Genomic DNA, 72,089 nt, shown 5'->3' on the forward strand with positions numbered 1-72,089 from the left:
TGTTTACTTCTTGTCACATTTATACTTTCACAAAGAGCATTCTCCTTCCAAACAGAGATTTCTTGTTTCAAAGATGCTTTGCCTTTGTAACTCAAAAATTTATAGATAGGTGTATTGAGTGAAGCCATACATTCCTTGTTTTTTCTCTTCACAAGTCTTAAGATAAACTTTCTTCATATTATATTTCCCTATCGAATCATCAACACTTGTGTTGAACCAATCAATGTTGATCAAAATAATCCTTTCAATCACAGTGACTTTTTGTGGGTCTCCATTTCACACATCCTTCACTCTTTTGTGTTCTATTGATGATCATTATCTTCATGCATATTTATTGAGTTCAACTATCCTGTAAGTGCATGCATTTATCATCCAAAGTTTGATTAGCAATATCTATTCGCACCGCCATCAAGTAGTTTAAAATACGACATTTAATCGACCACCATTCCTGTAGTACAATTGTTTTGTGAGCTATAATGCATGCCCTTCATTAGTATTCTTCTTATTAAGTAAGGAAGACAAGTTGGAGCTTATGTTGCTTAAATTCTCTAGATAAGCATTGCAACTATAAATGGAAGATAAGAGTGCAAAACCATCCCTATTACACATTGTGACCATGTATTCCTTTTTTGCCATCCACCATCCAAATATTTTTGAAGTACAACGATTCCATGCCCCTCAAGAGAGCTCCATTTTCCCTTCAATTGCCCTTTTTGACAATGGTAGATAATATGAAACGATAGGAACTATACTTGATATCACCACTTTAAGCCTCACATGAAAAGTGCAAGTTTGTCACTTCCATTACATGAATTTTCAAACTTATGGGCAACCACAAATAGTTCCCACACTTCCATTGCTTTAACAATCATTTCATGATACCCAAAAGTGTGAAGTGATCAATTCTTAATGCATGCACAATAAATGTACTTCCTGATGGGAGCAATGGTCGCACCAAACCTCCAAACTAACCATATTATGTAACCTTGTTAAAATAGGACATGTTACAATCACAAACAATAAGTGACTCAACATATATCCTCATCTAATTCATGTCCAAATAAGAATAGGTTGAGTTATTCTCCCATTGAGCATGGCGTACGAGCTTCATCCCTTGCCCAAAATATATATCAATCTTGATATTCAGTTATAGAAACATATATGAGTCATTAATACCCACACAAATAACCTACCTACATTGTCATGGCATTGCACTTTTTCAAGATGTAACTATATTATGAGTAACCCTTGATTCGAGTCCTTAGCATAGTTGATGGCCATTCATTAATGTAGAATGTTATGCAAAATATCCTTTGCTACTATAAACCCGTTGTGTTTTTTGTGAACAAATTTTGATAGCTATTTTTACAATTGTTAGTAATGACTTTAACAAAAGTATTGTAAATTCACCTCATCAAAGAAATACATCACTAATGATTAAAAGAGGAGGAAGACTCAACTTGAAACAAGGGCCCCTTCTGGATTGATCTCCATCATTGGATACAAGTTATTGTACTTGTGTCCATTCCCGATCTTTAGATTTCCTCGACTGATCATCCATGTCGACTCACTCACAGTCGTTTTGTACCCGTCTTTGGCTAACATACCTGCAATTCTGCACTCCTGCCCATTGCCTAGTCGGACTATGCCGTTGGCTTCAGCCGAATAGTTAGAAAACCATTCGATGTTCGGGGTTACGTTGAATGTTGCACCGGAATCTAGCAACCATGTATGTGCATCTTGCGCAATGTAGAGGACTTCTCCGATTAACAAGTCCTCTAAGGAGAGGATTTCTCCCGATTGGGTGTTGGCAACATTGACTTGGTTGCCAAGTGGAGAGCGGTTTGAGTCGGATCGTCTTGATTATGCTCGAATCGTTGACCACTCTCTTTCCTCTTGATCAACTAGCAATCGGAAACATTGTGACTGACTATTCTACAACGAGTGCAAAAATCGCCTTGTTGGCCATTTCTCGACTTCGACTGCTGTTGGTCTCCACTTGTTTTTGACCGATTGGTATTTCGACCGGTTTTGTTGACTTGTTCTCTCGATCGACTGAATTGGTCGATCGACTTGGTCGGGTGGTGGGCTTTTGCCGACTCGTCGATGGTGAGTCCCATCGATTTTCGTCGAATTTCCTGTGTGAGGACTTGACCGACTGTTTCTTCTAGATTTACGTTTGGTCGGCTATTGGCAAATGTCATGCAGAATACCTCCTAACTCGCCGGCAAGCTTGATAGGAGGGCAAGGGCTTTTACTTCTTCTTCGAAGTTGAACCCTTGGGAGGAGAGTTCAAACAACAACTGACTGAATGGTCATCCTTTCTTTTTGATCGAACGTCTTCAAAAATAATAGGACCTTATCCACCCCCACCAATGTTCGATCCCGCTCCGAGAGTTGTGCAAAACGATGCTCGAACTGTTGGAATGTTTGCATTGTGCTTTGGTGGGACTTCAGCGATGCTACCCACTCGTCGAACTCGCGCCGACCTTGCCCCTTTGGTTTCTCATACCCACATGCCTCCAATAGAGCTTCCTCGAAGGACTCCCTTGACTAATGAGCTTCTCGAAGCTCTTTGACCTCTTTGTGTCTCGATACGCTCACCACCCGCAAAAAAAACTCTAGCCTCGCTGCTTCGTCCACGCCCACTTCGTTGTCTCAGCATTGTAGGCTCTCAAAAACCTTGAGACCTCGTCCCCGTTGAAACGGCCAACTCGTGGGACCACAGTCTCGACGGCTTGTTGAGCTGCGTCTCGTCTTTCTTTTTACCTTACGAAATCCATCACTATCCTCGCCATTACTTCCGTGAAGTCCTCCTCTTCCATCCATGTCCTCCCTTGCCACCCTTTCACGTCGGGTTCACCAAGATGTCACAGAAATCCGTCTGTGCGTGTTGGATCCGGGTGGGACCACTGAGGACTTGAACTAGGGAGTGAAAGAAGGGAAAAAGTAGGAGCTTACACCATCTAGTCCAGCTTCAACCTATACAAACACAAAACCTAGAGGAGGGCTCAACGACTCTAGGACTTCGACGAGAATGCTTCCGAACACAAAAATGGATGATTTGACATCCGACACAACGAGAACAAAAGAAATCAAGATCTAGACAACATAATATATATACCAAAACAATTTCTTTATATAAGGCTCAAAGCCTCAATAGATTTACAACGATGGTGCTTAGACCGGTCTCAACTATACTAGACAAACAAAAGTGGTACAATAGAGAGGGACGGAGTTGGGAATTCGTGACGACGACCACCACCACCTAACACGAGCACACCAAGCGTAACCTCGAATACAACAGGAGCACGAGCACCCCACCACACACCACATGAACCGAGAACCATGTACCACGAGAGCCGACCGCACCAACACCATGAACCTCGAACCACGCAAACGGTGAGCTCACAGACTCGCAATGACGAACGTGGGCACCAACACCATCGACCGAGAACCACCCGAACGGCAAGCACACAGACTCGCAACGACGAACACGGGCACCGACACAATCGACCGAGAACCACCCTAATGGCGAGCACATGGGCTCGCAACGACGAAGGGGGGCGAAGCAATGCCGATCCAACAAGCCTCGGGGTCACAAGCTCCACAAACAACTCGAGCACCTCAAGCGCCAACACCAACACAAGGCCACAAACACACCTCAAAGATGAGAGTGTGTATGAGAGAGATCAAGAACCCATAAGAACCTCCGAATGACCAAGAACAGGAAGAAGTAACAAAACCCCAAACTCTAGCTAGAAGAAGATGAGAAAGAACTGGTTAGCTCTAAACCCAATAGAAAGTAGAAAACAGGGAAACCTTAAAACAAAAACCCTAATGGTGCCATCCCCAAAACCCTATAAATGAAAGAGAAGAAGATAAATCTCCAAACCCTAAAGGTCTACCTCTAAAACACAAAATGGTTGACCCCAATGAGCCCGTCTCGACCTCATTTTATAGGAAAAAAAGGAAAAGGGTTCGTCGGTTTTTCCCACACTCGAGCACACCACATCACGACAACATTTTCGACCAGATGCTATCATGATATGGCAAGACTCAAACCCATAACCTTATGTTATATGGGTTGAGGTCTTGACCATTATACCATCTATTGTAATACGTAGGATATTATTTTCATTTAAGTTTTATTATAGGAAATTAATGTATATTCTAGATTTCTCTATAACATTCTAGAAGCTTCAGGATTACTCTTGAGAACACTATAAAAGAAGGCACTAAGCATTATGTTGAACCAAATTGGTTCAACGCCAGTCTTAAGCCTCTTAGCCATTTTGTACTTATCCTTCACATAATATATTGGTTGTTATCATCATCTCTCTCTCTCTCTCTCATCCTCACTATCTGTCTTTTCTCTTCTCTCTTTCTCTCTCTCTCTCTCGGGAGTCTTACGGAGTCCCATCCTCTTAGTACTAATAGTACTTCTCTTCTTTAGTACTAATCCCATATCTACTTTAGTACTATTCCTGATAGTTTGAACCAATTTTTTCCCTCAAGCCTACTTGTCGTTCTCCCTCATCCTCCTACCCTTTTCCCTATACTATGGCTACTGTTAGCGCCCAAGAATATCAATCCGTTTTCTCCTAGCGACAGTACCTAAAAGAAAAATTTGTTGCCTTGGAACAAGAAAACCAACGGCTGATAGGGGAACTGCAACATATCGCTCTAGAAAAACAACAAACGCAGCAACAACATGGGGAGTTAGCGTTACAGGTGCAACAACTTGAAGCGTCATTGCAACAACAAGGATCAAGTCCCCAAGGATTTCATAAAGAGCCGAAGATTGGACTTCCTGTGAAATTTGATGGAACGCGATCGCAATTTAGGGGATACCTTAATCAGGTACAATTAGTCATCCAAATGCATCCTTCCCGATACCCCACTGATGCATCCCGAGTTGGCTTAATAGGCACGTTGCTTCGCGGTTCAGCCTTAACATGGTTCGCTCCGCTTCTAGAAAAACAATCGCTCTTGCTTAATAACTTTGAAGATTTTATTAGTGAGTTTAAAGCCTGCTTTGGAGACACCGACAACATCAGGACGACGATCAACAAGATCTGACGATTGCGTCAAGGTGATCGTCCAGCCTCTGCCTACGCGGCAGATATCCGCCTACTCGCTTTAGATATCCTCTGGGATGATCAGGCACTAATGGAGCAGTTTCGCTATGGCCTGCGAAAGGATGTCAAAGATCTACTTCTAACTTTCCCCGAAGAACCAAAGTCTCTTACGGAGGCAATCAGTCGAGTGGTCCGATGTGACAACCGCCTTTTCGAACGGTGTTTGGAACGTCAATTACAAATACCACGCTCTAGGCCGGAGCCCACTTACGCCTCAGTCGCAGCTAAACCGTTTGCACGAGACAAACCTCAAGCAAATACTTTGACACTGATGGAGATCGATACCATGCGTCGACGCGGCCCGTTATCGGAAGAAGAAAAGCAACGACGACGTGCAAATCGATTATGTCTTTATTGCGGTGGACCGGGGCATATCGCAATCAATTGTCCCCATAGGCCAAGAAGACAGGTAAATCAAATTGTAGCCTGTTCTAAACCCGAGTCAATTCTTCCCTTAGGAGTGTCTGATAGTATTAATAGTACTAATAGAGTGTTTGATAGTATTAATAGTACTAATAGAGTGTTTGATAGTATTAATAGTACTAATAGCCCAAGTATCTCAAACAAATTTGAAATCCTTAGTCAATTAGATGAAGAGTTAAACGATTGAGTTCAGCCAAAATAGGAGCCGTTTGGTTGGACAACCCTAGATTTGTACAACCCATTAGTGGTTCCATTCCCTCCAAGCAAGTTAGCAATGTGTTCCTAGCCCAAGTCATGGTTAGTACTAAAAGTACTCCCCCAGTACATGTCCTAGCACTTCTAAATTCTGGAGCTAATTCTTGTTTTATGGATCAAAATTTTGCCCAAGCTTCTAAGATACCCTTAAGAAAACTTCCTTGCCCCGCATCTGTAGTAGTCATTGATGGTCGTCCCATTGCTTCCAGGAATATTGTAGAAGAGTCAGAACACATTCAAGTTGTCCTAGGTAGTTTTGTGTGTGTAGTAGCATTTAATATAATTAGTAGTCCAGAGCATCCCATTGTCCTTGGATTACCTCGGTTTGAATTACATAATCCAGACACACACACAGAAGACTTACGCGGATCGTCATCGGCTTCCCTGCTCTTTTGCCATCGGAGATCGAGTATGGCTTTTATGTCGTCACATCAAGACTACTAGACAGTGCGACAAGTTGGATTATCCGGTGTTCCATAGTTCTCTTCTTGAACCTTATAAAGCAAACACTCTTCCCGATCGTGTTACACCACCACCACCCCTGCTTGAGTTATTTAGACGCCGGCCTAGAGTATGAAGTTGCTGCCATCCTCGACTCCAAATTTGTTCGCAACAAACTTTATTATTTGGTCGATTGGCTCGGCTATAGTCCGAGTGAACGTATTTGGGAACCCGTCGAGCATGTCGCCAATGCTCAGGATCTTGTTGCTGAGTTCCATCGAAAGTATCCGGACAAACCTGGTCCGCAATCAACGCCGACTCGTTCCACTCGTCGCCTTAAGGGGGAGATAGTGTCATGATATGGCAAGACTCGAACCTATAACCTTATGTTATATGGGTCGAGATCTTGACCATTATACCATCTATTGTAATATGTACGATATTATTTTCATTTAAGTTTTATTATAAGAAATTAATGTATATTCTGGATTTCTCTAGAACATTCTAGAAGCTTTAGGATTACTCCTGAGAACACTATAAAAGAAGGCACTAAGCATTATGTTGAACCAAATTGGTTCAACGCCAGTCTTAAGCCTCTTAGCCATTTTGTACTTATCCTTCACATAATATATTGGTTGTTATCATCATCTCTCTCTCTCATCCTCGCTATCTCTCTTTTCTCTTCTCTCTTTCTCTCTCTGTCGGGAGTCTTATGGAGTCTCGTCCTCTTAGTACTAATAGTACTTCTCTTCTTTAGTACTAATTCCATCTCTGCTTTAGTACTATTCCTGACATATGCATTCAAATGGTGGCGTGTGTGATTTCATCTATTGATCTCCACTTTTCGGTTGTCATCGAAGCACGTTTTTCACTGTGTCGAATGGTTTCGACCTGTCTTCTGATGATCAAGTCATCCTACATCATCTCCTTCCACAGGGCAAAGTTTTTGCCATCGAACTTTCAGATTTCAACTCTTGTCTCGGATGTTGAAGCTATGTTGTGTTTTGTTTGAAATGGACTTCACACCTTGCTCTACAATTTGGCAGACTAAAACCAAATTCTTTGTGATGGTTGGTACATGCAAGACATTCTTAATGTATGTTTGGTTGCCCTCTTTCCCAAATGGGACATTGCCGATGTGCCGAATCAGATGATTAGTGTTGTCCATGGTCTCGACATAACCGGATCAATTTGGCTCTAGTAAGTCTCAGAACCATTCTTGATGGGACGTCATATGGTTGGAGCACTAGAGTTGATAAACCATATGTCTTCAGGACTTGAGGCACTAGTCAAAGTAGAAGATGACATATAATTTGCTCTATGTCTCATCACGAACATTCCACCATGGTCATCATAGTCGAAGTTGGTAGTGTAATTGGTTAGTTGTCGGCTTGTGGAAGCCAACTCACGCTTCTTCTTTCAACACTCTTCTTCATGGTGGCCGATTTGCCGCAATATTTGCATTCGATTGAGTTTTGTCGGCTTGGACTGAAACAAAAGCTCCCCCTTCTTTTAAATGTTTCTCTTGAGTTTCCACCGTCTTATTGGTAATGAGAGTTGTTTTCATAGGTTGAAGCTTGTCCGCATCGTCCTTGGACGAATTGGCCTCTTCTTGCATGGCCGCGTCCTCTTCCTCCATCTAAGTGTGTGTAGTGCATTTGACCTTTCGAGGCGTTGCTCCTTGTTCGTTTGTCGTCGACTTATCAAACACACAATCACTATAAGTCTAATAACCTTGGCCGACAAGGTATTGGTGCATCTTATACTCCCAAGATGCAAAGTTGTTTCGATCCAACTTCTTGCGAGGGAGAAAGCTACCCATTTGAGTATTCATTATGTCGATGAAGATTTCTTTATTTCTTCTTCTTCCTTAGACACGAGCTATGTAGTGGCACTACAATAGCGGATAGCCGGTTTGTGGTCGGCATATCGAAAACACAATCACTATAAGCCGAGTGGGCTTAGTGGATATGCTAAATCACACGCTCTGATACCATGTAAATAATTAGTAAGAGTAATTATGTTATGCGGAATAGATTAGAAATGTGTGTGTGAAAGAGGAGAGAAGAGACACAAGATAGATAGAAAAGTAAAAAGACTCAGATGTATATTCACAAGGAGGGAAAGAGATACTTCATATAATGTCACCCTCTCTCGTCATTAAAATGCCCACTCTCTCTCTAGCAACTATAGAAGCTCATGTGTCATGGGGAATGTGGAAACTCATTGGTTATGTGTCATAGAATATGATTCTATCCCACATAGTTAATGTGTAGAAAGTAATAGCGACCTTTGACCTTTTAGTGTACAAAGGTGTGTTCACACACTATGCTTAGGTTAAGTTTGATTCTCAACAGAAAGAAAATAACATCTAAAGTTGTTATGTACACAATTCTCTAACATAAAATGATTTCTAAAAACACCTTTTTGAACACGTGAGGAATGTTGAAAAAATATGCAAAGTTAACCACATCCTCATTAAGGCGGTTCTTGAAACTTCCTATTATTTTCCTAATGTCACATATTTGGCAATATAAAACTACCTCAACATTTCAGAAGATTTAATAACAAACAAGACCAATGGAGATATCTGAATGAAAGACCATATAATGCATACATAGAAGACATATTCATTGATACAGCCATGTATAACTGCTTCCATGTACATATGCATCATATATATGTTTTTTGGGTATATGGCTAAGTAGGTATCACATGTATATATTTATGTCATGTTGTGTATGTATGAATTTAAGTTATGCTTATATCGACAAAAATTATTGGCCTAACATACTAACCCTAAATCTTAGGCTAACCACACCCAATAGTTAAGGATACACCTAATGATTAAGCTTTGTGAGAAAGGAATAATGATGGGGTAATTTCTATGATTTGAACACTTGTTGTAATTTGAGATAATTGGTATGATGTATTCGACGACGAAAAGAACTAATTTTGAGATAACATTTGAAAGTTGCTCAATAATTTTTGTTGGCTTTGACCTTTTCATACAACACAACAAAAACTAAAATTGACCAAAGCAAATACTAACATACCCCCTATACATGCCGCACATATTTTACGTAGGATACTTACTTACGCAATATTAGATATACTTTGGGGGCATCAAAATGCCACTTAAAACATTTTTCGCGGATGATCATTTGCGAAAGAACCCAAAAATCTATTCCATTTGGATCACATACTTTGAGTAACCATTTCCATACGTGATGACATATGACATATAAAGAAAAACAAATGAGCGTTTTATCATTGTGCTTTATATTAAAACTTGGATGAGGTTTGACAAAAGAACTTTTCATGGCTTTGATATTTGTTTCATTGATTCTAACATAATATTAAAAGCACGGACATAGATTCTTCCTTTTGACAAAGACATTTTGCGACACGGATTCTTCCTTTTGACAAAGGTTGTATTGCAAGACAGGTCTATAAAGGCGGCTTCATTTCTACATGTGCCTCTCAACGAAATAAGCTCTATTAAGGCTTATTTGGATTTCTCATTTGCTCTTTATTCAATAAAGTCTATAGAGTTTATTCCAATTTAATGATAAAAATCGCCACACAAAAGTAGATGACTTGGTTTCCTTGTTGTCCAAGGTAACCTACTCAAATATTATAAATTCTAGAACCTTAGAAAACTATGTTTGCTCTTTTTCTTTATCCATGTCCTAAGGAGGAGGTACTATCAGACTACAGGTTTCGGAGACCCGGAAGACATTAATAAGTTAATAAGGAAGGATTAAGAGCATAATTAGCCGACGGAAGAAGTATTAAGACAATAATTAGCGATGAGATGGCGGTCACATCATCGGAGATTGCCATTGGTGTGGATGGGTTTGGTTAGTATAGTGATTCTAGGAGTAGTGTTCAGACCTGTGTTGGTGATAGGAGGAGATAGTGAGAAGAGTAGTATTAACATTCTGGTGCCATTGAAGCTAGGATTACCGGAGTTTGTAACATGGGCATCCGTCGAGACCCCGCCCACCAATGCCTCTCTTACGTTCTCTGGATTTGCCATCGAGGTTTTCGAGCGATGCGTCGAGAAGCTCGATTACCCTCTGAATTACAAATTCATCGGCTATGGCGATGGCATCACCGACCCTTCGTACAATGACCTCCTGCACGCACTGGTCGACTCTGAGGTATATACATACATACATACATACATACATACATACATACATACATACATATATATATATATATATGTATCAAAACACAACAGTTTTTTGTTAGTTCCTTCTTGTTTCTCGGAAATGTATGTACTTGCTTAACCCTCGAAAGATTTGTATATTAATTATGCAATGTTTGAATTGTGGGTTGTATTTAGGACATCGATGGAGTGGTGGCCGACTTGACGATAACAATGGATCGATGGAAAACTGTGGACTTCACACAACCCTATGTGCAATCCAGCCTTCAAATGGTTGTGCCCCTACAACCTGGCAGGAATAACCAAGATTTTTTTATATTCCTTAGACCCTTCTCAACTACACTGTGGGTTGCCATTGGGGCCCTCTTCTTTGGCACCATTGTTGTGCTCTTCATCTTGGAGTACAAGAATTCGGACGATCCGTCACAAACTGGCATTATGAAGAAGAAGCTACGGGAGATAATTTGGTAACCAAACTTGCCTTCACCTATGCATTCTTGAAATTATATGTTTGTATTTGTGTATTGCGTATTGCGTATTGTGTATTGCGTGTTGCGTATTGCATATTACGTATGCGTGAGTGTGTGTGTGTGTGTGTGTGTGTGTGTGTGTGTGTGTGTGTGTGTGTGTGTGTGTGGTCTGTATCCATATATGTATACATCACATGTGTCTTTTTCATAACTCCAAACTTTCATTTCTTTAATATGTTGATGCATGATGAGCTGCAATTCATACAGGAATACAACAATGTCCCTGTTCTTCTCCCAAGGTAAGCAATATACATATTCTAATTTCTCAAAACAAGCTTGATTTGTGGGTAAATCATCAGAGATTTTGATTTTGAGGATGTAACTCTCCACAACATTTGTTGACACTAAAATGAGTTTTGGACCACAGGACCAGATATTTTGTCACACTTGGGTCGCCTATTGATGGTCTTCTGGTTGATCTCTGTACTCATATTTACGTCGAGCTATACGGCGAGTTTGGCATCGATATTGGCAGCAGAACAACCGAGTCCAACAATCCAAAATTTTGTAAACCTGCAAAAGAGTCGATTAAAAGTAGGTTATCAGGAGGGATCGTTCACATCTGATTACATGATAAATAACCTCTACATTGCGGCAGACCGACTTGTTCCATTAGCTTCCGAAGAGGATTATGATAGTGCATTGAAGTCGGGGAAAGTAGCCGCAATTATCGAGGAGTCACCTTATATTCATACATTCCTTACAACCTTTGGATGCGATTACTCGAATGTGGACACAGATATCGCCTACTTTAGTGGCTTCGGTTTTGTGAGTGAATTTGTTACTCCAATCTTATTTATATCATGTGCATGGATATTGTTGTCTACACATGGCAATGATGAGGGTTTCAATCATCTTTTTCTTGTTGAGTAAAGCAGTAGAGATTTTATGATGGTTGCAGGCATTCAAGAAAAACTCATCCTTGACCAACAATTTCTCGCTGGCGATTATAACTCTGGAGCAAAACAGAGATCTCCAGAACATCAAGGATAAATGGCTGGGCTCGGGGGATTGTGCGACCAACATTAACGGCACGGCGAACATATCTCTCAGCCGTTTCTGGGGGCTATTCATTATCATCACAATATTGTATTTTTTGTGCATCCTCATGAAGATCATAAGATTGGTAATAGCAAGATATTTGACGACAGCCAATGCAGCAACTTCAACATCTAGGTCATATTCAACATTTGAGATGAGTGCCTTTGGAGAAGAGGACCCACTTTTTTCGTCACGTCGCACTTCCCTCGAACAAGCCCCAGAAATTGTTGCCGTCGCGACTCCTTTTGAGACGCTCTCTCACTAAGTGAGTGTCGTCGTATCGTGTCGTATCGTGGGGTCCGAGTTTGTGGCGATGCTCATGTGAACTAAAAAGTCTGTTCATTAATTATATCTCTCGAGGATCGTTAGGTCTGTCTATGTGGTAGCCAGCGAGTAAATGATCTATAATGCACTTCCCATGACTATGGAGATGCAAATCAACAAAGTCTTGTTGGTAAGTCGAGGTTGGGATATTGGTTACCCGCATCTAGTGATCAGTCATTTGGGGGCTTCTGGGGGGCCTCATATATCCAAAACCATCCACCCTTCTAGGGCCTGATATAAATTGAAGTATAATCTTGTATTTTAATGATATACCTAATGATTAAGGTTTGTGAGAAAGGAATTGTGATGGGGTAATTTCTATGATTTGGACTCTTGTGGTAACTTAAGATAATTGGTATGATGTATTCGATGGTGAAAAAAAAATACTTCGAGATAACATTTCCAAAAGTGCTTGGTGTTGGGGAATCACATGACAATACCACAATTCCAAATGGAAGCTAACAAATCATTTCCCCACTTGTGCTGCAAAATGTAAGATAGTAATCAAACCAAATTAATCTGGACAGCAATTAAGCAAGAAACTCCACGCCCAAACACTAACAAAGAAATAATCAAGGAGTCATGAGATTTACGTGGCAAACCCCGATGTAGGGAAAAACCACGGGACCGTTCACAATAGCACCAAAACTCCACTAATAAACAATAATCCAGTGGGTACAACAAGTTTTAATCTCTAGTTCAAAACTAGAGTCTTTACAATCTTCAAGGTAAGTCCTTGGATCAACAAATCATCACATATAGTGGCAAAATTACAATTTTAAAAGGTTCTTATCATAGCAGAATCTATGAAAATAGAGAGATCAAGACAATAATCCAACCGTTAGACTTGAAGAAGAGTGTCAAGAACAACTTACTAAATTTTGACGACGATCGAAGGTCATTGTTCGTCGATGGGGGCCTGAACAATAGCTAGCTCCTCTACCTCTATCGTCTCTCTCTTTATATACTATCCATGATGTCCAAATTAATGTGGTTGAATCCCGAATCCTTTGCATTTGACAACTTCAAAAAATCCTTTAGTACCCGGTCTCCTACCCTCATCCAACTTGTTGCCTTACTTCAATAGGCATAGGTACTCCTAAATTTCTAGTACATCTCTAATTCTAGAGCACAACAAAAATTAAAAGTTTATCAAATACGAACATACCCCAGTATACATGCCACACATATTTCACATAGTATACTTACTAACACACAATCTTCGATATAATTTGGGGGCATCAAAATGCCACTTAACCATTTCTGGCGAGTGATCTTTCAAAGCGTATTGGTCTTCATAGGGGTCTCAAAACCAACCATTCAAGCTCAAAATGTACATCATATTTAAGCAAACATGGATCAATTTCCATATACTAAAAGAACATGACCAACTTGAATCCTATCATGGAAATGCATATAAGCATTTGTTCTTTGGTTTTTTTTTGTTTTCAAGCTTTGATGCATTTTTACTAACCTCACCCGGCCAATTTGCATACATTCCTTGGCAAATTCAAACGTGTTAGAGAAACAAATGAGTGTTTCATCTTTCTTCTTTTAGTATTACAACCTTGATACATTTCGACAAAGCATTTCTTATGGCATTGGTTGTTCATTGTTTTGGAGAATATACTAAGATGAAGGGTCATGAGTTGGAGCTTCAACAACATTTCATTTGGAAAAAAGCCAAAAATATATTCCACTTGAATGGCATACTTTAGATACAACTTTCAAAAAGTTTAAAACCTAGATGCAATTTGACAGAAGAACTTCTTGTGGTTTTGGAAAAATTCAAAAAACATACATATTGTAATCTTGACATGCGTTTTATATTTCGACATATGGCTTATTCAAATTTCCCATTGGTTCTCGATGCGATAAGGTCTATATGGATTTCGAGGTGGTTTCCTTCTTGACCAAGGTGTATACGGACCCACTTGTCCTATAAGCTTAGATAACTATATTCACTCTTAATTGAGGAGGAAATATTATTAGACTACATATTTTGGAGGCCTAAAAAGGAAAAAATTAATCAATTAATAGGGAAGGATGAATAGTAAAATTAACTAATAGAAGAAGTACTAACATATAATTAACGATGACGTGGTGGTCACGTAACGGAACATTGCCATCGCCATTTGGCATAGATGGGTTTGATTATTGAAAGGATGATGATAGAAAGAAAAGATAAAGAAGATATATAAAGCTAAAACTACAAAGATCTATTGATAATGAATGATCATGATAGAAGGAAGAGAGAAAGAAGATACATAAATCCAAATATACAAAGCTATATTGATAACAACTAAACCACACTACATAAACGACGTGTCTTGCTTTTAGTTTGACTTATCCTCAAGACCTTAGTTTGTGTTCTTGACCTAGGGATGTGAATGCTCCATACCTTATATTCTTGTAGTGTTCAATGCCGTCAATTCTAAAAACACTTTCACAATTAGTATATGGTTTGTAGTCAAATGTTTAAAGTAATAATGTTATGAATATATATATATATATATATATATATTATATATTATATATTATATATATTATATATATATATATGATGTACATTGTACATAGGAAACTTTAATTTATTAAAGTCTGGTATAAAGTGATGAGAATACTAATCAAGAGAAGATTGGAAGGGTCCATATCTCTGGGATTTGCACTATGGTGGAGATTGGAGAAAAAAGCTTGGATATTGGGAGTTCTAGGTAGACTAAAGACGTTTTGTGTGTAGAGAAATAAATGCATTGTAGAACCAACAACAGAAATACAGATTCGGTGTTTGAATAGGTTGCATGACATCTAGCTCACTATAGCCTCTATCACGGTCTAGAAATCTAGACGCAAAACATGTCTTTTGGGAGAAGAAAGTCGAACAAGGGAGACAATCATTGCTCTATGGTATTAATGGTAACGAGTATTCGAGCTCAATATGAAGAGTTGCAAGGCACTTCAGACACTATGGAAGTTTTGAGACTTTCCTTTCATCAATCATGGTTAGATTCCCCCTTGGTGGACTATGTAAACAGTGTGCCGAAGTGGTGTTATACCACTCCTAAATAACTATATATGCCTTGACAACCCACCCAAGAAGGTACATTACTGGTGTACATATTGGACTATAAAGACACTTCACCTAACCAATGGGAACCACCCTTTCTTCGGATAAATAAATAAATAAATTATTATGGGGTTTCCAAAATAACTATATCTGCCTTGACAACCCTCCCAAGAAGGTACATTACTGGTGTACATATTGGACTATAAAGACACTTCACCTAACTAACGGGAACCACCTTTCTTCGGAAAAATAAATAAATAAATAAATAAATTATTATGGGGTTTCAAATCATTGTGACACTATGTTTTGTTTGATTATCATGACCACTTTTTTCTTTCCATCTTGATGATACTTGATTATTTAGCAAGTTTACATTTGATTTTTTGTCCACGTTCTCTTAAGTTTCTGTCTCACTTTCTCTTCCTATCCCTTTTTGTACGTATATCTCAATTTTCAAATGTTGGAGGTAGGAAAGTAAAGCAATAAACATAAACATGATTGCAATGATGAGGAAAGACCCTTTGCAAAAGACTAAAAAGGAAAGAAAAACAAGAAATGAAAAAGGGGACTCTAACTCCCAGTTTTTTTCAATCAATATGTATCTGTTAAGCATTTCATTGTTACACACCATAATTTCACCATTTTATTTGTGGCGTATTTGGAATTACGTGGGCTTGATCAACACTTGGTAAGTAGAATTGCATTTTGGTATGTTTCGCACTATTTCGCATAGCACATAATTGTTGTGAACACTACATTCTCCATTTATTGTATGCTTTAAATAATAGTTCAATGCTCTCAAGAACTAAGCTAGAGAAAATGACTCAAAATCAAATATTGTAAATTTTTGTACACACTTTGGTTCAAGTAAATTATAATAGTAAAATGCAGTCATATAATGTTTTATGTTACTATTACGTCATTAAGTTGAGCTGACAATAAAATATGTTTGCCTTAACAAGTTATAATGTGAATACAAAACGATAAAATACGTTGAACATGGAGATGATTACGAATGGAAAGATATGGACCATATCAAACTAGACACAATTATGAAGCATTACCTTTATACATCCTAAAGGAGACTTTAGTTCTATAGGATATAACTAAATAGTTGATTTTATAAAGGAGACTTTAGTCCTATCAAATATGAAGACTATATGTAGTCATGAATTATTATCTGTGATTTTCAATTAAATAAATGGCGAATATATGTCAATGACTTGCCATGGGCCCATGAGCTTGTCCAACAACATCATGTGCTGAATATAATATAAATGGAAATTACATTTGGATCAAGCCTTGACCATTTTATTATACTTTTACACAAAACATATGGTTGTTAGTCATGATGTGATAAAAAAATACTAGAACATGCAAAAACATATATATTTTAAAATTTATTAGAGAGATACAACTTTCCCCACAAACACAATTGTATCAATAAAAATGTAAAAGCAGTTATGGGAAGGTTTACGTTTTGTTTTTAACTTGTTAAACAGGTTATTTGGTTATAGTGAGAAATATAATATTGTTGGTTTTGTGCATTTTACATGTTCTGTTTTAATATACGTGTACTATTTGTGCCTCACCATGCCTGTTCAAAGCCGTAAATGAAATGAGGAATTTCTTGCATATACCCCTTTTGTCTCCTAATGGCCTACCTAGTATATTGCATGGATCCTTATATAGGAATTTCGAAATGTTTGCCACTAAATAAGAATGTGAGCAAACAATAACAATAGAGTACCAAGTTTTGGGTACAATTAACGAAAACATGTGTCTATTGAATATTCTTCCATCCAACTTTGAAATTCTTGGTTGGATTCATTTCCTCAAGTAAAAGTAACTATACCACTAAGGTCAATGTCTATATAATCTCGCCATGAATAAACAAATAAAGAAATGAGAACTCAAAATAAACGAATACAATAAAGAAAGAAAGATCTAAGAACTCATCATAGATGGTCAATGAATAAAACACTAGAGCCTATAGAAAGTTGACTATAGCATATATGCGTCGAACATTCATTCATATGAGATGTGACTAAATATTTAAGTCAATAAATAAATATTCAATAGCAAGGCAATGAATCTAAAATCGAATCCCTTTGAAAATTTCAACTTACTTTTACTTTAATGAACCAACTCAACGAGTAGATAACAATGAAAAGGATATAAATGTTCATTGAGAGTATTTTATCCCAACCCTTGACAGAATGCCTCCAATCTTTGCGCTTGTTCTTTTCATTATGCTTTGCACCCCATTCCCCCCTCCCCCCTAAGAACTAGAGTTGAATGGTCACACCTCACCAAACATTACTCTATATCATCCCTATCCTCCATTATGTATTGCACCACTAAATCTTCTTGTCCAGTCACTTATCCCAATTGTTGGTCACAATCTTATTCCATGAAGTATGCCTTACTATTGGCCTCGGTTGTATTCATAATTTCCATCATCACACCTTTGCCCATTGTTGCAGATGATAATACCAACTTGAAGATTCTAGTTCCCTTGAAACTAGGATTTCAAGAATATTTGCAATGGCAATCCTCGGAGATACCTATCACACCTACTTCAAGTGTCAATTTCTCTGGATTTGCCATCGATGTCTTCCAAGCATGTATTAACAAACTTAGTTACAAGGTTAACTATACACTTCTTGGATATGGTGACGGCGTCACTAACCCAAGCTATCAGGACCTTGTGGATAAGCTAGTCTCTCAGGTACTACTTATGATAAACTTTCATCTTAACTTACCTTGTGATAAATGATAATGAATTATTATCAGACCAAATGTTATAAATCAATGAGTTGGCTTATTTTCTATGCTACATATAACTAGATTGTGTGTGGGTTGCACAGAAACATGTGCATGCATGCATGAATAAGTGATTGAGAAGACACAAAAGACCATGAAATGCTAAAGTTGTGCTACTTGGGCAATGTAAAGAAAGAAACTTAAAGGAAATGGCATTTTTCCCTAGGAAATATGACAAAGCTTCATGGAACAAAAACTAATCCACTTTGAGGGTGAATATCGGGAATTGCAAACATTACGAAAACTTAAAATCGAAGATTTTAGACAACTATAAGGAACTATGTTTTGGCTACACGACCCTAAATGGCTTAGGAACTAATTGTTTCCTTTTTATTATTATAAAAAGCTATCCTCCATTGGTATTAAAATTAAATGGGCCAGAGACAATATACAAGATAATCCAATATTACAATGAATATTGTGTAGCCATGTCGAATGACTGAAGCCAATCTTCCTAGGTAAAGATAAATAATCTTTCTAGCCAATCTTATTCATGTCCGACATATCCAAGAAAAATGTGTCATCCAACAACCCCATTCTTTGAATCTCAACATGCATCTCACGTCCCTTCATAATCTCCTTGCATTTTCAGTGTCTTTGCACTTGCAATACATGTCTATAAGAGCATTGCGCACAAAGACATTCAAGTCATAACCACTTCCAATTGTATAGTTGTAATGTCTATCATTTGATTTGCAATCGTGATGTCTGCTAACAAACCATTTTTATAAGAAGGTTATATAATTGCTTCGCACAAGCCAGGTTTCCTTCTTTTTTGCATCTCTTTGCAAGAAAAAGTATTGATTCATTTGGAACAGCTTTTCCTTCAATAAACAGTTAGGAACTAGTATTTTCTATAGATGTCGTACAATATATTGTAAGTTGTTTAGACCACTTAGGTGAGGGTTAATTTTTACAGTATAATAATCAAGTTCTGACAATTTAATGAGATGCCATTTTAATTTTGCTACCCTGCATCCTATGTTCCAAGCAAAATTTGTGAATAGGCATATCTTGACATTTGTGATTTACTTCTATACTCTTTGTATGACTAACACCTTTGTAGGTTGAGTGTTTATTTCAACCCCCAATTATCTACGTAACATCATTATACCATTTTAGGAGAGGATGTTGCGCATTTAACTCCCAATTATCTTCACAAAGAACAATTTAAATTTTCTCTATTTCATTCCATGCACAATGTGAGCTGATGCCACCCCCCCTATTACTCCATATAATAACACTTGGACCACCGTAGCCTTTAATAACATCAATATTTGTTTCTATCTTTAATAACACTTTGATTGTGTTTAGTCTCAAATATGTAATAATGATTCTATGTGGGTTAAAGTCTAGGCACATAACATATATTTGGGTTCATAGGATATTAATGTTAAGATACTAGAAGCTTTTCACCACTCCTTTTTTTCCAAGAAAGGAGCTACTTTCCCATTATTTAGGAGAGATTTAAGATACAAGTATATAAGTCGGGGAAACACCCCTGCCGAGTTCAAGAATATCAGATAACGTACATATCCTCTCTTACTTTATACTTAATGTAAGTAGGTATCTAGAGTTAATGACCGACACGAAGGGAGGATGGAAGGTGAGTAGGACACATCCAGCGTGGGGGCTGGTGGTTCCACCTCGAGCCATTTCCTTCTTGCGTCACCATCTGTGTGTTCTTCCATTTTTGCCAAAAGCATAAGTAGGCAGTGAGCACATTGTCAAAGTGGCCGCAAATCTCGTCCAACTGCCCTTGTAGGCAGTTGATAATCGAGAACCAAATATCCATGATCATTTCCTCTTGGGGGTGTACCCAATCTTGGAAGACCTTTAGGCAATGTGGTTTTAACCCTTATAATGCTTTTATTTCCATCATTTTTGTTTTGTCCTCAAAAAATTTAGCTCGTTGAGTAGACAAAATACCTTGAAAGTAAGTGTTATATATCAACCACATTATCTAAGAATAAGATAACATCTTTGACTGATAGAAATATAAAATAAAGCTATTGCATGAGTTTTGGGCCATTTAATTCTTCTTCTTTGCAACTTTGTTTATTATTTCTTTTTTTTTCAAAAATGTTTATTGTTTCTTTTAGTTTATCAATGCATAGAACAATGAGTGGATATCCTTGCTTGACCTTCTGTTGATCAAGAAGTACTTCGAGAAACCCTTATCAATTTTCAATTGACATCTAACTTACTTATGGAGCTATGCATTAATAATTGTGTTATACCCTTACAACATTTCTATCATGATCAATATGTGGCTACGTCCATTAGCCTCTTTAATAAACAAACATTCATCATATGGTGTTTCAATAGTCAATGTCGTATGCATTATTATATTGTGCATATAAATCTATGCATATAAATTTCCATGTCTTTATCAATGAATTTATTGATTATATCTTCATCTTTTCTCTTGAGTTGTCTCTATGCTTAAAGAGAATTAATTGATGGTATCTTCCTTTTTGCTCTTGAGTTTTCGATATAAGCTTAACTTTTATTGGAGTTTAAAAAATTACATTTTTTTCTTGTGTTTTGCATTTGTAATATTGCCTCTTTACCTCATCACCATCAATTGATGATGGCTTTTTCATTATTGGCTTCGACAAGGTTAAACATTTTGAATGAGCTTCACATTGGTCATCAATCTAAGGATCACATTGGAAACTAAGATTTCAAAGTCGACCTACACGTGCACTAAAATATTAATACCCTACAATGAGAGTAACATTCTTCAATTGCTCCATATTATTTTCACATATTTACCAATGTAGACGTTCATTACATAAAGAGGAGATTTGTCGTATATGTGGCATTGTGCATAACTTATTTCATCAAATCCACTCGTAGTAATCTAAACTAAAGCATAGTTCTTACTTGATTTGATTGTTTATTATCCTATTTTAAGTCTTGATTAAACCTAGTGTAATTGAGAGTGTGCTATAGATGATTGGACAAATTATGTGTATAGTCTTGGCATGGATTATCATTGACATGAAGGTAAATGGTCGGTGAAATGGTAGTCAATTCCCTAGGACAAGGAATAATCTACCTCAAGGTAAGTTAACATGTGAAGACAAAATATCTATAGAGCTTGATGATGCACAATAGAAGAGAACAAAGTCAGACGTAATGCATTAAAATTTTGATGCAAAGAAATATATGTGAATTATTTGATTCTAGGGTGTGTGGCAATGAACTAAAAGTTAGAATTCATAATCTCGTTCGTCTCTATCAACACCAAACTTTACAAATTGTGTTTCCTCAAACTCATGATTATTAATATGACTCGGAATTTCAACTACTTTGATACTAATATTTACATGACCTCAATTTTGGATAAATAAGTTTTTTGCTTAATTATGCTTTAATGTAATAGTTTTACTCATTTTTACATTAATTATGCATGTTTCATACATGATCAAAGGATGCTGATGGGGTCGTTGCCGATTTGACAATAACTAGTGAGCGGTTAAAACTAGTCGATTTTACACAACCATATGTACAATCGGTCCTTAAAATGGCTGTGCCATTTGAAACTGTGCGTACCATCCGCTTTTGGATCTTTTTAGCCCCATTCTCTTTGGGACTCTGGTGTGCAATTGTCATAATGTTCATTCTCACCATCCTTTCTATATCCGCCGTAGAGCATTTCAGCCAAGCTAGTCAAACCACTGAAAATTGGAAAGATGTCCTCTCAAAATCCTTCTGGTAAGAATTTTTTTATTATTTTGCTTCCAAAAAATTGGTAAGAATTCATTGCCTCATCTAATTGCTTCAATTGAATAATAACTTCCAAAAGACCCATCTTATCTTAGAATTCCTATACTTTCAATTTCTAAAGATTCCTAAATCTAGAGAATTGCCTATATTTATATTAAATGTCCTAAATAAGAAATTGTTCTAGAATTGGAAGAAAATCATCAAGGCTAAATGTCTTTTTGTAATGGATGCAAAGTGACGCTTGGCAAAGGGTTGAAGCTTTGGAAATCCTACAGTTAATGTAGATAGCAAACAAGTAGATATTATCTATAGACTTGCACGACAGCTCAAGGACCTATACCATCCACATGATGGACATCTTTTAGACACGAAGGTCAAAAGTGGACTGCACCCGAAAAAATTGAAACAACCACATGGCCAAAGAAGTTAACCCAATAGGTACCAAAAGTTGAGTACCAAAAGGCCTACATTAGAACATTTTAGCAAATTCATCATGGAGATTGAGTACCAAAAGTTGCAATCAAGTCTCCCTCACCTCCAAATCTAGGCATCTTGATTGATGTGGTCGTTAAGACGACCGGGTAGAAGATGTGGAAAGAAGGGGCAAACACAATTCTTGGTTTCCATACAATAGAGGTGATGCTTTTGCTCAGAACCCCCACTTGATACAATTTCCTTTTAGGCTAATGATTGTTCCAAAAAAATGAGGTTTCTTTGCTTGTACACCATCATCAATTGGTGGTGTTGTGAGGAAGAGCGAGGAAACAATCGGTAATAGGGAGCAAGCCCGACACCGCCGATACAATGTCATATCGACACAATCCAATAGAAGTAAAGGTGGAGTACCTAACACAACTAGAGGATCTTGATGGTCTCTCCAAAGACCCGATCACCAGATGTAACAGCTCTGATCAAAAGAAGACGATGAATATTGGACACATACTTCTCTGGATTAGAACTCAAGGGAAGATGATGAGCTAGAAAATAAAATGAAAGAAAAAAGTAAAACTACTCAATGACATATAAGTATCATGAAAGACCTCTCAAAAACATTTATCACTGAAGTTGAATCCAACATATCGGCATTTGCGGTACACAAGGAAGACAAAGATGGAGATATTGCCCCGATCATCGATCTCAAGAAAGCACTTCAGTGCATGAAAAAAGAATCCTGAATAGATGTTATGCAAATGGAGATTAATGCACTTAATATAAAAAGAACAAGGTGTGGACCCTTATCTCCTGACCACCTAACTCCAAAATTGTTTATTGCAAATGTTTGTTTATCAAAAAGTGTGTTACACACATGACTCCAATTAGATTCAAAGCTCAAATTGTAACTCATGGATCTTGACAAATTCCTTGCATTGCGTATCATGAGACTTTATCACCTAGTTGAGTGTCAAGTCTCTTCATCTATTTCTTGCAATATTGGTACATCTCAACTTGGAAATGCACCATATAGATATTGAAAAGGAATTTCTTCATGGAGATCCAAAAGGGACTACCTACATGGAACAAACAAAAATGATAGAAGATATCAGGTACCCTAACTATGTGTGCATGTTAAACAAACCATTGAATGGCCGCTTAAAACAATCCCCAAGATAATGATATTCTAAGCTACACAAGTTCATTCGCTTATATGCAACATAATCTATATGTGAGAAATATGAAAACAAAGTTCATCATCTAAGGAGTGTATGTACGTGAACGTCTGAAAGAGAGATAGTAGAGGGTGATCAAGGAGTGACAACATCACTTCCCAGTCAAACATCTTGGACCATTGGAGCATTTCATGGAACACATGTACAAAGAAATTAGAGGCCGGGTACACTATTAGTATCCCACGAAAAGTATGTATCTATACTATCACTTGTCATTTTAAATTGGCTTTCTCTTAAAATTCATGGAAAAGCCAAGAATTAATCATTGGACTCTGCTCAAATGAGTATTATACACTTAACGTACATACAAAATATGGAGCACATTAGGGATATTTTGGGGTAAAGACTCTAACATACAAACATCGCTAATAAATTAAATGTAGATAATAATATTTTAAAAAATTAGATATCTCTAAAAATATAAGTGACTACTACAATTGTATGTAATCACATTTGAAGAGGTGTTTAAAAGGCTATTGCACCACACATTTTGGTGTGAGTACATTTAAGCACATACGTATGAGTTCATAACTAAGTTCCAATATCCATTACTCTTTTCTTACCTCTTGCATTCATCTCCTTGCAAGTTCTCACATATAACCGTTGCATATTGCACCCATCACAACAAAGTTTAGTTCAAACATATGTCTTTGTTGAAACCACTTCATTCACATACAACTCCGAATAGTCTCTAGTTCATGCATTCTTTCTATTGTGATCATTCATTGATAATGTTGTAGTTCTCTATTTTGAACTCTTATTCTTCCCTTAAATAGGTGGTTGTAGTCCTGCTAGAGAAAAGAGATATGGCCAAGTAGACTGATTGATATTATAAATCATGCCAGTTTAGAATTGTGCCATTAATGTGACCAAGTATTTTACCTTTATATCAAACTAATATAATTAATACTTATTATTACATTAACTTTTTCAGACCGCTTCAAAAACTTAGTATTTGATGACCTTAAATAGCCTTGACAAACAAACAAAATCAGAATGACTCTTAAAATTTAGACCTTAACCACCCTCTCATACTCTAACACCTTATATAGGTAATTAAACTTGTTAATGAAAAGATTTAACTTGCATCCTCATAAATAACTAAGAAGTTACTTTATTAAATAAAATAGAAGTAATCTATCTATGAACAACTTTTATGCAATAATGGAAGCCAATCACACTCAATACAAGCAGAAGCTCAAATATCTAACATGGAAACTTGGGGTTTGAGATTTTAACTAAGAGAGAGACTTGAAGCTTAATGAATGTGAAAGAGAGAGATGGGGGATAAGGCAAAGCTCAAGCTCAAGAGCAATAAATGAAGAGGACCCTTAAAAGAGCACCAAAAGTGACAACACTATAGTTGCCTTGTCATTTTGGTACTAGTGTCAATGTGATATCATTAAAGTGAAGTGTCTAAAAAATACCTACCATTCCCCACAACCTGATGAGTGTAGAATACTAGGTGCACCACTTCACCATTTGAGTCATTAAATATTTAGGTTTTTGACATTGGTATCTCTTGCATTAGTGTCTTAGTCTTGAGACACTTCCTTAGATAATTAGAGATAATTTCTTAAATGAACAACTGTCTTAAAGTGTCATTTGTAGAAAGAGGGTAGAATTGGAACCTGTCTTCATAGAGTGCATAGTTACCTTTATTGAGTTGGGAGTAGAGTGCCATCAAGGGTGGTTTTAGGTGTGATAGTGGTGTCAAATGTCCACATTCTTGAGAAAGGATCAAATAGGAGCTTGAAGTTGCACATGGTTGTGTTTAAGGTCATGTAGGAATATTGAATAGTCAACGGAGTCACTACTCTGATCATTAGTTTTTGGTGGTGTAGTTATGAGGGAGTCATTAAGGTGACTATAATTAGTGACCTAATGATGTCGAGAGAGGTGTTGAAGGAATTCATATTGAGGTTGGGAGGTCGATTGATAGATGATGTACGGGTACATTGTTGATTACAAGAGAAGATGGGGATGGACGTGAGGTGGTGTTCCTAAGACGTTGGTGGTTTTTGCTCTCATTTGGGCACCTATCATTGTAGTAGTTGGGCATCATTTTCATTTCTTGCTTTGTTGCCATTTTCAATTATTGTGCATTTGGCTTAATGAGTAGCCATGGGTTGACAACTTACAAGCGCTTTGCCAACAAGGCTTGGGGTTCATTGACAGTAGTTGGTATTATTGAGGATGAGGTGCCCATGTGTTCTATGCTAAATCATGTGTAGAGTTGTGAAAGACCACATACTTGATGCCATACCACATGTATGTGGTGTGAGGGGAGCACAAACTCTTTGATAAAGTATGTGAGTGATTAATGAGTATCTACCCTTTGCTAGAGCATATGAGCTATGTATTGAGAATGTGCACTCTTTACTAGAGCATTCTCGCAGAATATGGGCAATAACTCTAGAGTAGTTGTGAATGATGTTGCAAGCACACACTCTTTGTGACCGTCAATGCATTGGCTACCAATATGTCGTATCAGTGTGTAGACAAACTAGAATACCCACCTAATGAGCTTTAGGATATTTTAGTTTTAACTCTATCTTCCATTGATATGAAGTTGTAGAAGAGAATAGGGATGGAGATGAGATGAGATAAATAATGTAGGATTTGGCTAAGGGTGGGAAATGGAGAAAAGAGGATATGGAAGATACTAGGAATGTGTCAGGGAAGTGGAGAAAGAACAAATGAAGACTAGAAGACAATAGTCACTAAAGAGTAGCAAATATTCACAATAAGAAAAAAACAAAAGAATTTGAAAAATCAAAACGAAAGTAAAGATTGAAAAAATTCATTAGATCAAATTTGAATTTGAACCATAACTTTCCTTGTCTTTCCAACAAGGACACAACTAAGTCATGAAAATATAAAAGCTTAGTCATGAACTTAATTGTGCCTATAATGAAAACTTGGGCTTGATTATTGAAGACAACTAGATATTTTAATGACATTGATGTGTGGTGCTATACTTTGGACCTTGATGTGCTTAGTACCCCTAATGGAGATAGCGTGGTCTTTTTTTGCACTATTCTCATGTTGAGCCGAATTATATATTGCCCTCAACACATCCTTGATTTTTCATGAGAAGTTATGGGACTCCCATACAAAAAGTGTCACATGTCCACCCTTTAATGAGTATTTTCCTTTTCTATGCCCATGTCTAACATGTTAGGTTTTTACCTCTTTAGTGTTATGGGGGATCAACCTATATGCCAGTTGCAAAGAAATTTTGAATTTACCACCACTACATCCACTTAAGGAGCTTATGAAAAGCTTGAGCAATGGCTTATTGAAGATGTCATGATTGAGTCTTGCAATAAGATTGAAGGAATAAAAGTCTCTAAAGATTGAGTCTTGCAATAAGATTGAAGGAATAAAAGTCTCTAAAGATTGAGTCTTGCAATAAGTCAAAATTCTAGAAAAGGTTACTAAAATGAAAGTTAAGAGCATTATTAAAACAACAATGCCTAGTGAAAGGGTAAGAGCTAAGCTACTTGAACAATAAGTTTAAGCGTATGAACCCAATCTCTTGCGCTTTTATCACCAAAGTCATCCCCTCCTCCTGATGTTTGTATCTGTCAACTAGGGCCTGCCATGATAACCAACATACATTTCCCCACTTGATTGTGCCTTTGCACTTGGCATAATTGCAATAGGCGGTCAACATAGTGTGTCAGATTAATTTTGTTGCATTTGGACATGTTGCACAATTAGGAGAGCTAAGGTTCCCATGTTGCCACGCTCCAACCGGTAGTGACCTATGTATTAATAGCCATAGCAATGTGGTAATTCAACTAGCGTGTTGTTGTTTCCAGATTTTCTGCCAAAACTAAGTGATAATTGTATGAGGAACATGATATGTGTGCCATAAGTTTGCAACACCCGGCCCTCAGGTGTTTGAGCGGTTAGAATGTGGAGACCCAATCAAGTTGTGAATTGGAAGAAAGGGATGGATTTGCTTCCTTGACCCATATAAGGATTGCGCCACGTCCATTGCAAAGGGTCCAAATTGACCTTATGTAGCCATGTGTTTTCATGAGTATATATGTGCCATTCTGGTTGTACTTTGATTGAATCGGGATCTACAATCCATTTATTGACTAGTATATGCGAGTTCTCGAATTGCCATATTCAATATTTGTGTCTCATTGTCTCGCAATTCACGGCCTTTGATCCTATCTGGTGTTTCCCTACCTCTTGGGATCAAAGAGCCCTCCTCCTCATAGCCTATTCACTTCTCCATTGTCTTCCTTTGATTAATAGCTTCCCTAAGCAATAGAGCATTCATAATTTCAGATTTTATAGTCCATCCGCCCCTCATTCCATGGAGTATGTTGGCTTGATCTTGTATTGGCAATGACATAAACCGTCTCCAATATTCTATACTCTTTCTTGGACCTTCTGCAATGCATCCCCAAGACAACCCCTTACTTGCTCCCATTAGTTAACCAGATTCATCTTTGATACATGGGTTCCATAGGATGTGTTAACTGACCCAGGCAGGTTCAGAGTTAGGCTGACCACATTTGTGCCCTCATCTTATGTTACACCACGTCTTCCACATGGATGCACTGAATCTATCCTCCAATTGGCATGAGAAACTTGGTCCATGCTTAGAATCCATCTCGTATGGGGGACCCAATTGGCCCCTTTTCATGGCTTAAAGTAAGCGAAACATAACCACACTAGCATTTTCCCGCAGTCATCCCCTTGTTGGAGTCCTCGCACCACAAATTTGGTGAGTAGGGCTTTGGGTTGTGGGAGGGGATCAATCAGACCCAACCCTCCTCTTGACTTAGGTGATGTGAGTGTAGACCATGCCACCTTGACCCAACCTACATGATCTTCCTTACCAGACAAAATGTTGTTGCGTACTAGTCATTGAATCTGATGTATATTCCCTTGGAGATTGTCCAACATGAGAGGTTGTACCATGCTATTGCAAGTAATACCTGCTTTGCCACTATGATGAAACTTGCTAGTGAGAGTTTTTTCAAGGTCCAATGTATCAACTTTTGTCAAATGGAATGAATAACTGGTGCAATCATCATCTCTGGAAGAATGTTGAATCCAACTTGGAAACCCAAATATTTGGTGCTCGCTCCTTGATTGATCCACTTGAAACAAGGATGTGGGTGTTAGGCAAGATGTGCTTCATTAGAAAGCCATATTGCATAGGATTTGTACCAATTGATCATGGCGTTTGATCTCTTGCAAAACACGACTAATCTACATTCTAGCTTCTATAGATTTTCCAAGTTCTCTTGCATGTAGATTGTTGTGTCATCTGCAAATTCTATATCCAGGAGGCTTTGATGAGAGTGGAACACAAGAAGACCACGTAGGTTTAAATGCTGCAAGTTGAGAAAGCTAGAGAGTGGTTCGATGTATAATAAAAATAAGGATGGAGCCAATGGCCATCCTTGTTGTACAAATCGCGATATTTGGAAGAAGAGGCCCCTTTCATTTGCTAGTGAAACACAACGGTTGGCATTCCTATAAAGGCCTACAATGCTTTTGATCCATGACTCTTGAAAGCTAAGTTTCCCCATCACACTTTCTAGAAAATTCTAGCAATACCCTGTCATATGTTTTCTCAAAATCTAGGAGCACCACAACTACCTTGTTGTTGGTATGCTTGGCAAGGGCTACTTCTTCCCAGAATGAGAAAAGGTTGTCTAGGATTCTCCAATTTCTAGGATGCTCCAATTTATAACAAGCCCTATCTGGGAGGGATGAAAGAGTTGAGGTAGACGTGGCGGTACACGCATTGTAAGGCTATTAGTCATCGCTTTATCCTCTATCTCTTTTCTTAATCGTCCTTACTTATAGTCTTGATGATCTCATGTAATATATTTGAATCTCTAGTTAGTTTAACTAGAATTTTGTCAGACATTGATGAGTCGTTGACAAGCAATGGCCATTGGGTGGTGATTTGTTCCCTCACCTTTGTAAATGTGTATATAGTATCCAGGATTCAAGGCTGAAATGAGCCCCACTTTCGGTGCAATTGAAAATGATCGATTACTATGCAATGGTCGGAGAAAGCTGTGCCTGGAGTTATGCGACACCATCCCTCTTCACTTCTAGTGCCTCACCTACATAGATACGAGCGATGCGAGATAGGGTGGGTCCACTATTCCGCCCATCTAATCGAGAAAATAAAAGAGAGTTCCGTTTGCATTGGAAGTTGTTTGAATGCCATATATTGCGCAAGTTAAGGGGGGCACATAACTTCTCCCATTGTTTATGCTCCCCTCGGAGAACCTTGGGGTTGTTGTTAGAACTATCCTAAAGGGATTCAATCATATTAAACTCCCCTCCTATGTACCACTCCTCCTCTTAACTCGCTACTTGTAGGTGAATACGTTCCCAAAATGTTTCCCTTTTTTATTCTGTTATTTGAAGTGTAAACATTCATGAAATTCCAATGATGCCCTTGGATGGCCAACTTGCAAAAATGCGCTCTACCATATAGAAGTGATTCATTATGTATTTAGCCTTGGTCTAGATGTTCTTGAATCAAAGTGCAAATACCACCATGATTTCCATCATCACCTATTGCTGGTTCCCACATTGTTCGCCACGATCCTGGTAGAAGGTCTCCGACTTCCATTAAACAAGCACTATAGAGATGGTGTTCCAACAACATGATGATGTCAACAACACCACCTAATATGTACTCCTCAAGATCCCTTCTGAGTTTCCATCTATTTTGCTAGTCTAGGCAACTCCTAAGCGCTTGCAAGTTCCATGTTACAACATTCATGATCATGCAAGGGGGTGGGAGATTTCTAGGTGTTCCTTATGCTTTGCACAGTAGACCGTGTGTGGGGGAGCACTCACCATTTATACATCTAGTGATTTTCATTGATGGAATGATGGTCTAGATCCATGAGCGGAGTTTGTGGGCTATCCGGTGAGCTTCAATAGTCCGTTCCTACTTCTCATAGAAATAGTAAAAGCTGAGTGTCTATGATAACACACGTTTAGTTGAGTGTCTATGATAGTCTGCAATTGAATGTGGTAGAGATGAGATTCCTCTTTATCCATGGGGCACTAGAATTCTGTGTTATTTCATTGCTTCTTTAATTCGTTCATGAGTTGTTCATCAGTTACTCTTGTTACAAAAATGATGCTTGGCTACATAGCAGATATTTAATCTTGGACTTAGACTAGGCTTCATGTGCCGAAAGCAATAGTGGAAAAGAGATTGTGGTCATCCGTGCTCAATTACTTTGTATCGATGATACATGTACCCTTATTTTGTCCACTATCTTGTGCCATATTCCTAACCATTTTAAGGCGTTTTGCGGGTGTGGTTCAAGGTCAAGGCTAGATGTATCACACTCAGTTGTGTCTGGGATTTGTTAGATGGCATGTGTAGTAAACATGAGAAATGTTAGATGGCATTTGTTTTCGCGTCAACTGCTCGTGTGAAAGGTGAAAGTTGTGGTGCCTGCTTAATGTAAACACAAACATTTTCACTTGGCTCACATACACATCTAGATAATCTTGCATACTTAATTGCTAGGCCAAACCATATTATGTCAAAATTTTGCCCATGCCTTGAGCATGCACCTACAAGTGCACATGCGCTAGTCAATGAAGGTAAACTCCACAACTCTTCATCGACAATACCATTTTCCTTGGTTTGGATCCTTGGTGGTCCCACTCACAATTCACACACACATATTTTGCAAGAATGTTCTCTAAGTCCCTTTTAGGGGCATCATATATTACATTAAAAACTAGTTATTAGTTTGACTCACTAGAAATTCATTGATTTGTCTTTAACGACAACAATTGGAAACAATTCAGTTTGGTTTGGATCAATTTGGGGGTCTCAAATTTAAACCTTTTCAAACCAAACCATTTTTAAAAAATTGAAATTTACCAAATAACAAAACATAGTAAACTGCAAGTGTTATTGAAACTAAGCTGTCAAAGGAATTTCCAAATTCAAATGTTAGAGTCGAACTAATTATTTAAGTAAAACATAAGGAATTATAGACCAAAGAAAGGAAAGATAAGTGCAAAAGCACCCTACCACCCACTAGCGACGGCATGAAATGTACTGAAATCTCCTTGATGTCCCTACATACCATCAAATGTTGATGTGAGCCGTACCTTGGGTTCCATGAGGATTGTGTGTGCTTAGCTAATAAGAGCCATAGCCACACTAACATAGTCTCAATATAAACCAAGCCTCCCTTGATAAGAAGATTGTTATCCTTCTTATATATGCTGAAACCCTAAGAATTGGTGTGTTCACACAATTTACTACTTCATGTGAAGTGGCCAAGTGATAATCCACTTAATAGTTATCTCATATAATCATCATAAGATTCGGGAAAACTATGGAAAACCTATCTCATGATAACTTATGGTTATGGACATAAGGTCAAACCAATCGGTTCAAGAGATTTACAAACCTTCAGCCATTAAGGCATAGTTTCATTGTCTAGTTTTAGTTTAGACCAAATTATCAAGGACTTTCCATTCAATTTTCAAAAGATATTTCATTATTAACGAACACTTAAATCATATTTTTAACAAATCACCTTTATTCTTACAATTTTGATTAAGAAATCAATTGGATACTTTATATAAACGAAACCTTTAATTTCTCAAATGATTTAAAGTTTAAACCAGTAACCAAATATAGAGTATAAAAAACATTAACATTAATCTACACTTGAAGATTATGGAAAATACAATTTATAATCATATGATAAACATGAATGATGAGAGTTTGAGTCTAGAATGTTCAAGCCCTAAAACATGAACCTGGAACCCTAAATTGTAAACTGTAAATTCTATATCCTAAAACCTAGATCTTTAATTCTAACCCTAAATTGAGAAAAGAGAAAATATAGAACCCAAATGTCTGGTTACAAGATCATTCTTTTATATTCTTTTACATTATTTGGTCTAGTTACAAGATCATTGTTTGGTTCCCCGTATTTTTTTATTCTAGACTAGCCTTTTGGCAATAATATTGATGAGATTTTGTAGAAAAGGCATGTGAAATAAGAGTATGGTAGGTAATTGACAATAACTCTTGATTCTTAGGGAAAGGTAAAAAAGTTTATTTTTTATGTAATCTATAATGATCATATATGATTGTGCAAAATTCATGACTATTATTCAATGATAATATACTACACAAAATATAAAATTTGGTGAGAATGAGATTTCACACTTGGAAGTTTTGGTAACAAGTGATGTGTATTATTCCATGGCAAAAGTATTAAATACAAACAAAATTGAAATAATGTTTTTGGAAAAGAGAAAAATTGAAATATGTATAGATACCAAATTTCGAGGCACATGATTATCTAATTGATGTAATAAGAATATAATTCTCCTTAGCTAATAGTTATTGTTATATTTGGGCACTATATATCACTAAAGATTAGCATCATGGAAAACTATGCTAGTGAAGGTAGTGTCTATCCATGCATGCATATGCACTAATGAATAAATAACTCTTCCTTCCTCTCCATGATCCCCATACTGATGCCAAGAGTTCCTTTAAGTTGGATGTACATTAAAATTATCTCTTTAATTCAAAATCATCTAATTACTCCGAGTTTTTGCATTGATATTCTAAAAACATAATGAATTTCTAATTTTGATTCCTTGAATCTTTGGATTGCCCATTTACAGGTTTACATCCATGGCGCTCTTCTTTTCCCATAGTAAGTAACCTTTCGAAAAATGCATGGAAGGACCAAACATATCCTCAAAAATTTAAGGAAGCCTGACACAATTTACAATTTACAATTTACAATTAACATTAAAACAAAATGAACTTCTTTTGGTAGGGGAGGAGGAAACAACACTTTTAGCTAAATCAGTTAGGCTTTTCTGGTTGGTTGCTGTGCTCATATTTACATCAAGCTATACAGCTAGCTTGTCATCTATACTAATAGAACAACAACAACAACAACAAAGTCCAACCATTAGAAACTTTGCAGACCTAAAAAGAAGTAAAGTCTCCATAGGATGCCAAAAAGGCTCGTTCACATTCAATTACCTTCAAAATACCCTCTTCATTCCTTCCAATAGACTAGTGAATTTGGTTACGGAGGAAGATTATGATAACGCATTGAAGTCCGGTAATGTGTCGGCAATTATCGATGAATCGCCATACTTGGAGACATTCCTTACCAACATGGGATGCAAATACACGATTGTCGATTCAAACATTGGTTACTTTGGAGGCTTCTCTTTTGTAAGTATCTCTCATTTCAACCTCTCCTTAAATTAAACAATCTTTGATATCTGTATTATACATGAGATAATCAACTTGCATAACATGGTTTTGCCATAGGCGTTCATGGTGAGGTTTAAATAGATCAATTGTTATTAATATGTTCGATTAATCTATGATTATTCAATCATGTTAACTAGTTGAAGTCACTTCATACATAAGTAGGTTTATCTACCACTACAACAACATAATTAACTAACCTTATCACAAAAAGGAACTATATGCATGCATTAAAAACATACACTTAAAACTAATTGAATTTGGGGATTTGGACCCACTTGTCTTGCAGGCATTTCAAAAGAACTCATCTTTAACCAATGATATGTCGATTTCTATTCTATCTCTAGAAGAAAATGGACGCCTTCAAGAGCTCAAGGATAAATGGCTTGGTGCAGGAGATTGTGGAACAAGGTCTTCTAGCACTGTTATGTTATTTGAGAGCTATGCGGGCTTAGGTTTTATCATAGTTGGAGTTTATATTGTATGCATATTGTTAAGTTTTATATGCTATCGACGCAAAAGAAATCCTTATCAACAACATTCTTGATTTATAGCCTATATTTTGAAGCCCCAAATAAAAAGATTCATTTAATAAATGTATATTCATCATAGTCCATAAATATAATGTAACAATAAGTTTGTTTCTATGTTTTGAGTTAGGAGCGATCTTAAATTTCTATGTTTTAAGTTCGAAATTTTATGGCATTTATTATACGTAAACTAGGGGATTTTGTATGATAAAGATATTTGTCTCAACCTTAGTCACAAAAAAACATATGTATATTGTGAAGTGCACATAAGAGATCAAAACCAACCTACTTAGCTTCTTACTTCTTAATCAATTTATAGTTGATACAACGGAACCCATTTGGGTTGGCTTGGCTAAAAAGGGCGTGCTAAAAGGGTGGGTCATTTTGGGCACACACATCCTAAAATGGGTGTGCTAAAAGGGTGGGCCAACTTGGGTACGTGCATCCTAAAAAGGGTGAGCTATAAGGGTGGCACAAAGGAACACATGCACACCACATTTCCCTCTTGTGAGAAACAAGAGATTGAGTGGCATGAACAAGAACAAGATAGGTACATGAACAAGAACAAGAACAAGAACAAGAACAAGAACAAGAACAAGAACAAGAACAAGAACAAGAACAAGAACAAGAACAAGAATAGTGGCTTGTCGAAGGAGGGGGCACATTTGATGGCAGGTTTCAAATGGAAATCCATGGATGATTCTAGTGTGAGGCGAGGGTTACGCCCATAGAATGCTCGAAAAGGGTTGATTTATGCAGCCATCCCGTGTTTGAGGGTCTTGTTGAGGTGTTCGGTGAAGATGGCATGGGGATGTAAACATCTATGGACACGTAGTTGAGTTGCAACGATGTTGAGGACATCCCCATGGAACTGTTGGCCTTGATAGTTGGACGGGGCTAGTGACGAAAAACGAGCTATCAATCGGCGAATAGAGATCAATCACTCCTGTGGACTGAGGGCCACCTGGACTTTGTTGAGGTGGGGGACAGGAGGGCTATCATGTAGGAGGGGGATCGAGGAAAGATCATATGGCGATGAAGATCAATCGCTCCTGTGGACTGAGGGCCACCGGGACTTGGCGGAGGTGGGGGACAAGAGGGCTATCGTGTTAGAGGGGGATCGGGGAAAAGATCATTTGGCAAAGAAAGATCAATCACTCTTGTGGACTAAGGGCCACTTGGACTTGGTTGAGGTGGGGGACAAGAGGGCTATCATGTCAGAGGGGGATCAGGGAAACTCATGGGACAAGAAGTTAGTGGGCAACCTAAGGTGAGGGGGAAGAGGCGGATGCTTAGACATGGGGGACTGGTACCCCGCATCTCCACCAATATGTGAGGACATCCCCGTGGACTGAGGGTCGCATCTCTTATGTGTATTTCACATATTGGTGGAGATGCGGGGTACCAGTCCTCCACATCCAAGCATCCACCTCTTCCCCCTCACCTTAGGTTGCCCACTACCTTCTTGTCCCATGAGTTTGCTCGATCCTCCTCTAACACGATAGCCCTCTTGTCCCCCACCTCCGCCAAGTCTAGGTGGCCCTCAGTCCACAGGAGCGATTGATCTTCGCCGCCATATGATCTTTCCTTGATCCCCCTTCGACACGATAGCCCTCCTGTCCCCCACCCCAACAAAGTCCAGGTGGCCCTCAGTCCACAGGAGTGATTGATCTCTATTCGCCGATTGCTAGCTCGTTTTCCGTCATTAGCCCCGTCCAACTATCAAGGCCAACAATTCCACTGGGATGTCCTCAACGTTGTTGCACCTCAACTACGTGTCCGTAGATGTTTACATCCCCACGCCATCTTCACCGAACGCCTCAACAAGACCCTCAAACACGAGATGGCTGCATAAATCAACCCTTTTCGAGCAATCTATGGGCGTAACCCTCGCCTCACACTAGAATCATCCATGGATTTCCATTTGAAACCTGCCATCAAATGCTCCCCCTCCTTCGACAAGCCACTGTTCTTGTTCTTGTTCATGTACCTGTCTTGTTCTTGCACACCACAATATGAAGAAGACTAAATATTTTGGTATATTGTAGAATATGATATAGTTTCCTCTATAAATAGTGACAATAAAGTACTAGGTGAAAGAGGATGGAATTGGATACAAAAAAAAAAAACGTTAAAAGTTCAGGCCTAATTGTTACCATTTCGGTAGTAAATGTGAAGATACATAAAGTACAGATGCATCACATGAGATTTGCTCTTGTGACCTTACTTACAAGGTCAAAGTCTTTATCAATTGTATTACATATTGCAATTTACAATGTATTTAATTTTGTGATTACATATTCCCTAAGGACAAAAAAAGAAAAAGATAGGCCAAACATAAAACCTTTGACTTTCCAACTAAGGTCACAAGATCAAATCTCACGCATCCATACTTTATGAATCTTCACCTTTACATTGTTACAAATGCCTTCATATGTACAAGTGATGAAGAAGAGAGTGAACTTACAAGTAGTCAAGAAAGTAATGAAGCAGGACATGAATGTTCTTGGAGTTCGTAACACACCACAACATTATTAGTTATGTTGTGAAGCATTGCCAAAGTAAAAAATCAATATATCGACATCTTTGTAGATGAGTTTAGGAATGTGGCTATTTTCGTAGAGAAGTAAAAGGGTGTAAAGACACACCATCACATTATCAACAAGATATTTGGTTGAAATCGTTTCTAAAGGTAATTGTACACATCAATGCCAAATTTAGGAATTGTTGATTTCCTCTTGGATCCATTTGCTTACTTGACACTTTTATTAGTCTATTTAATAATTGTTGTGCATTTAAATACTTCGTCTTGACTCTATTTATTTTATGTGTGTGGAAATGTTGAAATCTCTAGAACACCAATAAAAGATGTGCATCCTCATGCAATGATGCTAAAGTAGCATCTCTAGAATAAAAAGAGGGTTTTTATTTTTTGTGTAAACAAAATCAATGTCAAGGTCACAGAGACATAAAATATTTTAGGAATAGTTGATTTCCTCTTGGGTTCGTTTGCTTACTTGACACTTTTATTAGTTTGCTTAATACTTGTTGTGCATTTAAATACTTAGTCTTGACCCTATTTATTTTTATTCTTGTGGAAATGTGGAAATCTCTAGAATGCCAACAAAAGACGTGTATCGTCATGCAATGATGGTGGAGTAGCTAATATGGCACACAATTGGAGATCTATGGATGTTGCTTGCACCCATTATCATATGGAACATATGGATCACAAGATGTACCAGGGTATTTTCCGCAAACAAACGACTCCAACAGAACATTGTCTCTTTATACACCACTCTCAATGAATATGAGGAAAGTTTTGTTGCAGATAAGGTCAAAGTAAACATGAAATACAAAATGGTGGACAAGAAGGTGAAGCGTGTGGTTGCTCCCTTGCCCAAAGATAGGTGGCAATGGATGAAAGAAATAACAATTGATCCCTATCTAAGAGATCCAGGAGGAATAGGTCACATCTTCACTTATGAAATGTGAGGAAAGCTCTGAGATGGTGAGGGTGAGTTCCTTCTTGAACATTATCGCAAGGCTTTAAATGCTTTCTCTTGGGAATAAATAGGATGTGTTAATCCTAACCTTGACGAACCGATGGTCATATTCATTACCTCATGTCTTGTGGAATTTAATCCCAAATCCCCTTTTGAGGGCAGATATTGGTAATAGAACTTTTGAAATAAAAAGTGAAGAATGGGAATTGTCGAGACATTCAACACACCTTATTCAAATAGATGGTTCATGTTTCCAAAGAAGAAAAGGACACAGTGGTTCATCTAAGACTTCGAGCCGATAAATAAAGTTACCATCCTTAATGCTAAGATTGACCAAGAATTTAGGGATTTGTCAAAGCCTTTGCAAGAAGGTCGATTTACTGAACAAAGATAACTATTTAGGGTATAACGAATTCTAGTTGTCCTTCGATAGCCAAGATATCACCACAATGTAGGTGACCACTAGGATAATAAGGATGTGTAGGATATTCTACGTTTTAGAACTTCCGTTTTCGAAAATTTGAAGTATTCTAAAAATTTGACATATTCTAGATATTTAACAAGTATTTATCATTTCAAATTGTGTATTTTTTTAAAATTTTAAAATTTAAGAAGTATTTAACATATTTTAGAAGTATTCTACACATATTCTAAGTATTTAACATATTTTATCTATAAAATAAATATTCTAAGTATTTTAAAAAACAATTATACTAGTTAGAATACGCATTCTACACGTACTTTATGCTAAGTATTTTACAACAATGTGATATTCCTATAAATGGTTGTCAAGATTCAAACAAGGATGATATTTTTGGACGAGATCGATTTAGGTACTTCATTTCAGACCATCTCAAAGATTGCGAGAAAGTATTGTAGAGATGATAAGGTTTAGGCTTAACATTCTTAGGAGAGAAATCAACATTTGGAGAACAGAAAATTCTAGTGGTCAGGAATGTTTGTGGGCCATATGTCAGAAGCAAGAGAGAAGGTAAAGTGATAGAAGAAAGATATAAAGAGATCACAAGAAGAGGAATGAAATGATAAGAGAAGAATGAATGTATTAAAGTAGAATAAGAATGGATGCAAGATAGGCGATGAGAGCTTAAGACTGGTGTTGATTCGAATTGGTTTTGAGAAGAATTGTATGTCCATTCTAGATAATACAACTTATTGTGCACAATCTTTGAATCAAGAATGGAGGCTACCTCATACTCTGGGCCATTAGCAAGTTGGAGAGGAGGTGGTGGCGGCACGACATGATTAGGAATCGAGCTGGTGTGGTAAGGTTCCAAAAGAGAGCTGTGAAAGACTGGATGAAGCTGCAAACTTGCAAGAAGATCAAGACGGAATGTTGCATCATTAATCCGCTTCGTGATGACAAATGGACCCAAGCGTTTATAATCTAGTTTATCACATTGTCGAGTAGTCTTTATGTGACGGCGTAACAAGCATACCCGATCACCAACCTTGAATGGAGACGGAAGACGATGTCGATCTGCATGGGCCTTATGTTGGGCTTGAGCTTTCTGAAGATGTGAAGACAACTCAGACTGAAGGTGTTGTAGTCGGTGGAGATGTTGCTCTGCACTAGTGTTTGATGAGATCACTGGAATGTCCAAGAGACACCATCAAGGATGGTTGCCAGTATAGGAATAGAAAGGTGTGACCTTGGTAGAAGAGTGTATGGTGTTATTGTACGCAAACTCTGCAAGATACAATATATGACTCCTGGAATCTTGTTGATAACTGATGAAACATTGAAGATACTGCTCAAGTGTTTGATTTGTGCGCTCTGTTTGGCCATCAGTTTTAGGATGATATGCCGAAGAGAGTTTGCAAGAGATTCGGAGCCCGTCACATAGGTGCTTCCAAAAGTGAGAGATAAATTGCGGTCCACGATCACGAATTATGTCGTTTGGAAGACCATGATGGCAAAATACTTCACGCACAATGATATATGTTGTTTCTTGACTACTGATGCTTTTTACGAAGGGTAGAAAATGTGCCATCTTCGTAAACCGATCCACTACGGTTAAAATAGCATCAAAACCTTGTGAAGGTGGCAGTTCTGTAATGAAACCCATAGTAATTGAATGCCATGGCTTGCTTGGAGTTGGCAATGGTTGTAACAACCCATAAGGATGATGCCTAGGCATTTTAGCTCGACAACATGTGTCACATGTGCGAACATAATCTTCAACGAATTGTTGTAAATGAGGCCACCAAAATGATCGCTTCACTAGCTACATGGTCTTGGCAATACCAAAGTGTCTGGCCATATGGGCATCATGACAGTGCTCCAACACTCGAAGGCGATTCATGTAGAAAAGTAAGTTATCTTGCCATTGGAACTCCTTATAGCGTCGAGATGTCCTTGGCAATGTGGAGCAAAATGCATGATTTGGACCAAGGTGGGTGAAGAAATTCTTAGCAAAATCATCAAAGTTAAGTTGTTGTTGAATAGTATCAAGAAGACTTGAATCCAATGGCATGGCACAAATCGTGGTTGCTTGTAGCTTTGTTGGACCAAGGAGAACTTGCTTTTGGTTGTCGAAATCTGGATCTCCAGGGCGAAGTGCCAAATATGAGCGTCGAGATAGAGCATCTGCTTGCCCTTGTTGGTTCCCTGGGTGGAAAATGATCTTGAAATCAAAACGAGTTAAAAATTGCACCCACCGAGCTTGTCGCCTATTTAGCACTCGAGCCGTTTGAAAATATGTAAGATTTTTGTGGTCACTATAAATGATGATTTGATAAGGCGAACCTTCCAGGAAATGTCGCCATTGCGCAAAAGAGTTGACCACAGCTAGTAACTCTTTGTCATACACCTCGTAGTTGATATCCGCAACATTAAACTTTCTTGAGTGAAACGCGACTGGATGTAAGTGGCATCTTCACTTGGTTGTGATAGGATGCTCCCCAATGCAAAGTCGGATGCATCTGCCTCAATGATAAATGGCTTTTCTAGATCAATATGAGCTAAGACAAGAGTTGATGTGAATGCCTCTTTCAATTGAGTAAAGGCTTTGTCTGCTTCAGGAGTCGAAACAAATGCTTGATTTTTCTTGGTGAGTTGAGTAAGTGACAATACAATCTTCGAATAATTCCATATGAATTTGCAGTAGAAGTTGGCAAATCCAAGGAAACACTGGACATCACGAACAAAACCTGGAATATACCATTCCAATACTGTTTGAAGTTTCGCTGGATCCATGAAGATACCTTTGGATAAATGGTATAACCCAAGAACTCAACTTCTTTGCAATCAAAACTGCACTTCTCTAGTTTGGCATAGAGACCATACTCTCCTAAGCGTTAGAGTACCTTCTAGACATGTATATCATGCTCCGCTTGTGTTCTAGAGTAAATCAATAGATCATCTAAATAGATGATAAGAAAGATATCTAGAAAATCTTGGAAAATGTCATTTTCCATATGTTGAAACACGGCAGGAGCATTTGTGAGCCCGAAAGGCATTACTGTATATACTCGAAATGGCCATATCGAGTGCGAAATACAGTCTTCCACTCGTCTCTCGGTCGAATACGGACAAGATTATATGCACCCCTTAGATCAATTTTTGTAAAATGCTTTCCCCCACCAATGCACTGTAAAAGACTGGAAATTAAAGGTAGAGCATACCTATTTCTTATTATCACTTTATTTAATCCTCGATAATCCAAGACCAAACAAAGTGAGCCGTCCTTTTTCTTCACGAAAAAGATAGGAGCACCAGTTGGAGACTTTGAATGTCAAATAAATCCACTTGCAAGATTCTCGTCAATGTATGCTCGAAGAACCTCAAGCTCCGTTGGTGACAAATTGTAGATCGGACCCCATGGTGGGTCTTTTCTTGGCTGTAGATCAATGGGACAATCGTATGGCCGATGCTTTGGAAGTACACTAGCTTTAACTTTGTCAAAGACATCAGCATATTCTTGATACTTTTTAGGAATATAGAACTTTGACTTCCCTTGAGTGTCACTAGAAGGTGCAGCTGATATGGAAAATAAGAATAAATCTTCTTTTTCTCCTTCTTGGCATAATTGTTGTAGGGTGATGGTTGAAATTTGATGAAGAGGAACAACATGTTTGGTAGAGGGTGAATTGGTAACACTATGTTTTTCAAGGGGAGGATCCTGGGTTAGACCCTTGACTACTATGTTTCCTTTTGAAGGGCACCTAATTTCTCATCATCTCCAATCAATTCTTGGGTTGTGTAGCTCGAACCACGACAAACCAAGGACTATTGGATGCTTAGGGTTACAGATTATGTTAAAGGAGAGTGTATGTGTATTGGCTCAGACTCCTTGAATATCTCTCCAGAAGCTACGAGACGTCCATCAATCATTACCATGGAAACTGGGCAAGGAAGTTTATGCAAGGCTATTTGCTGTTTTCGGGCAAAATCTCTATCCATGAAACAAGAATTGGCTCCGGTATCTAAGAGAGCTGGGACATGAAGTTGACAATTTGGTATCGTAACTTGTACTTGGCTTGAGAAAACTCTACTAACATGCTTGGAAGAGATAGAACCCCTACTAGGCTATACAGATCTAGGATTGTCCAACCAAACGGCCTCGATTTTGGCCGGACTTATTCGTTTCACTCCTCTTCTAATTGGCTTAGGATCTCAAACTAATTGGATAGAGTTGGATTACTAGAAACACTAGTTGGCATAGTTTCAACAATGCTAGAGTCATTTCTATTATTAATAATGCTAGAGTCATTTCTATTATCATAGTTAATGTGATGTACGTGACGTCTCGGTCTGTGTGAACAATGAATGGCAATATGTCCTGGACCTCCATAATATAAGCATAGTCGATTTGCTCAACGACGTTGTTTTTTCTTCATTTGATAAAGGTCCTCGTCGCCGAGTCATATCAGTCTCCATCGGTGTCGGGCTATCCATTGGTGTTGGGCTACGTGCTTGCGGTGGAGTTGGGACGGGGCTATATTGTTGCCTTGGAGATTGTGCCATCATTGATGCATAAGTTGGCATTTAATCTTGATCTTGTTTGTTGTTGTTGTCGCTCGGACCGATGCTCAAAAAGCTGATTATCACACCGTATTGCTCTGCTAATAGCTTTTGTAAGGGATTTTGGATCGTCAGGGAAGGTAAGAAGTAAATCTTTTACATCTCCACGGAGGCCCGAACAAAACTGCTCCATTAGAGCTTGTTCGTGCCAAGGAATATCACTTGCAATGAGACGAAAATTGGTTGCATACGTTGATCTTGGTTGATCCCCTTGCCGCAATGTGTGAATCCTGTTGATTGTCGTTCTTACACTATCTGTGTCTCCGAAGCAAGACATAAACTCTTTGATAAATTCTTCAAAGTTGTTGAGTAGGGGCGAATTTGCTTCTAGCAATGGAGAAAACCATAACAATGCTGTGCTAGTCAATAAAGTGCCCACTAACCCGACTTGAGATGAATCCGTCGGATAATGCGTGGGATGCATCTGAATTACCAACCGCACTTGATTTATAAAACCCCGAAAATGTGCTCTTGACCCATCGAATTTAGTTGGGAGGCTGATTTTGGGCTCCTTAAGAACTCCTTGACTATTGAATTTTAGTTGTTGTAAAGCTACTATTGCCGACTCTAGTTGTGGAACCCTTCGTGTAAACTCGACGTGTATTTGTTGCTTCTCTACTGAAACCTTCTGTAGGTCTTCAAGCAATTGTTGATTCTCCAGCTCTAGTGATGCAAACTTGCTTTTGAGATTCTCCATTTCTGCAACAAGGGCGAAGTATTCTTGTTGGTTGCCAGCAGCCATGGGTATTGACGAGTGTTTGTGGAAGAGGCTAGATGAGAAGAAGAAATTCGAATGAAATTGTCAGAACCAAGAGAGAAGGTAAAGTGATAAAAGAAAGATATAAAGAGATCACAAGAAGAGGAATGAATGTATTAAAGTAGAATAAGAATGGATACAAGATAGGCAATGAGAGCTTAAGACTGGTGTTGATTCGAATTGGTTTTGAGAAGAATTGTATGTCCATATTTATAGGTTCCTATAGAATAACCTAGTGATTTCTATAATGTTTTAGAATGTTCTAGACCTAGATTATTCTAAGATGTTCTAGGATATTCTAGAGTGTAATATCAGTCTATTACAAGAAGTACCTTTTATTATTTCATATAATCATATGCTATCTTAATGGTTAGGTTTTTGATTATGTATTACAAGGTCTTGGGTTCAAGCCCAAGTGAAGCCACATAATGTTCACGGATTCATGACATCATATGACAGAAAGCCATCTCCAGGGAAGGTAGATGATATCCAGAAAATGAAAGAGGAATTCAAACCAAAGAAGTACAAAGATCCTTCGGAGCATGTGAATTCTACCACATTTGGATTCCACATTATGCCCATGTGGCCAAACCTTTGTATGGGCTGTTTAAAAAGGTGAAGAGGTTTAAATGAGAGTTGATACATATTGAGGATATGAACAGACTTGGAGGATTGTTTCTAAAAGCCAAAACACTAAGGAAACATGTCTACATGCCTAGAATTGCTATATTCGTGATAGTGGATACAAGTCCGACCGTTATTGTAAGTGAATGATGATCGAGTTTGCTATGCCATATGTTTCGATGCTAGATATAGTTATGATGCGATGGATAACATATATTAAATCCCTTAACCTGAAGGTTCGACATGTGCTTGGAAAATATAATGTCGTGGCGAATATGTTTTCTAGAGTTAGATACGATGGAGAGATTGAGGAGTCGATGGATGAGGAAGAAGAACTTGACTTCTGTTGAGAATCAAAGTACGTAGCTTCCCCAATTCAATTGCTTTCACACTAGCAATGGACACTCTAGGTTCAGGCTAGTTTTGTAAATAGTATAAAGAGCAGTTCCCTAAGTTAGTTGGTATTTAAACCAACCCTTTTGTAACGAAGTCACTATTGGATGTATTTCATTTTGCTAATATAGCTTCTTGTTCTTTGTCTCTCTGTTTCTCTGTCTCTCTCTCTGTCTTACTCACGTACAGTTTCCTTTTGCTACACAATACAACATACACTCTCCATCTTTATATGGTACCAAAGCGTGTGGTAGTTTGATTCATTCAACTGTGTTGTATTTCATGCCGATGATCAAACATAACCAGCCCAACAATAGAGAAGAAAAACCACACAATGAACACCGAGATGGGAAGCGCTCTTCCTACCGAAAAACTCGACAGATCGAACTTTGCATCTTGGGAATACAAGGTGCACCAATACCTTGTCGGCCAAGACAATTGGAGGTACATTGAAGGAGCTCAGAAAACCAACCCAACATTAAACATGCCAACTACCCAACTTGGGAGCAAGCGGCAAGTCGCGTGTTGTACTGCCTAGCATCATGCCTCCATGATCAAATTCTCGGCTACATTCGAGAGGCAAAAATGCCGAAAGTAGCCTAGGGTAATCTTAAGAATATTTTCACGTCCAATATAGCCAGATGCAAGCTTGAATTTTGTTAGGAGTTAAACAATATTCAGCAAAGGGACATGTCCATCACCAGCTACACCCTAACTATTAAGGAGTTGTGCGATACCCTTGGATCCATCAACATCAACGATGATGAAATGGTGCAGATATGCATAGGTGGCTTAGCACCACGATTTGGCACGATCAGATAAACCATTCTTGCAAGGGAGAATCCTCCCTCCTTTTCTGATCTTCAGTCAATACTGCTGGTTGAAGAAAATCATGTTTGACAAAGGAGTAATGCGCCTGATGGTCAGATGCTCTAGCTCCTACTCAGACAAGGAAAGAGGATTCTGCCAGGGAAATAGAGGCCGATTTGGACGAGGCTGACATGGTCAGTCGACCCAAGAACACAACTCCCCCCATTGGCAAGAGGCCAAGAACACACCAAGGGAGTCCGGTAGAAGGGGCAGTCATCCTGCCAGACCAAGTCGCCAAAATAGCCTGATCAAATGCGGATATTGTGGAAACATTGGCCACTGCGAAGAGGAGTGCCAAAAGAGGAAACGAGAGTCAACTTCGACCAACCGACAAATCATGAACTATGCCATGAATTCCGACTATGATGAACATGTCAGGATGTTCGTAATGCGGCACAAAGCGTACTCAATGTCGGCCTGGAGTCCGACCAACACCTCTACCTCAAACAATGTATGGTTTGTCAACTCTTGAGCATCCAATCACATGACGTCTCACGAAGATTGGTTCCAAGAGTTGCAAAAGGCCGATCGACCCAACTATATTGAAACTAGGGATGACACAATTCACCCCATTCAACATGTTAGAAATGTCCTGTTTGAGAACGATAGCAAACAAACCTACATCAAGAATGACTTGCATGTCCCAACAATCACAAAAAATCGGGTTTCAATCGATCAGATGGTAGAACAAGGCATGCAAGTACGATTCAATCACGAAGGGTGCTTTATTGAAAAAGACGGTCAACTTGTTGCTCGAGGTCGAAGAGAGGGTCGAATGTTCATCCTCGATTCAAACGAGGTGATGTTAGCTATGTTTATGAAAGGCCTTAGAGTCGACATCGACTTAGAGTTGTGGCACAAGAGAATTGGCCATATCAACCTCCAAAAGCTCAAGGTCATGAGGACCAAAGGAGTCGTCACCGGACTCCCAATTTTCACTGAAAAGTAGAGCATTGGAGTGTGCGAAACTTTCCAATTCGACAAGCAAGATCGACAACCATTCCCAAAAGAGAGGAACATGAGAAAAGGGATCTTGGATGTAATACATTCAGATGTATGGGGACCATCCTAAACGACAACCTTCAGTAGATGCCGATACTATGTAACGTTCATCGACGACTTCTCTAGGCAAACTTGGATTTTCGGACACTTCGAGACTTTTAAAAATGAAGTTGAAAAAGCAATAGGCCGGCATGTTTGATGTCTTCGATGGGATGGAGGGAAAGAGTACTTCTCGAACGTTTTTACAACCTATCTCCGAAAGGAAGGAATTCAACGAGAGTTTACCTACCGACACACACCTCAATAGAACGGAGTAGCCGAAAGGAAAAATCAGCACATATTGGAGGTGGCAAGGGCAATGATGAACGAAAAGAACCCACTGAAGTTGTACTAGGTAGAAGCAGCTAACACCCCATGAGACGTTTTTCGGGAAGATGCCGAAATTATCCCACGTCAGGATGTTCGGCTCAATCACTTATGTACACATTCCCGACGAGAAGAGGCGGAAGCTTGATCCTAAGTCGGAGAACTGTATCCTCATAGGGTGCTCACTCAAACAAAAAGGGGATCAAATGTTATAATCCATCTACCTGAAAAGCTTGAGTGAGTCATGACATCGTCTTTGACAAGTCGGCATCTTCGTAGGACTAGAGACGACTCCGACTCTAATCCTAGTCGACCCAAACTCGGCCAACTAGGAGATAGAGGAAAATCAATTGAGGCATAGGTTTGAAGAAAGTCCAACTGTGACCAAGTTGAGTGGACCTGAAGAGCCTCAGAGCGATCGAAGCACATCTCTGCCAAGTCCGAAGATGGACAAAGGGAACGCCAAAATGCCAGAGTACGAAGATCTGGACGACAACGCATCGACTCAATCACTTGATAGTTAGTTCAAATGCCTTGATGCCCCTATTATCAGGAGGAACGAAGTTAAGAAAGTCATAACTGCGGAAAATGAGAAACTCCATCATTCCACTCAAGAGAAGAACACGTTTAGCGATTCAACTGCACTGACTACATGGCATATCACTATGGCTTTATGATGAAGGTTGTGATAGTCCAATATGAACCGGAAATGTTTTCCAAAGTAGCCAAGGATCCACGATGGGTCGATGACATGAACGAGGAAATGCAGGCGCTATGCAAGAACGAGACATGGGATCTTGTCCCCCACTCACCAAACAAGAAAGCAATCGGTTGTAGGTAGATCTACAAAGTAAAATATAATGCCAATGGATCAGTAAAATGTTACAAGGAAAGAATCGTAGCAAAAGGCAATCTTCAAATGTACAATCATTGCACTCACAACTGCTAGAGGTTGGCATCTCCACCAAATGGATTTAAAGAATGCCTTCCTTCAAGGCGAATTAAAAAAGGAGGTGTTGATGATTCAACCACCTAATTTCGAATCGACCAACCATCCGATTGAAGTTTGTTGACCCAAGAAGCCGTTGTACGGACTCAAGCAAGCACCATGTGCTTGGCACTCAAAGATTAATTAGTATCTTCATGAAATAGGCTTCCACATGTCGAAATCAGACAACTCCCTCTACATCAAAAGCGAGTCTGACAACCCGATCCTCATCATCTTGTACATGGATGATCTAGTCATTATAGAAAGAATCTAGCCAACATCAATAAGGTCAAATCAGTCATGTCCGGAAGATTCGAAATAAAAGTCGTGCACGAGCTCCATTACTTCCTTGGTATAGAAGTAATTAGGACACCACTCGGGATTATGATCTCTCAACGACACTACATCCTCAACTTGCTCTACAAGTTCGAGATGACTGAGTGCAAATCTGTGTCAACCCCTCTTGATCGAAACCTCAAACTTGATGCGAACTCAGGAAAAGAAGAGTGGAAGCTGACTCAGTATCATCAACTAATCGGTAGCTTAATCTATCTAACTATCACACGACCCGACCTCGGCTATCCAGTTGATCTACTTAGCCAAATCATGTAGAAATCTTAGGATATTCACTTGGATTGTACTAAGAGAGTATTGAGGTATGTCAGTGGGATGATGTATGACAATCGACCTCAGAGTTTATCTTCTCCCTTGGCAACAGAGCTATCTCCTGGAGCAGCAAAATATTGGTAATATAACTTCTTTCTCTCTTTCTCTCTCTCTCTCTCTCTCTCTCTCTCCCCCTCTAAATCTATGTGGAAAGAGTTTGAAAATGTCCAAAAACATTTTCTTACAAAGTTTCTACAAGTTAAGAAAGAAACGCCCTACACCCTCCTCCTTGAGACGGGATTGCTTCCCATTGAGATCATGGCCATGGAAAGGGTTGTTGAATACATGCTTAAGGTTCAAAAAAGTCCCTCACATCGACTTCCTAGAATTGCATGGGAAACAAGCAAAAAATCCAAAAGACGCATAAAAGCAAAATTTTGTGTTCCGGTTGGATCCAAGATATAGGAAAATGGTTTGGTAGATGGGATGCGAGACACTTGCTTCATGATGCATCATTAGATTCCTTTGTAAATGAGGCCTTTTTGCAACGCCAATGTATCATGACATGGGACAAATGTGGAGTCTCACGCTTCACACATTATGCTACACATGTTGCACCTAACTACAAAACCATATTCTTTGTGGAACGGGGAAATCGTATACATTGATACATGTTAAAGCCCATACTGTTATCTGCCATTAGAACCATTGCTTCCATGCATTGCGTGTGAGACAGAGCTTTGGGGCACAAGTGATGAGAGTGGTTGGCTATGCACACTTTGCTCTAAACAAGTTTGCAAGTCTGAGTATCACAGTTTGATACAATGCTCTGCCTTTGATCATATTCGACCATGCTCTCCACATCTCTTCGATCGAGCCCAATCCTTGCATGAATTCCTCTCACAACCACAATGTGCACTCTCGATTGCAACATTCATTGGTAAAGTTCTTGAACATCGAGTGTCACTACGCACTTTCACACGTATCACGTGAAATGTAATATTTTTTGTCTCATAGGTCATATTTGACCTCCGAAGACGATAATATAATGTATCTATCTCTGTCTCTTTGTCTCTCTCTCTCTCTCGCTCTCTCTCTCTCTATTTGTCTTACACACTCACACATTGTTTCCTTCCCCTACACAAGACCACATACACTCTCCATCTTTATAACTTCTTTAAGCTAGCTCCACTGACTATTGAAAGAGATAATGAAGGAACAACTTGAATCTTTAAAGAAGATGGATATACAAAAGAGCAATTGCTTATAGGTTAGTTCTTGAATATTGCTAAACTTAGATGCGAAAGCTTATGAACCAACAGTCAGTCGGTTATCCCGAAATTGAACAGAACAATTCGTTAACACAGAACACAGAGTACAAAGAAGAGAGAGAGACTGAGAGAGAGAAGCCAACTAGATTCTATTATAGAAAAGATGCTCAGTACAACAATAGTGCTCAAATGCACTTTACATATACAAGCCCATCTAATAGGGCTATCATGAAGTACTGACATGTACTTCAATGCCCTTAAAAGAGCATCTGACATTGAGTGCCTATGTTGGACCTATTTAATAAAATAGGTCTACTCGGCACGTGTGATGTTCCGGACGGCTTCCGCATACGCACCGTCATCCGGTCCAGATCTATCATCCATATCTGACATTCAATCCATCATCCGGATCTGGTATCCGACTTCTTTAGCCAATCCAACATCAACACTTTCGCATTCAGAAGTGGAAGTATCACGCATTCCAGTTTTGGATTCCTTTTATAATTGTGCAAATTTATGCAGTATAAAGAAATTTGTTACACCAGTATCACATGTTTATCAACCCACATAGAATTTGCTAAATTTGACATATATTTAATAAGTTTCAGAGTCCTAAACAAGACTTAGTATTTTTTTGAACCTTTTTAAAGTTCTTGATCTCCAAATACTAAATGTAGTTAAAATTAAGAATATGACAATTGTTTATGAGTTTGACAAAAGTTAAACTTTCAAAATGTATTATCAAATATGCATAGTAGTTTGAAATGTTGGGGAAATCATGATCTCCAGACATAAAATGTAGTTAAGTATTGGACTATGAACATGGCCTAGACAACATTTGATCTGCAACTTTAACCAACGTGCGGAGGTGTAGGGAGAAGAAATGGAAGGTATAGCTATAATTATTGATTATGTTGGGTGCCGTCAAATACTTAGTGAATGTTGCCGGATATAATAACTTAACACAATGTTACTGTAAGAAAGAAGCATATCAATAAAAGAGGACACCCATACACACTTATTATATAATGGATACACTTGGACAGTCATTATGGTCACACCCAAAAGTAAGGTGAGTCCGATTGGTAGAACATATTCGATGATCAAAAGTAAACCTTAGATTAAAACGACAATAACATTGAGATTTAATGTTACACAACGTCAATTATAATGTGTAGCTCAAGTTATAACATCTATAGTAGCAACAAAAGAGAAACAATATAAACAATTAGTCCTATAATATAAACATGGATAGACATATTTAAAGAAAAAATATTTAAACATCGAACGCTTAGATTAAAATGTCAATATTACATAGCTATTAAGGTGTCTACATCATTATCATCTTCATCTCTTTGAGAACTCTCCTCAACCATTGCTTTAGTGGTATCGACACTAGACATACTGGCAATCGTAGGGTCTTCTCGAAGGTCATCATCAAGATCAATCAGTTCCCCATGCTCATCAGCTAACGGAGGAACCAGTTCATGGGAGATTGTTTGAAATCGCTCAGTATCAGCGATGTGTTTGGCCCCTACTTCCTCATCTTGGTCAGGACATTTCCATAAAGATTTAATCATCATGTTAATAAAACTGACTTGTTCATCGTCTTTCTCCAGTGCAACGGTATTGCGATAAAGCTTCAAAGCACATGCTGACGTAGTACCTATCATGAAAATATATTAATAATTGCTTTAACCAAGTTACAACGTTATTTTAATTGTGTAAACCATAGTATACATTACATAAAATGTTACTAGTGCCCGAGAATAAATCCAATATCCAATCTCCTTTATTGGAGAACATTTCTAAAAGGCGCATAATGAGTCGTTGAGGCTTCTGATATGGGTTGACAAGGCCACGTTCAGTTGTGGTCACGTATCCCAATTTTCGTGTAATTGTTGGATACACCAACAAATTCGAACCTCTGATCTCATTTGAATGCTCCTTGATTCGTTGTTTTTTAATCTCATCAAAATATCCTACAGTTATATATTCGATCACATTCACAAATCTAAATGTTGGTCGTCTATTTACATTGTTTTTTATCCTGCACATGAGAACAAAATAACCACAATACACACGATTACAATGTCAAGCATGAATCAACCTTTTGCAAAATATAAATTCAAGTAGTCGACATGTATCCATACCATGCTAGGTTCTCGATGCCATGACAATGAGATCTCAACGCTTGCACGCAACAGAGTAGGTCCATACTATGAAAAATGACAATTCTCCACAAGGACAATGTCGTCATTTCTACAAAATCCTTAACCATTTTCTCTAGTTGCTTCAATCTGAAAGGTTCCTCATCGTACGTTGATCCTACCATTCGAAAACCATATGGTATGTCAGCAATCAACATGTAGTCTTTTCTTAGCAATTTCTCCTTCATGTCGACCACATCAACCCAATATACATTGTAATATAAATCACATGTGATGTTTTTCTTGTGGGTAAATTTTTTACTAAGTGACGATCCTCAAATTTTCCTTCCTGGCCCTTTCAAGGTGAGCAAGAAATGATGTTGGGAAGTCATGAATGTCTTTTACTTCTCTAGGTTTCTTGCCTTGGCATGGTTCCTAATGCGCAACGGAGATAGAATTAAAAGAGTTAGAGAGAGAAATATCATACAATTCCCATATGCAAATAAGGAGAGAGATACTAACCCAATCATTGAATGCGATAAACTATTCTCATAGTGCCTTATAAGAAGACGTTTATCAGATCAAAGCAAGAGATTGAACGATTGAAGGAAGGTATAAGAGAATAGAAGAAGAGAGGAGAATGGATTGATAAGATAAGAGTGGGTTTATTAGAATAGAATGAGTACAAGGATGAGTTGGATACAAGGTAGTCTTGGAGCTGAAGACTAGTCTTGATTCGAACTGATTTTATATGATCTATTTGTCTCTATTTAAAGGTTTCTATAGAATAGCTTAGAGATTTCTAGAATGTTCTAGAATGTTCTGGACATAGAATATTCTAGGCTGTCCAAGAAGATTTCTAGAATGTTCAAGAAAGTTCCAGAAGTTTTTCTGATACAATAATCACTATGAAAAGTAGCCTTTATCATTCACGTCATGATAGCTTACCTTAATGGTTTGGCTTTGAATTTCGTACTACAAAGTCCTGGGTTCAAGTCCAGGTTCCATAATTTTTGATGGATTCATGACACTATCCCTCCTCTTAAAACGACGAGTTGAAGGAGTTGTTAGCAATGCAGGGCTAGGTTTGTTGGGATAGTGACGATGGAAGTTGTCGATAAGAGCTTGAGCATTACAACCATTATCGACAGGTTCCCATGTGCGATCGCTCGGGGTATACCCTAGCCAATCAACTAGATAATACAACTTATTGCGCACAATCTTAGAATCGAGAATGGATTCTACCTCATACTCTGGGCCATGAGCAAGTTGGAGAGGAGGCGGCGGTGGCATGACACAATTGGGAATCGAGCTGGAGTGCCATAGTTCCAAAAGAGAGCTGTGAAAGACTACATGAAGCCGCAAATTTTCAGGAAGATCAAGACGGAATGTTGCATCATTAATCCGCTCCTTGATGACAAAAGGACCCAAGCGTTTATAATCTAGTTTATCACATGGTCGAGTAATCTTTATGTGATGGCGTAACAACCATACCCGATCACCAATCTTAATAGGAGATGGAAGATGATGTCGATCTACATGGGCGTTATGTTGGGCTTGAGCTTTCTGAAGATGTGAAGATAACTTGGACTGGATGTGTTGTAGTCGGTGGAGGTGCTGCTCTGCACTAGGTTTTGGTGAGATAACTGGAATGTCCAAGATACACCATCGAGGATGGTTGCCAATATAGGCATAGAAAGGTGTGACCTTGGTAGAAGACTGTATGGTGTTATTTTATGCAAACTATACAAGATGCAATATATGTCTCCAATCATCATGTTGATAACTGATGAAACATCGAAGATACTACTCAAGTGTTTGATTTGTGCTCTCTGTTTGGTCATCAGTTTCGGGATGATATGCTTAGGAGAGTTTGCAAGAGATTCGGAACCCGTCACATAGGTGCTTCCAAAAGTGAGAGATAAATTGCGGACCACGATCACTAATTATGTCGTTTGGAAAACCATGATGGCGAAATACTTCACGCATAATGATATATGTTGTTTCTTGACTACTAATGCTCTTTACGCAGGGCAAAAAATGTGCCATCTTGGTAAATTGATCCACTACGGTTAAAATAGCATCATTCTTATGGGTTGTTACAATGGTATCATCCTTAGCAAAATTATCAGAGTGAACTTGCTGTCGAATAGTATCAAGAAGACTTGAATCCAGTGGCATGGGACAAACCGTGGTTGCTTGTAGTTTTGTTGGACCAAGGAGAACTTGCTTTTGATTGTCAAAAATTGGATCTCTAGGGAGAAGTGCCAAATATGAGCATCGAGATAGAGCATAGTCTTGCCCTTATTGTTTCCCTAGGCAGAAAATGATCTTGAAATCAAAACGAGTTAAAAATTGCGCCCACCGAGCTTGTCGCCTATTTAGCACTCAAGTCGTCTAAACATATGTAAGATTTTTGTGGTCACTATAAATTATGATTTTTGAGGCGAACCTTCCAAGAAATGTCACCATTGCACAAAAGAGTCGACCACAACTAGTAACTCTTTGTCATGCACCTCGTAGTTAATCTCTGCAAGCTTAAATATTCTTGAGTGAAATGCGACTGGATACAATTGCCCAGCTTCACCTGGTTGTGATAGGATGCTCCCCAATGCAAAGTCAGATGCATCTGCCTCAATGGTAAATGGCTTTTCTGGATCAACATGAGTTAAGACAGGAGCTGATGTGAATGCCTCTTTCAATTGAGTAAAGGCTTCCTCCGCTTCAAGAGTCCAAACAAATTCTTGATTTTTCTTGGTGAGTTGAGTGAGCGGCAATACTATCTTCGGATAATTCCATATGAATTTGCGGTAGAAGTTGGCAAATCCATGGAAATACTGGACATCGCGGACGGAACTTGGAGTATGCAATTCCAATATTGTTTGAAATTTTGTTGGATCCATGAAGATACCTTTGGATGAAATGGTATAACCCAAGAACTCAACTTCTTTGCAATCAAAACTAGACTTCTCCAGTTTGGCATAAAGACCATACTCTCTTAAACGTTGGAGTACCTTCCGCACATGTACATCATGCTCCGCCTGTTTTCTAGAGTAAATCAATAGATCATCTAAATAGATGATGTCAAAGATATCTAGAAAACCTCAGCAAATGTCATTTGCCATATGTTGAAACACGGCGGAAGCGTTTGTGAGCCCAAAATGCATTACTATATACTTGAAATGGCCATATCGAGTGCGAAATGCAATCTTCCAGTCATCTCCCGGTCAAATACGGACAAGATTATATGCACCCCTTAGATCAATTTCGGTAAAATGCTTTGCCCAACCAATGCGCTCTAAAAGACTAGAAATTAAAGGTAGAGCATACTTATTTCTTATTGTGACTTTATTTAATCGCTGATAATCCACGACCAAACAAAGTGAGCCGTCCTTTTTCTTCACGAAAAAGATAGGAGCACCACCTAGAGACTTTGAACATCGAATAAACCCACTTGCAAGATTCTCGTCGATGTATGCTCAAAGAACCTCAAGCTCCGTTGGTGACAGATTGTAGATCGAACCCCATGGTGGCGCTTTTCCTAGCTATAGATCAATGGGACAATCGTATGACTGATGCTTTGGAAGTACACTAGATTTGGCTTTGTCGAAGACATCAACATATTCTTGGTACTTTTTAGGAATGTAGACCTCTGACATCCCTTGAGTGTCACTAGAAGGTGCAACAGATATGGAAAATAAGAATAAATCTTCTTATGCTCCTTCTTGGCATAATTGTTGTAGGGTGATGGTTGAAATCTGATGAAGAGGAACAACGTGTTTGGTAGAGGGTGAATAGGTAACACTATGTTTTTCAAGAGGAGGATCTTCGGTCCGACCGTTGACTACTATGTTTCCTTTTGAAGGGGACCTAATTTCTCGTTATCTCCAATCAATTCTTGGGTTGTGTAGCTCGAACCATGGCAAACCAAAGACTACTGGATGCACAAGGCTACTAATTATGTTAAACGAAACTACACATCCTAGATCACCTAAGAGTATGTGTATTGGTTCAGACTCCTCTAATATTTTTCTAGAAGCTACAGAAATTGGGCAAGGAAGTTTATGCAAGGGTATTCGATGTTTTCGAGCAAAATCTCTATCCATGAAACAAGAATTGGCTCCGGTATCTAAGAGAGCTGGGACACGAAGTTGACAACTTAGTGTCCTAACTTGTACTTGGGCAGAGAAAACTCTACTAACAAGCTTGGAAGAGATGGAACCCACACTAGGTTGTACAGATCTAGGACTGTCCAACCAAACGGCTCCGATTTTGGCCGGTCTTATTGATTTGACTCCTCTTCTAATTGGCTTAGGACCTCAAACTTATTGGATAGAGTTTGATTACTAGAATCACTAGTTGGCACAGTTTCAACAATGCTAGACTCATTTCTATTATCATAGTTAATGTGATGTACCTGACGTCTTGGTCTATGCAGGCAATGAATGACAATATGTCTTGGACCTCCACAATATAAGCATAGTCGATTTGATCGACGACGTTGTTTCTCTTCATTTGATAACATTCCTCGTCGCCAGGTCATATCAATCTCCATCGGTGTTGGGCTATGCATTGGTGTTGGGCTACGTGCTTGTCGTGGAGGCGTGCTTGTCATGGAGGCGGGAGGGGGCTATATTGTTACCTTGGAGATTGTATTGTCATTGGTGCATAAGTTGGTGTAAATCTTGATCTTGTTTGTTGCTGTTGTCGCTCGGACAGACACTCAAAGAGCCGATTATCACACCGTACTGCTCGGCTAATAGCTTCTCTAAGGGATTTTGGATCCTCATGGTATGTAAGAAGTAAATCTTTTACATCTCCACGGAGGCCCGAATGAAACTGCTCCATTAGGGCTTGTTTGTCCCAAGGAATATCACTTGCAATGAGACGAAAATTGGTTGCATACGTTGATGTTGGTTGATCCCCTTCCCGCAATGTGTGAATCTTGTTGATTGTCGTTCTTACACTATATGTGTCTCCGAAGCAAGACATAAACTCTTTGATAAATTCTTCAAAGTTGTTAAGTAGGGAAGAATTTGCTTCTAGCAATGGAGCAAACCATGACAATGCCGTTGTCGTGAAGATTTTCGTCCACGAGCGCAAACCCGAGGAACGAGAGCCAAAGAGCGATGTGCAACGTTGCACACGTACATAATGTATTTGTAATAATAATAGGGGTAAAGGGTATGCTGCTAGAAATGCCCATAAGATCCCTAAGGTATAAGGGCGATGTGGTCTTGTGCGCACATCCACGCGAGAGAGAGAGAGGGGTACTATGCGGTACATAGGTACCTAGTTGTTTGTGAGGAGGTGGGAGTAAAGGGTCCATCAATCTCACCCTCCCCAAATCAAGGCAAATATCCCCTTTGAATGAAAGGGGATATTTTAGTCTCACTTTGTAAACGGTCTTCCCTCCTTGTGCTATAAAAGGAGAGGGAATGCACCATTATGGGGGTTGCCTATTTTGAGTGTGCGAGGTATACCACATAGGTCGAGCGTTAGGGTTAGCGTTTCTTTGTCTTTTTCTTCATCTTCGTCGGTTAGGGTTTCGAGTTTTCGTTTGATGCGGCCTGCGCGGCCACCATTTTGTAATCGTTCATTTCGTTTTAATATATCTTGTTTGATCTAATATATCTTGTTCATTCTTCTTCTTCTTGAGCAAAGCTTCCATTCCATGTCTGATTCCTTCTGCTCACTCCTTAGTCCAAGACACCCGTGGTCCCGCTCTTCTCCACGCACGTGTGTAGCAACGCGACATATTTGGTGAACCCGACGTGAAGAGGCGGCAAGGGAGGAAGGAGATGGAAGACGAAGACATCGCGGAAGTAATTATGAGAATGGCAAGGGATTTCGCAAGAAGGAGAGAAAGACGGGAAGAGGCGTACAAGTACGATCGACGCGAGTTTGATCTATGGGTGTCGTCGGCAAAGGCTCCTCGAAGCGCAATGAAGGCATTCCGGGAGTTCGATCTCCGGTTTTCCCAACTTTCGGTCCGGGATCAAGAATCAGTGGGGGCGGACAAGGTCCCACTATTCTTGAAGTCGGTCAACGAAAGGGGAAGAATGGCCATTTTTCCCTACCTCGAAGACGATGAAGGGGCGTACGGCCTCACCGAAGATTGGAACGAGGTGGTATGGGCGTGCATACAATGCGATGAGAGGCGGTCGGCCACAACGCGGCCCGCGAGCGGCGGAGAAGAGAGAGCAGCGACCGACTACGCACTACCGCCGGAAGAGAGCTCAACGCAAATCGGTTTGGAGGAGCTCGACATCGAAGCCTTGATGCGGGAAGTGTACGAGATCGTAGAGGCACAAATCGAAGCCGAAGAAGGGCTTATTGTGGAGTCGGGGCCGAGTGGATCGGAGGATGAGGAGGCCGAAAGAGAATGGTACATCGGTACCATGGGAGAGGGTGCGGAGCGAGCCACCCTCTCGACATGCGGAGAAAGATCGACCGAGGATGAGGTCGGGGAAGGTGAGGCGGCGATCGCCAGTTCGAGCGGACATGAGGGAGTTCGGGCATGGCGGCCCGAAACATCGAGCGGGGAGAAGACGGGCGGTGGTGCCGGGACCTTACGCACACCGGGCCTAGAGACTCCGGCAGCCGGCCCGAGAGCCGGTGTGAGACCTAGAGTGACGGGCGGTGGCGGGGGCAAGGCGGGCGACCATGATAGTGACATGGGAGAGGGTGCGAAAAGAGTGACTCTCTCGTCTTGCGGCGAATGGACGGCCATGGAGGCCGGTAACTACGGATTCGGGACATGGCGGCCCGAAACATCGAGGGAGGAGGAGACAAGCGGCGGTGCCCCAATCTTACACACACCGGCCCTAGAGGCACCGGTGGTCGGCCCGATTGCCGGCGTGAGACCTAGAGAGACGGGCGGTGGTGGCGGCAAGGCGGGCAACCGAGACAACGGTAAGGAGACCGTGGAAGAGGAGGCGGCAAGCATAATTGATGCTTGCATATACGGAGGCGGGGTAGCCACGGACGACGATGTCCGAATGGAGGTGACTACGGGCATAGCATCGACGAGCGGAGGCGTTGCTACCTTCACGCACCGGTTCAAGAGACCCCGGCGGCCGGCCCGAGTGCCCGCGTGAGACCTAGGGTAAACGAACAGTGGCGGCGGCAAGGCAGGCGACCACGGCGACGATGTGGGAGAGGGTGCGGAGGTAGCGACCCTCTCGACTTGTGGAAAGAAGACGGCCATGAATGAGGCCGATATCTACGGAGCAATGGACGCCACTTCGATAGTGGGCGAAAGTTTCGGGACGTGGTTGCTCGAAACGTTCTACGAGGATTTCGCGAGCATACTCGAGGCTTGCGGAATCGAGGAAGGAGAGGAGACGAGCGGCGGTGCCGCAACCTTCCACACACCAGTCCTAGAGACTCCGGCAACCGGCCCGAGAGCCAGTGTGAGACCTAGAGTGACGGGCGGTGGCGGGGGCAAGGCGGGCGACCATGATAGTGACATGGGAGAGGGTGCGAAAAGAGTGACTCTCTCGTCTTGCGGCGAATGGACGGCCATGGAGGCCGGTAACTACGGATTCGGGACATGGCGGCCCGAAACATCGAGGGAGGAGGAGACAAGCGGCGGTGCCGCAATCTTACACACACCGGCCCTAGAGGCACTGGTGGTCGGCCCGATTGCCGGCGTGAGACCTAGAGAGACGGGCGGTGGTGGCGGCAAGGCGGGCAACCGAGACAACGGTAAGGAGACCGTGGAAGAGGAGGCGGCAAGCATAATTGATGCTTGCATATACGGAGGCGGGGTAGCCACGGACGACGATGTCCGAATGGAGGTGACTACGGGCATAGCATCGACGAGCAGAGACGTTGCTACCTTCACGCACCGGTTCAAGAGACCCCGGCGGCCGGCCCGAGTGCCCGCGTGAAACCTAGGGTAAACGAACAGTGGCGGCGGCAAGGCGGGCGACCACGGCGACGATGTGGGAGAGGGTGCGGAGGTAGCGACCCTCTCGACTTGTGGAAAGAAGACGGCCATGAATGAGGCCGATATCTACGGAGCAATGGACGCCACTTCGATAGTGGGCGAAAGTTTCGGGACGTGGTTGCTCGAAACGTTCTACGAGGATTTCGCGAGCATACTCGAGGCTTGTGGAATCGAGGAAGGAGAGGAGACGAGCGGCGGTGCCGCAACCTTCCACACACCAGTCCTAGAGACTCCGGCAACCGGCCCGAGAGCCAGTGTGAGACCTAGAGTGACGGGCGGTGGCGGGGGCAAGGCGGGCGACCATGATAGTGACATGGGAGAGGGTGCGAAAAGAGTGACTCTCTCGTCTTGCGGCGAATGGACGGCCATGGAGGCCAGTAACTACGGATTCGGGACATGGCGGCCCGAAACATCGAGGGAGGAGGAGACAAGCGGCGGTGCCGCAATCTTACACACACCGGCCCTAGAGGCACTGGTGGTCGGCCCGATTGCCGGCGTGAGACCTAGAGAGACGGGCGGTGGTGGCGGCAAGGCGGGCAACCGAGACAACGGTAAGGAGACCGTGGAAGAGGAGGCGGCAAGCATAATTGATGCTTGCATATACGGAGGCGGGGTAGCCACGGACGACGATGTCCGAATGGAGGTGACTACGGGCATAGCATCGACGAGCGGAGGCGTTGCTACCTTCACGCACCGGTTCAAGAGACCCCGGCGGCCGGCCCGAGTGCCCGCGTGAGACCTAGGGTAAACGAACAGTGGCGGCGGCAAGGCGGGCGACCACGGCGACGATGTGGGAGAGGGTGCGGAGGTAGCGACCCTCTCGACTTGTGGAAAGAAGACGGCCATGAATGAGGCCGATATCTACGGAGCAATGGACGCCACTTCGATAGTGGGCGAAAGTTTCGGGACGTGGTTGCTCGAAACGTTCTACGAGGATTTCGCGAGAATACTCGAGGCTTGCGGAATCGAGGAAGGAGAGGAGACGAGCGGCGGTGCCGCAACCTTCCACACACCAGTCCTAGAGACTCCGGCAACCGGCCCGAGAGCCAGTGTGAGACCTAGAGTGACGGGCGGTGGCGGGGGCAAGGCGGGCGACCATGATAGTGACATGGGAGAGGGTGCAAAAAGAGTGACTCTCTCGTCTTGCGGCGAATGGACGGCCATGGAGGCCGGTAACTACGGATTCGGGACATGGCGGCCCGAAACATCGAGGGAGGAGGAGACAAGCGGCGGTGCCGCAATCTTACACACACCGGCCCTAGAGGCACCGGTGGTCGGCCCGATTGCCGGCGTGAGACCTAGAGAGACGGGCGGTGGTGGCGGCAAGGCGGGCAACCGAGACAACGGTAAGGAGACCGTGGAAGAGGAGGCGGCAAGCATAATTGATGCTTGCATATACGGAGGCGGGGTAGCCACGGACGACGATGTCCGAATGGAGGTGGCTACGGGCATAGCATCGACGAGCGGAGGCGTTGCTACCTTCACGCACCGGTTCAAGAGACCCCGGCGGCCGGCCCGAGTGCCCGCGTGAGACCTAGGGTAACGAACCGTGGCGGTAGCAAGGCGGGCGACCACGGCGACGATGTGGGAGAGGGTGCGGAGCGAGCGACCCTCTCGACTTGTGGAAAGAAGACGGCCATGAATGAGGCCGATATCTACGGAGCAATGGACGCCACTTCGATAGTGGGCGAAAGTTTCGGGACGTGGTTGCCCGAAACGTTCTACGAGGATTTCGCGAGCATACTCGAGGCTTGCGGAATCGAGGAAGGAGAGGAGACGAAACTACGGATTCGGGACATGGCGACCCGAAACATCGAGGGAGGAGGAGACAAGCGGCGGTGCCGCAATCTTACACACACCAGTCCTAGAGACTCCGGCAACCGGCCCGAGAGCCAGTGTGAGACCTAGAGAGACGGACGGTGGCGGCGGCAAGGCGGGCAACCAAAATGACGAAGAGGAGGTTTGTAGCGGAGGGAGGCGAGATCCCTCAACACCGGGGCCGGAGACTTCGGCGGTTGCGCCCGAGCGCGGACATAAGACCGGAGAGATGGGCGGTGGCCCTGAGGATGAGAGGCCCGGAGTGGGCACGTGCGAAAAGACCGAAGGAGAGGTCCGGAGCGGCATCGAGGAGCGAGTCGGGAACCGACCCATCCGAAAGATGAGCCGGTCAATAATCCGACCCGACCGGGAGGCGAAGCGGAAGAAGAGTGAAGCGGGGTCCGGTCAACCGAGCCCAAACCGAAGAAGAACCGGCAAGGCCGGATTTGCGCAGACAAACATGTACCGGCCGGTTACGATTACGGAAGGGAGCCGACCAAACCGGAACTCGATCGGCCGAGACCGATCCGGGCGAAGGCCAAGTCGGCATGATTGGAGATCGGGGAGGGCGGGTCACAACACGCGACGAGAGCCGATGAGCGTATTGAGGAGGCCTAGTGGGCACGATGATCACAGCTTGCTAAAAGACCGAGAGCAAGAGGGACCTTCCACACCCATTCTAGAGACTTCGGCGGTTGCGGATGAACGTTAGACCGGAGAGATGGCGGGTGGCGGCGAGGAGTCGGAGGCTGAAGCGGACAAAGTTATCGGAGCGGGTATCCGGTATGAGGTGATGGACGAGCGGGTCCAAGATGGCGAGCCCAGGTCAGAACGGGCTACGGTGACAAAGGACGAAGTGGTCGACGCGGAGGTCGGGTCTACGGCGGATGAAGGGCGTAACACGAAGCATGCACTACGGTCGGTGAAAGGCCCGAGAACGAGCATGCATCCGAGAGAGCATCAAAGAGTGACCGGAAACAGTGGAACGATTGAGCCTTTGAGAGGCGAGGACTCGCTGGTGGACTGAGAGTGGGAGGAACCCTCCACACCTACCCGTGAGGCATCGACGGTCGCGGATCGAAAGGAGAACGAGGAAACGGTGGGTGGCGGCGAGGAGTTGGAGACCGAAGCGGAGGTTGGGTCTAAGGCGGAAGCGCGACACGCATGCAATACGGCCGGTGGAGGGCCAAGATACAAGCATGCATATGGCGAATGGGCGACAACGATTAACCGACGATGACGGTCGGGTCAAGCCTTCGAGAGGCAAGCGCGGGATGAAGGACGATGCGGCGTAACACCAAGATCGACGACATGGGCAGAGCGCGATCGGCATGAGCGGAGAGTCGTATCTAGGAAAACGGAGGAGATGCGCGGAGAACAACGGGGTACACACCGGGAAAAGAAAGCGCGGCGCCTTCCCGGAGGGCATACAAGGCCAAGTGGGCCAAGAGGGCGCAAGTCAAGGCGAGGCGATAAGGAGAGCCTCGAGGGACACCGACACGGAGGTCGGGATGATGGTACGCTCTACGGCGAGAGAGCACAACGAGGAAAGGAGAGGCAAGGAATGCGGAATGGGGTTATCGAAGGACCGAGGCACGAGCACGCATTCGGAGGAAAGCATCGACATACGGGGAAAGCCTACGGAAGGCAAGCGCGGAGAGGAGAAAGTTGGCACGCCGAGGTGTGCGGCACGCAAAGGGCGGAATCCGGGATGCGTCCGGGAGCGCATCCGAAGGATATACGAGGAGGACAAAGGAAGAGCAACCGGGTCGGTGACGGCGTTCGGGAGGGTCGAACGGGGAGGAAAGCACGGGCATCGGATATGGCGGGACGGATGTAGTCGGTGGTTCAAGGACCCACGGTGGACGTGGCGGATCGGGTGGAGGCAACGACTCGACGAACATCGTCGAGTGTGGCAGATCGGATGGCGCCGACGGTTCGAGACCATTCGGCGAGGATGGTGGACCGGAAGGCGGCGGTGGTTCGTGTGGACGGGGTGGTCTTGCTCGGAGTGGAGGACAAAACCAGGCGGGCCCACGAGGACGCTAAGGACTCGGCCGGTCATCGTGGCCGAAAATCTCGTGTTCTCTCCCCTATGTTTTGGCACATACCGATGGATGTGCGGTTAGGTGGGGGCGGATGTCATGAAGATTTTCATCCACGAGCGGAAACCCAAGCAACGAGAGCCAAAGAGCGATGTGCAACGTTGCACACGTACATAATGTATTTGTAATAATAATAGGGGTAAAGGCTATGATGCTAGAAATGCCCATAAGATCCCTAAGGTATAAGGGCGATGTGGTCTTGTGCGCACATCCACGCGCGAGAGAGAGAGGGGTACTATGCGGTACATAGGTACCTAGTTGTTTGTGAGGAGGTGGGAGTAAAGGGTCCATCAATCTCACCCTCCCCAAATCAAGGCAAATATCCCCTTTGAATGAAAGGGGATATTTTAGTCTCACTTTGTAAACGGTCTTCCCTCCTTGTGCTATAAAAGGAGAGGGAATGCACCATTGTGGGGGTTGCCTATTTTGAGTGTGCGAGGTATACCACATAGGTCGAGCGTTAGGGTTAGCGTTTCTTTGTCTTTTTCTTCATCTTCGTCGGTTAGGGTTTCGAGTTTTCGTTTGGTGCAGCCTGCGTGGCCACCATTTTGTAATCGTTCATTTCGTTTTAATATATCTTGTTCATTCTTCTTCTTCTTGAGCAAAGCTTCCATTCCATGTCTGATTCCTTCTCCTCAGTCCTTAGTCCAAGACCCCCGTGGTCCCGCCCTTCTCCATGCACGCGCGTAGCAACGCGACACAGTCAATAAAGTACCCACTAACCTGACTCAAGATGAATCCATCGGATAATGCATCTGGATCACCAACCGCACTTGATTTATAAAACCCCGGAAATGTGCTCTGAAACCATCGAATTTAGTTGGGAGGTTGATTTTGGGCTCCTTAAGAACTCCTTGACTATCGATGTTTAGTTGTTGTAAAGCTACTATTGCCAACTCTAATTGTTGAACCCTTCATGTAAACTTGTCGTGTATTTGTTGCTTCTCTACAGAAACCTTACCTAGATCTTCAAGCAGTCGTTGATTCTCTAGCTCTAGTGATGCAAACTTTCTTTTTAGATTCTCCATTTCTGCAACAAGGGCGAGGTATTCTTATGGGTTGCTAGCAGCCATGGGTACTTACTAGTGGTTGTGGAAGAGGGTAAAGGAGAAGAAGTTCGAATCAAACTGTCAGAACAATGAAAGAGATTGAACTATTGAAGGAAGGTATAGGAGAATAGAAGAAGAGAGGAGAATGGATTGATAAGAGAAGAGTGGGTTATTAGAATAGAATGAGTACAAGGATCAGTTGGATACAAGGTACGCTTGGAGCTGAAGACTGGTGTTGATTCGAACTGACTTGATATGATCTATTTGACTCTATTTATAGGTTTCTATATGTTGAGATATCAAGCTCAACTAGTTTAATCTAGTTAGCCAACACATGTAACTTAGTAGTTACCTAGATCGAATCTAGTTAATGTGTTGACCTTAAGCCTTTAAATAGGACCTTGTATTTAAGTGGGATATATTCTAGATCCTCCACTCGTTAGTACATTTAATGTAGGACTTACACATAAGTACGTATGTTCTACCCACACATGTGCACCTTTGCACATGGGTTGTATATATACCTCATTGTGGGTATTTTTGTATGTCGATGACACTTTTCAATATAGTCAATCATCCCCCATTTATCTTCGTGTTCATAAGTGTAACTTCCTCTCTCTCTCTCTCTCTTCCTCTCACACACTCTCACGTGCATATCATACTAATCTTCCGCCGCTTAACGTAACCATATAATTAGTCTCTAATTAACCCTAGTTAATTACCTAATTACTTAACATGGTATCAGAGCGCGTGGTTTAGGAAATTCACTAAGCCCACTGCTTATTCGTGATTGTGTGTTTGAGATGCTGATGACAAATCCCGGCTATTCGCTATCCGCTACCGTAGTGCCGCTACAAGGACGTGTACGCGACCAAGAGAAGAAAATCAAAACAGAAGACACAACAATCAACATGAACAAACAAATGGGAAGCTCGCTCCCTAGCAAAAAGCTAGACCGAAGAAACTATTCATCTTGGGAGTACAAGATGAATCAATACCTTGTTGGCCAAGGGTATTGGAGCTACATCAACGGCGCACAAGAAAACAAACCCAAAATCACACACGCCAACTACCCAACATGGGAGCAAGGCGCGAGTCGGGTAATGTATTGCTTGGCAACATGTGTAAACGACCACATGTTAAGCCACATTCGTGACGCCAAGACGCCCAAAGAGGCATGGGAAAATCTCAAGAAGATTTTCGCCGTGGACACATCCGCGCTCAAGCTTCAATTCCGGCAAGAGTTGAACAACATACAACAAAAAGAAATGTCCGTGAAGGACTACACCGCCAAGATCAAGAGCATTTGCGACTTGCTTGGCTCCATCAACATCAACATCGACGAAGACGAGATGGTGCAAGTATGCTTGGGTGGGCGACCTCGCACAACGATTCAACCCGTTGAGAACGGAATATCTTGGCGAGAGATACCCCTCCCTCGTTTTTCAACCTCCAATCAATGCTATTGGTCAAAGAAAACCACATTCAACCAAAGACCAACACATCGGAAGGAAAAATGCTCTTCTCTGATACGGATGGTGCCCATAGACGAGCTCGAAGCGGAAGAGGTCAATTCGACCTATCCTACGAAGGGAATTCACAATTTCGGCAAAGAAACGAAAGCCATCGAGGAACCTTCACAAGAAGGGGGAGCTTCCACGCCGAACAAGGTCGGCGAACGACGCCACCTACGTGCAACTATTGCGGCAAAATCGGCCATCGCGAAGAGGAGTGCCAAAAAAGACGAAGCGATTCGGCCTCAACAAGCCGGCAACTCACAAATTACGCCGCAAACGCGGAATACGCGGACTACGGCGAACTCTTCGTGATGAGGCATAGAGCGAACTCTATTATGGCCTCTGATCCCGTAAACTCCACAAGTACCTCCAACTCCGAACACACGTGGTTCGTAGACTCCGGCGCCTCGCACCACATGACGTCGCACCAAGAGTGGTTTCACGACTTGCGAATGCCGGATCGACCCGGCTACATAGAGACCGGAGACGACAATCTGCATCCCATTCGGCACATCGGCGATGTCCCATTTGGGAAAGAAGGCGAGCAAACTTGCATCAAGAATGTCTTGCACGTGCCCACAATAACAAAGAATTTGGTCTCGGTCGGCCAAATCGTGGAGCAAGGCATGCAAGTCCGCTTCAACAATGAAGGTTGCTTCATCGAGAAAGACGGCCGACTCATAGCCAAGGGATGGAGAGACGGTCGCTTGTTCATCTTCGACTTGAACGACGTAAAATCGGCCATGTACGACATAGGTCTCAAGACCGAGACAAACGTCGAGTTGTGGCACAAGCGAATTGGCCATGTAAACCTCCAACGGCTTCGTGGAATGCAATCAAAGGGAATCGTAATCGGACTTCCAGCCTTCGAATCGAAACGAGTCGACCGAGTGTGCGAAGCATGCCAACTCGGCAAACAACATCAACTCCCATTCCCGAAGGAGAGCTCCGCAAGCAAAGGCCTCCTTGACATAATCCACTCGGACGTATGGGGACTGGCTCAAACGCCGACGCTCGGCGGTTGCCGCTACTACGTCACCTTCATCGACGACCACTCGCGCTACGCGTGGATATACCCGATGAAGAAGAAGAGCAAAGTGCTCTCCCACTTTCAAAGGCTCAAAAGCCAAGTGGAGAAAGAAACCGGTCGGCACATTCGATGCCTAAGATCGGACAGAGGAAAGGAGTACTTCTCCGACGAGTTCACCTCCTACCTCCAAGGTGAAGGCATTCGTAGAGAATTCTCATGCCGACACACTCCCCAACAAAACGGAGTAGCTGAGAGAAAGAATTGGCAAATTCTCGAGGTAGCACGCGCCATGATGCGTGAGAAGCACATGCCGAACTTCTATTGGGCGGAAGCGGCATCCACGGCCGTCTATCTCATGAATCGATGCACTACAAATAGCGTGCACGAGCTTACTCCATACGAGATCTTCGTTGGAAGAAAGCCCCTCCTCTCGCACCTCAAGGTGTTCGGAAGCATTGCGAATGTACGCATCCCGAACGAAAGTTGAGAGAAGCCCGACGCGAAGTCGGAAGAATGTATCCTCATAGGATACTTGTCCGTGAAAAAGGTGTACAAGTGCTTCAACCCTTCGACCCGAGCGGTGCGGATAAGTTGCGACGTCGTTTTCGACGAATCGGCATCTTGGTATAAGCCCGATGCGACTCCATCCGACCCGATTGAGGAAGAGTTGAATGCCAACTCGGACGACGAAACTCGGCCAAGTCCTCCATCGAAGGACAATCCAAGCTCTACCGAGCTAATTGGCGCACAAGAGCCTCCACGCGATGAAAACACGTCATGGCCAAGTCCGACATCGGACAAAGGCAAAGGTAAAATGCCCGAATACGAAGTCGAGGTCCACCCCGACGACCGTGATTCAGATGATTCGGCTCGCTCACTAGACAGTGAGTTCGGTGTACCCATCATGAGGACACCGGAGTAAAGAAGGTGCTCACATCGACAAACGAGAAACTCCGCCGCTCATCACGAGCGAAGACCCAAGTCACTCGTTACGCCTACAACGAGTATATGGCCCATCATTATGCCCTCGCGATGAAGGTAGTGGTCGAACAAGAGCCCGAGGATCCAAGCCTTCGTCATAGGCTTGAGGGGGAGAATAAGCCGCGAAGAGTCGTGCAACAAAGCCGCGGAGAGCCGCGCAACGAAGCTGCGAAAACGCGAAGAAAACCGCGCAACACCGCGAAGAAAACCGCGCAACACCGCGAAGAAAGCCGCAAGCCGCACTGATGCCGACGAAGCCGAAGGAAGCTAAACCGGACGTTAGACGCCTCACACTTGAGCTTGAGGGGGCGTGTTGAGATATCAAGCTCAACTAGTTTAATCTAGTTAGTCAACACATGTAACTTAGTAGTTACCTAGATCGAATCTAGTTAATGTGTTGACCTTAAGCCTTTAAATAGGACCTTGTATTTAAGTGGGATATTCTAGATCCTCCACTCGTTAGTACATTTAATGTAGGACTTACACATAAGTACCTATGTTCTACCCACACATGTGCACCTTTGCACATGGGTTGTATATATACCTCATTGTGGGTATTTTTGTATGTCGATGACACTTTTCAATATAGTCAATCATCCCCCATTTATCTTCGTGTTCATAAGTGTAACTTCCTCTCTCTCTCTCTCTCTTCCTCTCACACACTCTCACATGCATATCATACTAATCTTCCGCTGCTTAACGTAACCATATAATTAGTCTCTAATTAACCTTAGTTAATTACCTAATTACTTAACACTATAGAATAGCTTAGAGATTTCTAGAATGTTTTAGAATGTTCTAGAATGTTATGGACCTAGAATATTCTAGGATGTTCCAAAAGATTTCTAGAATAATCACTATGAAAAGTAGCCTTTATCATTTCAAATCCTGATAGGTTAAAGTCCAGGTGAAGCATAATGTTCACAGATTCATGAAAATGTCAACAGATATTCTTCACTTACTTGGTCCCATGTCAAGCAACCTAGTTGCTTCATCATAACTTCTTGGATTTTCATGTAGACCTTATGATAGTCAAAACATATTTACACATTAGTACATTTGAAATCCTTATCGTATAATACATTTGAAGAAAATGTAAAGACTTACTTGTTGAACTCTGTCACCATCTCCTCAAGGCTCAATTCTTTTGCCACAACTCTCAAAAAAACTGAAATGAGAAGTTGCTCATCTTTAATCCCCTACATTGCTCGCCAGAGAGACAAATATCGATTTTTTTTGCCACCGTGGACTTTAAGTCTTACTGTGGGTCAATGTTAGACTTCTTTTGTCTTTGACCCTTGAATTCCTTGTTCTCCCACATTGTAAATATTTAGTCCTGTAAGTCCCAAACTTTACCATCCGTAAAGGCAAGTTGGAACCAAGAATCATATTTGCGGATATCATCTGACTTCACTGCGTCATCAACCACTATCCCAACTTCATGTAAACATTGACGTCGTAGTGATGTGTATAGATTGATGCCATTTTTTTGCTTGAAGTCCAAGTATTCGTGGTGGAATAATTGGATCCACTCTATAGAAGACATCTTCTGCCTGTAGTTGTTGTCATTATTGTTATCCCATGCCAGTAGTTTAGCCTCCTCAGTGGTTAACCCGACATAAATCTTGCACTGGACATACTTAAAGAAGTACGTGGTAGGATGTTCTTTAACAAGATGCCTTCTTGCCTCAGCAGAGTGAGTTCCCCCTATTACAAAGTAATTATATTGGTCATGCTTTCTCACATCGAAGGCTTCTATGTTAGGACATTCCTCAGGATAAACCATTACAATAAATGGAACGATTGTGGCATGTGGATTTATCTTCATCTTTTTCTTGAGGTTCTAAACGTGCAGTTTATGCGTTTCTCAATTCTCAAGTGGGCGTCGTCCACTCTTCAACCCTATAAGTGGCTGATGGATGTGTGTAATCGGCAGGTTGAACACTTCGCCTTTCCTTACAAGTTTTTTGTGTATAATTTCTCTTCGATTTTTTTTTTGCTCAGATGATAACATCCCGGATGCTAGGTCGGCCAGTTGGAGTCCTCAGACTGTGACATCGTCATCGCCTTTTTTTGTGGGCCTTGAGTGAATGGAAACCTTTTTGGGTGGTGGTTTTTGTGGTGATGGTGATGTTTCCCGTAGATTCATATGCCCTTGGATGTATGGTCTCAGTGTGGTTATCAAATTGTTAGTACTTTCAATGGTCTTCTTGAAGGATTCAGGCCCACATGATTCTTTAACCAATCGATCTTCTGAGACATACACTTTACAGACCCCCTTTGAACAATCTACAAGTATTATTAAATTGTTAGAGTCTGGGTCCTTGTAGTCTAAATGCAAAAGCCTCCCCTAACTAAATGGGCGCTCCTTTGTGAGTTGGTCATGACCCTTATTTCATGCAATTAACAACAACACCCTTTTATTGGAGGTAATGTATTGCATTGCCCACTCATGATCTATCATATCCTTATCGGGCAATGTCTTCCCTCCTTGGTCACCCACAAGTTTCTTTTGGCTTACTTCATCCAATGTTTGTCTTGTCTGGTCATCGTCATAAAACATGTAAGCTTGAAAAAATGAGCCTAAGCTTATTTCAGTGGACAAATATCAAATGTCAAGAGGTTCACTATTTTCTGTTGACGAATATTGTGTCAGCGCCCCATCTCCTCAATCTCCATCTTTTGGGATCGTGTAAGCTTGAAAAAATGAGCCTAAGCTTATGTAAGTGGATGAATATCAAATGTCAAGAGGTTCGCCATTTTTTGTTGATGAATATTGTGTCGGTGCCCCATCTCCTCAGTCTCCACCAACTAAAGAGCTAAGTCATGAGTTCTCTATTGATAAGTACTACTGAATAGAGGATTCTACCAATGAAGGGAATGGCATTCATGCTTCGACAAGTGTTGCGGGTAGTGGAGAGATTGTCAGTCATTCAGTATTTGAGGCAATAAGTACAAGCATCCAGGAAATCAACTCGGCAAGCCCTATGCAGTTTAGGAGAGTTCCATGTCGAAATAGTCAAGATAGGTTTGCCCTTGTGACATTTGAGAACCAACTCAAAATAGATGTCGGCAAAGATTGTTGTACACGTGGGTGTATATCCCTAATTGGAAAGGATAAGTTGCGGCCATTAAGGCGTTACTATTTCTCACTCACTGGTGATGAGCAAGACACTTATGTTGCAACAAAGATGCAGATGGTGAAGGACATATTGTTAGACATTAAGATTTCATTTGAGTATTATATCTTCTATGGACTACAAGGTGTAGAGTTACATTCAAGATTTCATTATGTGTTAGTAACATGAGATTACATAGAGTGCAATAACAAGTTCTCAACGGGGATCTTAGTATCACTGGCGACAACGCAAATACAATCAATTGGATGGAGAACTACTTCAAACTTAATTGTGAAATAATTCCAACAACCGGTAGGTTGCATCTCTCAGATAATTACACACGACGAGAAGTATATGATGCCTACAAGTCAAAAATGTGATCGTCGAGTGATAAATACGTCACCTACAATTAGTTTACAAGATTGTGGTTAACACAATTCACTAACGTTGTTATACCTCGGAAAGTATGTATGGGGTATTGTTCTATTTGT

General features: G+C 41.1%; 2 protein-coding genes across 2 annotated transcripts; both read left to right on the top strand.

Annotated features, from left to right (window-relative positions):
- The first annotated feature begins 9,941 nt into the window (after window positions 1–9,941).
- On the top strand, window positions 9,942–12,660 carry LOC147867575 (glutamate receptor 3.1-like). The gene is made up of 5 exons (XM_087315352.1): window positions 9,942–10,426; window positions 10,615–10,904; window positions 11,175–11,206; window positions 11,335–11,735; window positions 11,869–12,660. Exons 1-5 carry the CDS (start codon window positions 10,073–10,075, stop codon window positions 12,271–12,273), a joined length of 1,482 nt encoding a protein of 493 aa, XP_087171478.1. The 5' UTR covers window positions 9,942–10,072; the 3' UTR covers window positions 12,274–12,660.
- A 4,975-nt stretch (window positions 12,661–17,635) lies between these two features.
- Window positions 17,636–34,563, top strand: LOC147867576 (glutamate receptor 3.1-like). The gene is made up of 5 exons (XM_087315355.1): window positions 17,636–18,130; window positions 21,665–21,948; window positions 33,312–33,343; window positions 33,470–33,879; window positions 34,208–34,563. The coding sequence occupies exons 1-5, from the start codon at window positions 17,747–17,749 to the stop codon at window positions 34,463–34,465; spliced, it is 1,368 nt and encodes a 455-aa protein (XP_087171481.1). The 5' UTR covers window positions 17,636–17,746; the 3' UTR covers window positions 34,466–34,563.
- The last annotated feature ends 37,526 nt before the right edge of the window (window positions 34,564–72,089 follow it).

The sequence above is a fragment of the Azolla caroliniana genome, unplaced genomic scaffold, assembly GCF_043228905.1.
Source record: "Azolla caroliniana isolate FFs.n. ecotype wild unplaced genomic scaffold, voAzoCaro1.0.p SCAF_2, whole genome shotgun sequence".
Taxonomy (NCBI): domain Eukaryota; kingdom Viridiplantae; phylum Streptophyta; class Polypodiopsida; order Salviniales; family Salviniaceae; genus Azolla; species Azolla caroliniana.

Bases quoted from the DNA above. Each gene is read 5' to 3' on its own strand.
- LOC147867575 (XM_087315352.1), top strand. From the start codon at position 10,073: ATGAGATGGCGGTCACATCATCGGAGATTGCCATTGGTGTGGATGGGT. The intron at 11,207-11,334 runs GTAAGCAATATA...TTTGGACCACAG, and splicing joins GTCCCTGTTCTTCTCCCAAG to GACCAGATATTTTGTCACAC. The intron at 11,736-11,868 runs GTGAGTGAATTT...TGATGGTTGCAG, and splicing joins ACTTTAGTGGCTTCGGTTTT to GCATTCAAGAAAAACTCATC.
- LOC147867576 (XM_087315355.1), top strand. From the start codon at position 17,747: ATGTATTGCACCACTAAATCTTCTTGTCCAGTCACTTATCCCAATTGT. The intron at 21,949-33,311 runs GTAAGAATTTTT...GCCCATTTACAG, and splicing joins GTCCTCTCAAAATCCTTCTG to GTTTACATCCATGGCGCTCT. The intron at 33,344-33,469 runs GTAAGTAACCTT...TTCTTTTGGTAG, and splicing joins GGCGCTCTTCTTTTCCCATA to GGGAGGAGGAAACAACACTT.